This window comes from Heloderma suspectum, chromosome 5 (assembly GCF_057233095.1).
Source record: "Heloderma suspectum isolate Gila_16-S chromosome 5, 16-S_ref, whole genome shotgun sequence".
NCBI classification, from domain to species: Eukaryota; Metazoa; Chordata; class Lepidosauria; order Squamata; family Helodermatidae; genus Heloderma; species Heloderma suspectum.
Genome location: NC_139462.1, coordinates 127699790 through 127760737, shown reverse-complemented (window position 1 = coordinate 127760737; position 60948 = coordinate 127699790). Strand labels below are relative to the sequence as shown.

Below are 60948 nucleotides of genomic sequence, written 5' to 3'. Positions count from 1 at the left end.
AGAAGTGCCCTCACCCCGCACCTGGCTTGCCTGGCTGCGGGGGGTGGGGGGAGATGGGACAAGGACGAAGGCCATTGGCCTTTGCTCCTTGCGTCACCTGGGGCGGTGGGGCCATGCTGGCTGCTATTTAGGCCGCACCACCCCCTCTTGCCACCCCGACATTTCTCCTGCCTGGGGGATGCTCTACAGAGCGGATGGTGTTCATCTCACCGAACTAGGCAATGATGTCTTTTTGGTGAGGGGGCATTCTGGAGTGTTTACTGCGCAGGTGGGGGGTAGGGATGTTGGAGAATTCCATCACGGACTCCAGTGAGGCCGTGGCAGAACGGGGCAATCCCCCCCGCCACCCTGCGGAATCCCCCTGGGATGGAGCCTACCTGGCGGCGGCTCCGGCAGCGGCCAGAAGACTGCCCGGAGCCGCTGCCGGAGCTGCCGCCGGGCTGCGGCTGCAAATGGCGGCCACTACGCCATTTGCGTCCCTGCCTTTTGCCTGATAGGCTACGTAGATACTTAAGTAGCCTATCACAGCTTGGCAGGGATGCAAATGGCGGCCACTATGGCAGCCGCCATTTGCGGCCGGCGCAGCACAGCAGCGGACGGAAGTCTGGCTGCAGGTGGCCCTGGCCGGCGGTTCCGCAGAGTCGCAGCGGAGCGCAGCCAGCCGGGGAGGATTCTGGGGGGAGGGACGGAGCGCCTCCCCCCCACCGTGGATGCCCCAGATCAAAAAGGTAAGTACATTTCGTACATCCCTAGTGGAGGGAGGGCGAGTAAGCAGAGGCTTGTCGCCCTCCTGTGGTGGCTCTGGGCGGGCACCCCACTGTGGGAGAGGACAGGTGAGCATTCATAGGCACCGTTTCAGGTGACTGGTAAGGCCCAAGGCTTTTGGCTCTGGGTTTTGTGGCCCTAGTCGGGAGATACGGCTTACCTCTGAGGCCAACCCTCCTCATCCACTCAGGTTCTGTGGCTCGGGGGGGTGGGGGTGACAGGGGAAGGTCTCCCAGCCCAGAATTGGGTATGTTGGATTGGGGGCGATGGTGGACACCCTGCCCCAGACGACGAATGCCTCACCCCACACCTTTCAGGTTGGTCTTGTTTGCTGCATGCCTGCCGGTGCTTCCTTCGCAGATTGTAATCTATCAATAAATGTGGCCCTGTTTTATCCCAAATCTATTTGTGTTGTCTCATCATTTCTCCCCCATATCCATCCGCAAGTGCCCTCACCCCACGCCCAGCTTGCCTGGCTGCGGTGGGGGGTGTTGCGGTGGGGGGAGGATGGGACAAGGACGAAGGCCATTGGCCTTCGCTCCTTGCACCACTTGGGGGGGGTCATGCCGGCCGCTATTTAGGCCGCACCATCCCCTCTTGCCTCGTCATTCCTGCCTTTTGAGCTCCCTCCCTGCCGCCCATCATGCAGTGCGAGTTATACTGGTCGCCCTATTGGGGGCCAAGTAGCAATTTTGGCTCTTAGCCATATTGGCTGGGCTTCAGGTTTTTTGCCTACTTCACACTGCAGTTTGGACAGGGAGCAACGTATATTAATTGGTATCACCCAATTGTACTGGCTTCCGGTCACATAACTGTATTGGTGGCTCCGGGCAGCCACTCCGCTGTGGGAGAGGCCAGGTGAGCATTCGTAGGCACTGTTTCAGGTGACTGGTAAGGCCCGAGGCTTTTGGCTCTGGGTTTTGTGGCCCCAGTCGGGAGATACGGCTTACCTCTGAGGCCAACCCTCCTCATCCACTCGGGTTCTGTGGCTCAAGGGTGGGGGGGGTGACAGGGGAAGGTCTCCCAGCCCAGAATTGGATATGTCGGATTGGGGGCGATGGTGGACACCTTGCCCCAGACGACAAATGTCTCACTCCACACCTGTCAGGTTGGTCTTGTTTGCTGCGTGCCTGCCGGTGCTTCCTTCGCAGATTGTAATCTATCAATAAATGTGGCCCTGTTTTATCCCAAATCTATTTGTGTCATCTCGTCATTTCTCCCCCCCATCCACCTGCAATTGGCCTTATCTTATTGACTTCAAAGTTATGTTTTCCTTCTGATTTTAGATACCTAAATTGCTGACACATTTTCAGCATGCCTTTGGTTTCATAGCTAGAGAGAAAAGCCTTAGTATCTTGAATGGACAACATAAAGAGGCACCACATTTCAAACTAGAGTGCTGCAGGATGCTGTGGTATTAAAAAAATAAACAAATTATTTTATTTATTAGATTTCTATATCGCCTAGTAACCAAAGTTCTCTGGCTGGTTCACAAAGCAAATGATGGCCACAATTCAGTACAGAGAGCTGGACCCAGGATCTGCCTTCCCTGGACAGAAGGGCTCTGCTCATGGAAATTGCCTCCTCGCCATTCTGGAGGATCCCCTCTCTCCATCTCTCCCCTGCACCACAGTTCATCCAATTCAGCATAGTTCCCCTGCGTAGCATTTTTAGGGTGCTGGAGGGGCTGCTGTGGTGAGGAGGTAGCAGGGAGGTCCTCATCTGCCAGCCCAGTTGCATGGGCCTTAATCTAGAGCCAGCCAAGAGTTACATGTGTGTAAGGCCACAATATGCTGAAGGCATTCCTAACTTGGATTGGATTTTGGTTTCACACAGGATTTCCCACTATTAGGAAATTGTGTGTGCGCTGAGGCCCATAAATCCTCTAAGCAGCTCCGGCAGAACTGGCATTAAAAAGCAAGGCTCACCTGGGACATGTAGACAATAAGACTGTCTCTGAACATGTGCAAAGTTTATCACAGCCAGTCCATACATCTGAAATTAGGGGCCTGAAACCCCAGGATCTCTCCTTCACCAAGCCAGAGGACATTCATGCCTTTTGTTTGCTATTTCAACAATGAAGTATTACTGTCTCATATGTAAAACAACTGGTCCTTGTTTCATTAGATCCCCACTGAAGAGAATAACATTCCCTCCCATTGGCTGAAGCGCTGCCAAATGCCCAAGCAAAACATGAGGGCCATGGGGGTCTCAGGCACCCATGGGATAAGGGAGATGGGAAACACTGGATTTCTTTCCAAGGCTGGGGATGAGAATGCCTCGTGTTCTCTGGCATCCTTTCCTGTATTCCATCCTGGTTTTGCTTTTCCACAGAGGTAGGTGTCCATCTCCCTGCAGTGGGATTTCTCTGACCCATTACAAAAATGTGCCATTTTCTCACATCCATTATGTGGGGATGAAATATACTCCTGGCAGTGGACTTGGCTAGTGAAAACATCATGCGTGGGGGTGGGGGGAATCTAGGCTTCCATGTCTGGAGAGCCCCTTTGTAGCAGGAAAAAGACCAAGAGGCTTGTAGAATCTTTAAAACAGGTTGGTTCATTGTGGCCTGAGGTGGTAAGTGTGTCTACCTGTGGGCAGAGGTATAGTTAGAATATAAAATCTCTAGCTTTGCAAGGAGTGTGGTATGTTCGTTCTCTGAACTTAACACTGATTTCAATGAATTTACCAAATTTCTGGCTCTGTTTCTCTAATAATAATAGCAGTAAGAAGTACCTAGAGAAAGAAAATGGCTTTTTCAAGAGCCTTTATGTTTCTGATTCCTTAAGAGCTACTCTTTCCCTTTGAACAAGTTAGATGTTCACACACACGCACACGCACACACACACACGTTGTGCTACTGGAACCCCACCAAATCATTGGCTTTGATTCTAGCATAACAAACATTTGGAAGAAATTACAATAAATTTGCCTTCCTCAATGAGCATCTCTCTCATTCAAAAATATGTCAGATTCTTCAGACAAGTGAAATATCATGGTTTGTAAAGCCGTTCTGTTTATCTTAGGGGGCTGGGTTGACATCTGCCAGTGTTTAGCCCAGGTTATTTTATCTGGCACCAGTACATTTGGTTTCCTATTCTTGAGTTTACTTACATCCTTTAAATAAGGCAACAAAATCATCGTGGCATTAGGACAGCCGTGTATTTGTGGACACCTGGTGGATGCCACCTACCTCCAGGATAACTTGAGGGACCCTTTGTTGTGGACCTGGGGTCAGAGCTGGGGCAGAGTGAAGGGCAAGGAAGCTCTCCACTGTGACTAGAAGTGGCTTCAAAGCAGCCCAAACGAAGAGGAGAGAGAGAGAGAGCCCCCTTCCCTTTTCAGCAGCTGCACAAACATGCTCAAGCAAGGAGCAACCACAGCAGTATTGAATTGGTGGGGGCCAGGCTTGGGGAGAGACCCAACAAAACTCCTCTTTTGCTACTGCCAAATGCTTTCCTTTACCCCCTCCAATCTCTTGTGCCACGAGGATCGTGATAAGGGACACCCAAGAGGGGCAAGATCCTCAAAAACAAGGGGCTTAGGGTGGGGCCAGGACTGGGAAGGGCAGGTCGATTGCAGTTCTGACATTATCCTGCACCAAACCTTCTCTTCCTTTCTTCACAGGAGGCACAGCACTGACCTATGGAGACCTTGAAGATGAAAGTAAGAGAAACATATATTTGTGCTCTCAAGGGGGGCTGCCCTGGACCGAACATGCACACCACCAACCCCCTCTCCCCCTGCCACTGAAGTTTCCCCACAGCCCTCAGGCAGGAGGTCCTGAGCCTTGAAGAACTGTTTGCTTGGCAGGGACATGAGAGGGCTTTCCCAGAGGTTGTGCCCAAGAGCTGGAATTACCTTTCTAGGGAGACCCACCTAGCACCCTCTCTCTGATGCCCCAACTGTCGGGCAGACCGTTGGCCTATCAAGCTCACTTGATTTTTAAAGTTTATTTACAACATGTCTTATATGTTTGAATGTGAGCACTGTTTGGTTTTATCTGCTGTTCTTTTTTTAATTCTCTCTTTCTCTGAACTGTTTTATTTTAATTGGAGACGGTTTTTCAGGAGATGCCATTTAAATATGTTTTTTCTTGGAATTGGGTTAGCTCCTCCTGGGGCAAACAGTAGCCAGTAATGCAGTGTTTTCATTTTTAAACACACACACACACACACACACCCCGCTTGTATGGGGCAAATGGTATGGTGTATATATGGCCTGTCTCTTTAAGAGACATGTGATTCCTGGGAATTACTCCCCTCCCTGGTGGCTGGAATGGTTCAGTCTGTTGTTGCTTCTAGATGGTGAACATCTCTTTGCTGTTCTGCTGCTGTAGTTTAATGAAGTTTCCTGTTTGAACTCTGGAGTCCTGTTGCTTCCTGGTCTTAGGGCAGCCACTACTGAAGGTCTTCAGTATCCTTATCGTTTACCCACAGCAAAGAGGGAAACCTTACAAAAGGCACCTGAAATGGCATTAGTTCAAGAGTTGGGTAGGCGGAGCGAATGAGCAGAGGCTTGCTCTTCGCCCTTCCCTCACCCCCACTCAGTGAAGCTTTTAAAATCAGTAGGGCTCTTTGTAACTTTGCACTTCCTCAGCTCCTCAACTGCAGTTTCAAAGCATCAGGATTGGCTCCCCTTCATTCTCCTGACCCCTCTGTTGCACAACTGTGCCATTTCAAAGCATCAGGGATGGCTCCTCTCCCACTTCGGTGCACAAACACCAGACAAAGGAATTCTGCCGACGCCTCTGCTCAATAAAGTGCTATCGAAGGCAGTGAGTTACTTCCAGGTAGCCATATTTAGCCCTATGCTCTCCCCATGCCCCGCACAACTTTCTCTTCTGCCAATCAGTGCTGCTTCCACCAGCCTGTGCCAAAGCCAGCAGAGGTCACATGGACTCCCAAACTGCACTGAAGCCACTGTGATGGGACAGTCCATCAGAGAATGAAGTTGGAAGGGGAAAAAACAGATTTAGGCAAAGAAATGCTATGCTAACTATGGGGAGGACCGTGCAGCATCTGACATGATCATCTTGGGGGCAAAGTAGAACTGGGGTAAAAGCTCCGTGTAGATTGGCCCATGGTAGAAAGGCAGGATATAAATTGAAATAATAAGCAAGCAAGCAAGAGGTCAGCCGGTGCAGCATTTTTGGCATCTCCAGTGATGGGAAAAGGCTTCACCTGCTGAAATTTTGCCCACCATAAAGCTGTTGAAGGCACATGAATGCTACCAGGAAAAAAATGGCAAGGCAACCCTACTGGCTGCCACCACCACCGCCATCACCAAACAACAATAGATTCCTAATAGGGCCATCAAGTTAGAGCAGGGAAAACTTTTCAGTTGCAGTTTTCCTACCAGCCCCCTACTCCTCAAGCTGCAAAAAATTCCAGAACTGGCTACAGTTTAGGATCAGATGAATGGAGCATCCATCTTGGGAAGAAAGGGAGTTGATGTGTCAAGGTTCTTCCTTTGACCTGGACCCCCTGTTGTTGTTGTTGTTGTTCAGTCGTTAAGTGGTGTCCGACTCTTCATGACCCCATGGACAATAGCACGCCAGGCCTTCCTGTCCTCCGCTCTCTCCCGGAGTGTGCTCAAGTTCATATTCATTGCATCCTCTGCCATCCCCTTCTCCTTTTGCCTTCAGTCTTTCCCAGCATCAGGGTCTTTTCCAGGGAGTTTTCGCATTAGGTGGCCAAAGTATTTGAGCTTCAGCTTTAGTATCTGTCCTTCCAATGAGCAGTCAGGGTTGATTTCCTTTAGGATGGACTCACTTGACCTCCTTGCAGTCCAGGGGACTCGTGCGAGTCTTCTCTAGCACCACAGTTTGAAAGTATCAGTTCTTTGGCTCTCAGCCTTCCTTATAGTCCAGCTCTCACAGCCATACATTGCTACTGGGAAAACCATAGCTTTGATTATACGAATCTTTGTCAGCAAGGTGATGTCTCTCTCTGCTTCTTACTATGCTGTGTAGGTGTGCCATAGCTTTCCTCCCAAGGAGCAAGCATCTTTTAATTTCATGGCTACAGTCACCGTCTGCGGTGATCTTGGAGCCCAAGAAAGTAAAATCTGTCACTGCTTCCATTTCTTCCCCTTCTATATGCCAGGAAGTGATGGGGCCAGATGCCATGATCTTCATTTTTTTAATGTTGAGTTTCAAACCAGCTTTTGCACTCTCCACTTTCACCCTCAACAAGAGGCTCTTTAGATCCTCTTCGCTTTCTGCCATTAGGGTGGTATCGTCTGCGTATCTGAGGTTGTTGATAATTCTCCCGGCAATCTTAATTCCGACCTGTGATTCATCCAACCCAGCGTTTCTCATGATGTACTCTGCATATAAGTTAAATAAGCAGGGCAACAATATGCAGCCTTGTCGTACTCCTTTCCCAATTTTGAACCAATCGGTTGTTCCATGTCTGGTTCTTACTGTTGCTTCTTGACACTCGTACAGGTTTCTCAGGAGACAGGTAAGGTGGTCTGGGACTCCCATCTGTTTCAGAATTTGCCACAGTTTGTTGTGATCCACACAATCAAAGGCTTTAGCGTAGTCAATGAAGCAGAAATAGATGTTTTTCTGGAATTCTCTTGCTTTCTCCAGGATCCAGCGAATGTTGGCGATTTGATCTCTAGTTCCTCTGCCTCTTAGCCTTGTGATCCTACTCCTGCCTCTGTAAGAGTCCCACCTTCCTTCTTTTAAACTTCCCCTTCCCAGTAATGTGGGGTTTAGGCTGTAGATGTGGGGTGACTGACACTCTAGACACTGTGTTTAACCACAACAGTTTACTGGTATATTTAAAGCTAGCAATCACAACTAAAGGTATTGACAGAATAGAGCTGAGTGATACAAAAGGCATTAAAAGAAAATTAAAATTTGAAAACACAAGTTCCTTTACCCTAGCTGAACTTAGACTTTTCTAGGCTGCTTCTTCCTGCTCATTCTTCAGACTCTGCTCTCACTTCAGGCTCTGGCTGTCTTTGCCCTTACTGGCTGTCTCCCTGTCTTTATATAGCCTTCTCCCTCAAAACCAAAAGTACTGCTTCAAACCTGAAGAAATGAAACTTAAGTGGAGAAATGGTTAAGTGGAGTAACTTAAGTGGAGTAACTCTCAGGGTTACCCTCTTCCAACAGCAAACTCCAGGCCTTCCCCCCACCCCCACTTTGCCTCTGTAGGGCTCAAACCTTCACGTGATGCTTTTTCACTTCTGACAAAAAGGTTCTTCAAAGGAAATAATAGATGTCTATAAAATTACTCTGAACTAGGGATGTACGAAAATCACTTACCTTTCCGCGGATTATGTTGATGGTGGGGAGGGAGGCGTTCTGTCCCTCCCACCGGAATCCTCAACGGGGGGGAGGCGATCTGTTCCTCCCCCCCCGGAATCCTACACGGCCGGCTGTGCTCCGCGGCAGCTCTGTGGAGCAGCCGGCCAGGCCCAGGCCAGAGCCGTCTGCAGCCGGATTTCTGGCCGTGGAGAGCTCTGGGTAAACAAAAAAAAACAAAAAACCGCGTACGCAAATGGCGGCGGCTATGGCCACTGCCATTTGCGTTCCTTATTTTTTGCCGTCTTAGTCTACGTAAATATTTATGTAGACTATGACGGCAAAAATAAAGAGGAATGCAAATAGCGTAGCGGGTGCTATTTGCGTCCCTTTTTGATTCACCGTTTTAGCCTACGTAAATATTTACGTAGGCTAAAACGGCAAATCAAAAAGGGACGCAAATAGCGCCCGCTACGCTATTTGCGTTCCCCTTTATTTTCGCTGTCATAGTCTATGTAAATATTTATGTAGACTAAGACGGCCAAAAATAAGGAACGCAAATGGCGGCGGCCGTAGCCGCTGCCATTTGCGTACGCTGTTGTTGTTTTTTTTATGATAGGCTATGTAAATCTTTACGTAGCCTATCACGTCTTGTAAAAAAAAATGACAAGACTGCAAATGGCGGGGGTGGCAGCCGGTCGGAAGACCAGCCGCCGCTGCCACCACCGCCACCCGGAACATCCGCCCCAGGTAAGTCTCGTCCCGGGGGGGATCCATGGGGCGGGCGGGGGGGCAGGCCCGCCACGGAGTTCGGGGGGCCGAATGCACTGGCATTCGGCCTCACCGAGATCCGTGGAGGAATTCTCTGACATCCCTACTCTGAACAGTGTTCAGAGAGCAGATAAGACAAGTTTTTCTCTTCTTTTTTGAAACAGTCAAATGTGGTGCCAACCAGTGAATTTGACTGAGTCCAGATGGACAACAGTGAATACTCCATTGTCCCACAAGTGATGAACTTAACGAAACCCATTGCCTCAGGATGTTCTGATAGCCACTATCATGGATGGCCTTTAAAAAGATTGTTTAGGTTCCTGGGGAATATCCATGATTGTTAGCCATAACAGCCAAGAATTAAAGCTTCACTTTCAGTGGCAGGATTCCCAGTTGCCAGGCATTGAGACTAAGGGCTGCCTTCCCCTGTGATCGCAATGTTCTTCCCTCCTAAACTCTGACATGTGGTGACTGCTGGTAGCCATGTGGTGAAGGGAAAACAAGCTGCTTGTCCTCAGAGAGGCCCCCATTGTTGTTCCATGTTCTTGTCATTTAAATTCTGTGCTGGGCTGATCCCTACCACCTGCATGTTTGCCCCCCAGCAGAGCTTAAATTTGAGCAAGGACAATCTCCATCCATCCAGACTTGCTTGGGAGCTTCTGAGGGGAAGCAATTTACGCTGTCACTGATGGAGGTGGAGCGCTATGCTAGATGCAGCTTCAGTGTGGTCCATAGTGGCAGGCCAAGTGTGCTGATTCCCTCCCTTTAAGCATGTGTCCTGTCTAGAACCAACAGCTGGAAGAGAAACTGTGTGTGTATCAGGGAGGTAAAGAGGCCTGGCAGGTCCCCCACCCTCTTTTCCTCAAGGAGACAAAGGTAGAGGTGGAGGATCCCCACGCCTGAGCCATCACTGACTCAGGCCTGACTAACATTTATCTTTCTTTTCTAGTTTCCTACATGTATCGAGATGAAGAAGGTGAGCATTGACCTCTTCTTCTTGCTCCCCCGCCCCTGCCAAGAGTTGCAAAATAGGAACTCTCATATTGGAACCCAGACCTATTCTAACGACTGGCCTCTGTTTTTATGGGATTTGCATTCCAAAATGTCCTGCTTCCTTAGCCCCTGTCTCGCCTGCATCTATGGTCCCTCTACTCTACTGGGAATTTTCACAAGTGACACTAAATATATCTCTTAGCGTGTTTTCACACGCTATCTAAAGCAGAAGTAGGCAACCTTTTTAGGCCCTTGGGCACATTTGGCAGTTTGAGAAACTGTCCTGGGAACCACCACAAAATGGCTGCCATGCCCACCCACCATCTTCCTTTGCTAAGAATGTTTCTGAGTCCCACTGTTTAGCCCAGAGGTGTTCATGGGAAATGAAGACAGCAGCGGCTGGAGGTTCTCACTTTGCTTTGAACCAATCCCAGCTGCCAGTAAGAAAATGAGGTATTTTAAATGAATGAATGAATGAATGAATGAATAGTGGGATGGGTAGGACACGTTGGTAGGTGCCAAGAAAGGTGTCTAGGAGCACATTGGTGCCCATAGGCACCATTTTGCCTACCTCTGATCTACAATGTAAATGTAAGTTGGCTAGAGTAGGCATTCGATTTCTCTCTCATTTCAACAACATTTATATGTGGTTTAAATAGTATGGGGAAGGAACAGAGAAGCAAACAAAAAAATTGCCAGAGATTGTGGTCATGAGCTCTGCAGTTTAGATCCAGTCTCAAAATGGAGATTTGCAGACTGAATGCATGTAGCAGGTATCATATTACACCTAGGAATGCATTTTGGACAGAGAAGCAAAATCTGGTTTCCATTTCTGAAAATGAAAGAGAGCGGCTGCAGCTCAGATAAGAACATAAGAAGAGCCATGCTGGATCAGACCAAAGTTCCATCTAGTCCAGCATTCTGTTCACACAGTGGCCAACCAGCTGTCAACCAGGAACCCACAAGCAGGACATGAACACAACAGCACCCTCCCAACCATGTTCCCCAGCAACTTGTGTACATAGGCTCACTGCCTCTGGTATTGGTGGTAGAACATAGCCATCAAGACTAGTAGCCATTGATAGCCTTTTCCTCCAGGAATTTGTTCAACCTCTTCCTTTTGCCTTCCACTTTCCCTAGCATCAGCATCTTCTCCAGGATCTCCTGTCTTCTCATTATGTGGCCAAAGTACTTCAGTTTTGCCTTTAATATCATTCCCTCAAGTGAGCAGTCTGGCTTTATTTCCTGGAGCATGGACTGGTTTGATCTTCTTGCAGTCCAAGGCACTCTCAGAATTTTCCTCCAGCACCACAGTTCAAAAGCATCCATCTTCCTTCGCTCAGCCTTCCTTATGGTCCAGCTCTTGCAGCCATAGGTTACTATGGGGAATACCATCGCTTTAACTATGCGGACCTTTGTTGTCAGTGTGATGTCTCTGCTTTTAACTATTTTATCTAAATTTGTCATTGCTGTCCTCCCAAGAAGTAAACGTCTTCTGATTTCCTGGCTGCAGTCAGCATCTGCAGTAATCTTTGCTCCTAGAAAGACAAAGTCTGTCACTGCCTCCATGTTTTCTCCCTCTATTTGCCAGTTATCAATCAAGCTGGTTGCCATAATCTTGGTTTTTTTGAGGTTTAACTGCAACCCAGCTTTTGCACTTCCTTCTTTCACCTTCGTCATAAGGTTCCTCGGCTCCTCCTCACTTTCAGCCACCAAAGTGGTATCATCTGCATATCTGAGATTGTTAATGTTTCTTCCAGCGATTTTGGATGAAAATCCTTTGCAGTCAATAACTGCCTGAAGTCTGGAACCTATGGACATGACCAAATGCTGAGTTTCCTCCCTTGAGATGCTTTGCCAGGCCTTTACTGCAGCTACCTTTAGCTGCTGCTTGTTTGTGGGTCTTTCTGCCTTCAGTCTTGTCTTCAGTAAGTGAAAAGCACGCTCTATTGGGTTGAGATCAGGTGACTGACTTGGCCATTGAAGAACATCCCACTTCTTTGCCTGGAGAAACTCTTGGGTAGCTTTTGCTGTCTGTTTGGGGTCATTATCCATCTGCAATACGAAGTGGCGTCCTATCAGTTTGGCAGCATTCGGCTGAATCTGAGCAGAAAGTATAGCCCTATACACTTCAGAATTCATCCTGCTGCTTTTATCAGCGGTCAGGTCATCAATAAACACCAGTGACCCGGTTCCATTGGCAGCCATACATGCCCATGCCATAACACTGCCTCCACCATGTTTGACAGATGATGTGGTATGCTTTGGATCATGAGCTGTTCCTTTCCTTCTCCATACTGTTCTCTTCCCATCATTCTGGTACAAGTTAATCTTGGTCTCATCAGTCCAAAGAATCTTATTCCAGAATTGGGCAGGCTTTTTTAGGTGTTTGCTGGCAAAGGCTAATCTGGCCTGTCTGTTCTTGAGTGTTACCAGTGGTTTGCACCTTGTTGTGAAGCCTCTGTATTTACATTCATAAAGCCATCTCTTGACTGTAGATGTTGACAATGACATGCCTACCTCAGCAAGAGCTTTCTGGACCTGGCTAGATGTTGTGAAAGGGTTCCTCTTCACCATGAGCAGAATTCTGCGGTCATCCAGTTTAGTTGTCTTTGGTGGTCTTCCAGGCCTTTTGCTCTTGCTGAGCTTGCCATTAATTTCTTCTTTTTCAGGATGTTCCAAACTGCTGTATTGGCCACTCCCACTGTTTTTGCAATCTCTCTGATCGGTTTATTTTGTTTCCTCAGCCTAATGATGGCCTCCTTCACTCGCTTGGACACCTCTTTGGACCTCATGTTGGGAGTTCCAGTGAACAGCTACCAAATGCAACTGTAACACTCAGAACCACCTCCAGGCCTTTTCTCTGCTTGATTGGTCATGGGGTACCCAGGAAACAGGCCACACCTGGCCATGTAGCTGCTTGTCAGCCATTCGTTCCATTACTTATGAGCCACCAATGATGTGTGTGTGTGTGCATGCCACTGGCTGTCCTTCCTGAGTGGTTAGTGCCCCACATTTGTCAAACCCCTTGCATTACAGCTGAAAGTCCTGACTTTGCTCCAATCTGGGTGTGTTTCCTTTCCACTTCAGTGTGGTGGTATACAGAGGCCAACTGCCAAAACAGTTATCCTTGTTCCAATATTTCTGGCCCTGACTGTATGAACAGGTTGAAAAGCATTGGTCCTAATACAGATCCCTGTGGGACCCCACTATTTACTTCCCTCCATTGGGAGTATTTACCATTTGTTCCTACTCTCTGCTTTCTGTCCTTTAACCAGTTACTGATCCATAAGAGGACCTCTCCTCTTATTCCATGACTGATAAGTTTGCTCATGAGTCTTTGGTGAGGGACTTTGTCAAAAGCCTTTTGGAAGTCCAAGTAAACAATATCTACCAGATCACCCCGTCTACATGTTTACTGACACTCTCAAAGAACTCTAAAAGGTTAGTGAGACAGGACTTACCTTTGCAGAAGCCGTGTTGATTCTTTTTCAGCAGGGCTTGTCCTTCTATATGCTTACTAATTTTATCTTTAATAATAACGTCAACCAGTTTACCCAGAACAGATGTTAAGCTAACCGGCCTGTAATTTCCCGGATCCCCACTGGATCTCTTTTTGAAAATTAGTGTTACATTGGCCATCTTCCAGTCCCCTGGTATAGAGGCTGATCTTTGGGACATGTTGCATATTTTGGTTAGAAAATCAGCAATGTCATATTTGAGTTCTTGAGAACTCTGTGATGGATACCTTCTGGGCCCGCTAATTTATTTGCTTTCAATTTATCAATAAGGTTGAGAACTTCATCTTTTGTCACCATTGTTGCCTCAGTTCTTCAGACTCCCTTCCTGAAAACATCAGTTCAAGCACAGGTATCTGTCTTATATCCTTAAGAAGGATGAAAAGAATTCATTCAGCTTCTCTGCATTCTCCTTGTCCTCCTTCAGTACTCCTTTAACTCCACTGTCATCCAGTGGTCCAACTGCATCCCTAGCTGGTTTTCTGCTTCTATTTAAATAATTCTTTATTGTTGGCCTTGATGTTGTTAGCGATATGCGCGTCAAAATGCTTTTTTGCATCTCTTATTGTCTGCTTGCATCGTTTGTGCAAGCTTGTGCTCCCTTTTCTTTTCCTCACTTTCCATTTTCTGAAGGAACCTCTCTTTTCTGTAACAGCTCCCTTAACACTGCTCATTAACCATGCCGGTGACCTCTTGGACTTGGTGCTGTCAGGGTAGAAACTGAGCTGATAGAACCCCAGAGCAGTTCTGATTCTGAGGAGGAACAGCAATCCGTGGGAGAGGAACACGCTCATCTCTCACAGGCACAGCAGCTGGCAGAGATTCCTCCTGCCAGCTGTCAGGAGGCCCTAGCCGACCTCTTTCAGTCTACTCCAGTAGCCAAATCCAGACACAGACAAAGGATTCTTTTCAAGGCTTTATTCCTTTTACAACTTAATAACTCTATCACTAGCGACTAAACTATGAACAGCAAAGTAATCTATGCCCCAGGTTGGAAACTGTTGGTCCCCATTTGAACGAGAATCACTTGCAGACCCTAAACTTATGGGCTAGGGAGAGTCCCTCCCCTTTTCCCTTGGGTCCTCTGGACGCGACCGTTGCTTGCGCGCCAAACGAGCACTACGCCTCCTTTCTGCGCCCTCCATAGCTCATCACTCTCTGCGTCTATGTCGAGCATCCAGCCAGTCCTCCTCCCGCGTTCTTTCACTCCCAGGACTGCTATCTATGTCTGGAATGCTGGTAGGAGGAATCTCTGCCAGCTGCAGGGCCTGGGAGGGAAGAACGCACTCCTCTCCCACGGACAGCTGTTCCTCCTCAGAATCAGAACTGCTCTGAGGTTCTATGGGCTCAGTGTCCACCCTGACACCAGCATTCCTGAGATAGATAGTGACCCTGGCAGTGAGAGAGCGCTGGAGGGGGGCTTGCTGGATGCTCGACGCCGATGCCGGGAGCGACGACAGCTGGAGGGCGCGGAAAGGAGGCGTAGCACTCGTTTGGTGCGCAAGCAACGGTCACGTCCCGAGGACCCAAGGGAAAGAGGGAGGAACTCTCCCTAGCCCATAAGTTCTGGGTCTTCCCGTGATTCTCCTTCAAACGGGGACCAACTGCCTAACCTGGAGCATAGGCTACTTTGCTATTCCTTGCTTAGTTGCTGGTGATTAGCATCTGAAAGAGTCATTAAGTTGTAAAAGGATTAAAGCCTTGAAAAGAATCCTTTTGTCTGTGTCTTGAGTTAGCTATTGGAGTAGACTGAAAGAGGCCGCCAGGGCGCTCCTGACAGCTTGGTCCCCGTTCCTCTTTTTTTCCCTCTCTCTTCTCCTACTGCCGATGGAGGTTGTCAGGGACCCGGCGATGCAAGCTCTGGCGCAAGACAACCAGGCTGTTCGTGATCAAGTGGCTCAACTGACGACTGCCGTACAGAATCTGCAAGCTGCAGTTCAACCCCCACCACCTCCGATTCCCCCCCGCCTCAAGTGCCCGGTGGCTCTGCCAGAGATGTTTCCTGGTGAGAAAGGACTTTTTCAGATTTTCCGGGCCCAATTGGAGTTGTACATGCACCTCCGACCTGAGGATTTCCTGACAGAATAGGTTCGTGTAGGCTTCATCATTAACCTACTTTCAGGCATGGCAGCTAAATGGGTTTCGGGACGTCTTCTCACTAATGACCCCCTGCTCGGGGACTATCACAGTTTCATGACAGCGATGGCCAGCTTTTTTGGTGACCCCCTGCGCACGCAGATGGCTTCTCGGGAGATTCGCCGCCTCAGGCAGGGCAAGGACTCAGTTTCCAGCTACGCGACGACTTTTCGCTTGCTGATGCAGGACTTACAGTGGAATAATGCCATGCTGGTGGCTCAGTTTTTGGATGGTTTGAACGACGAGATCTTGGATGAGTTGGCGCACGTGCCTAGCCCGCCTACTTTGGAGGACCTCATCCAGACCTGCCTCCAGATAGATAGTCGGCTGGAGGTGCACTGGCAGACCCGGCGGGGCGCCAGGGGCCGAGAATTCCCTCCTCCAAGTCCCCCACGTTTCCTGCCCCCACCCCCACCCCCCGCCCCTGCTGTGGGGGCAGAGGAGACCCCGATGAAGCTGGGAGCTACCCGAGCCCCACTGCCGCCAGAGGAACTAGAGCAGCAGCGCACAGAGTGCCGATGCTTTCAGTGTGGAAAGCTGGAACATTTTGCCAAAACCTGCTGTGCTAGACTCGCAGCCCCACTGCCTCACCCTCCTCTCCTTCCTCCTCCTCATCACCAGGCCTGACTAGGCTGCCCCCCAAGCCTGTTGGGGGTCTCCAGTGTGGGGGTCGGTTCCACACCAGGTGGGTGCCTTCTGATACCCCCACACCCTCCCATCTGCTATTGCTTGTTCACCTCTGCTCATCCCAGTGGGGTGGGGTGGAGGCCCTAGCTTTAGTGGACTCTGGGGCTACAACCAGTTTCATGGATGAAACCTTCGCCCTCTTCCACAAGATTCCTACCCTGCCTCTTCCTGCCCCCTTGGCAGTGGAGACCATCAGTGGGCGTCCTCTTTCTTCAGGAGCGGTGACCTGGATTACAGCTCCGCTCACTGCACGCCCAGTCCCATGTTGAGCAGATTCAGTTTCACTTGGCCAAGGTTCCCCAATACCCAATCGTGCTGGGTGTTTCCTGGCTCTCTAAGTATAATCCTCAGATTTCTTGGAGGCTTCAGCAAGTGGAGTTTGCGTCTCCCTACTGCCGGGAGCATTGCCTCCTGATCAAGGCACCAGTCCCGGTCCAGGCCTTAACCCTTTCCTCTCTCTCCTCGTCTGCTTCGGGCAGTTCTTCAGCTACCATGATCCTCCCAGAGAAGTATGCAGCTTTTCGGGGTGTTTTTGACAAGAAGGAGGCCGACCAGCTCCCCCCCCCCGCCCATTTGACTGTGCCATTAACCTCATACCGGGGGCGACCATCCCCGCTGGCCAACTGTATTCAATGTTGGAGACGGAACTTCGAGCTCTGCGAGAGTTTTTGGACACAAACTTCAAACGTGGCTTCATTTGCCGTTCGTCCTCCCCCGCCTGCACCCCTACCATCTTTGTGGCCAAGAAATCTGGAGAACTCCACCTGGTGCACGACTATTGAGCCCTCAATTCGGTCTTGATCCCTGACGAGTACCCCTCCCTCTGATCCCTGAGATGCTGGAGCACCTGGGGCGAGCCAAGATTTTCACAAAGTTGGACCTGTGTAGCGCCTACAATCTGATTCACATCCGGGAGGGGAATGAGTGGAAGACCTGTTTCAGCACCTGGTATGGAGTGTATGAATACCTAATGATGCCGTTTGGGCTCGCCTGCGCCCCCCCCCCATGTTTTCGCGTTTTATGAATGCCATCTTCTGGGACTATTTGGACACTTTCCTCATTGTGTATTTCGATGATTTACTTAGATTTTCTGAGGACCCCCACACCCATCAGCACCATGTCTCCACCGTCCTCCAGCACCTCCACAAGAACCATCTGTATGCCAAGCTGGAGAAATGTGTGTTTGACCTAACCTCTTTGGACTATCTTGGCTACATTATCTCAGCTGACGGTAACAGGATGGATCCTGCAAAGGTCCAGGCTGTCCTCTCCTGGCAGGCTCCATCCACCAAGAAGGACTTGCAATGTTTTCTGGGCTTTGCTAATTTTTACAGAAAGTTCCTGCCCAGCTTTGCTCGGCTGACATCTCCTCTCACGGACCTCCTTAAGGGCAGGAAATCTCCTTTTCATTGGACGGCATCTGCCCAACAGACTTTCAAGGAACTTAAGAAGCTTTTTAGTTCTGAGCCAATCCTATTACATCCCGCCTGAGGAAGCCTTTTGTAGTGCAAACTGATGCCTCTGACTTTGCGGTGGGGACGGTGCTTTTTCAGCCAGATCGGGTGGGTGGAGGGTTGCAACCCTGCGCCTACCACTCCAGGAAGCTGAACATGTCTGAGAGGAATTATCCCATCTGGGAGAAGGAACTGTTGACCATCAAGTCTGCTTTGGAGACCTGGCGTCATCTGCTGGAGGGGGCACAGCTCCCAGTTGAAGTTAGAACCTACCATCGCAACCTGGAACATCTTCAGACAGCCCGTGCCTTAAACCAGCAGCAGATTAGGTGGTCACTTTTTTCCCCCCGGTTCCACCTTAAGATTTGCCATGTGAAGGCCTCCGACAACCTACAAGCAGATGCTCTTTCTCGTAAGCTGGACCTCCAGCCAGGGGGTGAGGGAAATCCCCCCCCTCTCTGATTCTTCCCCCCCAGAGCCTGGCGGCAGCTGCAGTGCCTCACTCTTGGGAGGAGCTCTTTCACTCTCCACAGGCTCAGGATGCTTTTGTTCACACAAAAGTGGAGGAATTGGGGCTAGCCTCTGCCCCCCACAACTCCTTCTCTTTGCGAGGTGGTCTGCTTTACCATTCCGGCCGGGTCTATGTGCCTTCTAGACCCTTCTGCGAGAAGATCCTCCATCAGTGCCACGACTCCCCCACTGCTGGGCATTTTGGCTTTGCCAAGACCTGCACGGAGTGTCGCGGGATTTTTGGTGGCCTCGTGTGTGTCGGGACATCAAGACCTTTGTTGCCTCCTGCCCAACCTGCCAACGGGTGAAGGCCCCCTCAGGCAAGCCCACAGGCTTGCTTCACCCCCTGCCTACCCCCTCAGGACCTTGGAAACTGCTCTCCCTTGACTTCATCACTGACTTGCCTCGTTCACACAGTAAGACCACTATTCTGGTAGTGGTGGATTTGTTTTCTAAGATGGCCCCTTTCATCCCCTGCTCTGGGTTGCCCACAGTCAGGGAGACGGCAGAGCTTTTTTTGGCGCATGTTTTCCGGCTCCACGGATGGCCCAAGGGTCTCATTTCGGATAGGGGGGCCCAATTCACTGCCCATTTCTGGAGGGAGATACTTGGGCTTCTCAATGTGATGCTTTGTCTTTCCTCCACCCACCACCCACAGACAGACGGTCAGACTGAGCGCACCAATGCGACTCTGGAGCAATATTTGTGCTGTTATGTCAATTACCAGCAAGATGACTGGTGTTCCTTGCTGCCTCTCACAGAATTTGCTTATAACAATGCCTGCCATGCTTCCACCCACCAAACTCCATTTTTTGCCAATTTTGGTTACCACCCCAAGGCTTTCCCGTCCACCCTAGCTTCCTCTTCAGTGCCAGCGGCCCATGACTTTTTAGAGGAGTTGAGAGCGGTACACCACCTCTTACAAGACTCCCTCAAGCAAACCAAGCCTGCCTACAAGGCCTCTGCGGACCGACGGCACCAGCCGGGTCCGTCTCTGCAACCGGGGGACTGGGTTTGGTTGTCCACCCAATACCTCCCCTCTCACTCACCGACAAGGAAGCTCGCGCCTCACCACATGGGGCCTTTCCAGATTACAGCCCAGATTAACCCTGTTGCTTTTCACCTGGCTCTCCCCCCCTCCATGAAGATTCATCCTGTTTTTCATCGGTCCTTGCTGTCCCCCCTGGTTTCTGGCAACCCTCATTGCTCGGCTGGCTCCCCCCTGCCACCAGTGCTGGTGGAGGGGGAGGAGGAGTTTGAGGTTGTGGAGATTCTGGACTCCCGCCTTTCTTGCGGCCGCCCGCAATATCTAGTGGACTGGAAGGGGTACGGGCCAGATGAGCAGTCCTGGGAACCCGCAGAAAATGTGCATGCTCTGATGCTGCTGAGGCGTTTCCACCAGCTGTACCCCCACAAACCTGGGGCCCCAGGGGAAGAGCATGAGGGGGGGGGCTCATGGGAGCAGGGATGATGTCAGGGTAGAAACTGAGCCGATAGAACCCCAGAGCAGTTCTGATTCTGAGGAGGAACAGGAATCCGTGGGAGAGGAGCTCACTCATCCCTCACAGGCACAGCAGCTGGCAGAGATTCCTCCTGCCAGCATTCCTGAGATAAATAGTGACCCTGGCAGTGAGAGAGTGCGGGAGAGGGCTTGCTGGATGCTGGACGCTGATGCCAGGAGCAACGACAGCTGGAGGGCACTGAAAGGAGGCATAGTGCTCGTTTGGCACGCAAGCAACGGTCACGTCCCGAGGACCCAAGGGAAAGAGGGAGGAACTCTCCCTAGCCCATAAGTTCTGAGTCTTAGAATCATAGAATCATAGAATAGTAGGGTTGGAAGGGGCCTACAAGGCCATCGAGTCCAACCCCCTGCTCAATGCAGGAATCCAAGTCAGAGCATCCCTGACAAATGGCTGTCCAGCCTCGTCTTAAAGGCCTCCAGTGTGGGAGAGCCCACCACCTCCCCAGGTAATTGGTTCCATTGCCGTATTGCTCTGACACTCAGGAAGTTTTTCCTGATGTTCAACCGGAATCTGGCTTCCTGTAACTTGAGCCCATTATTCCGTGTCCTGCACTCTGGGATGATCAAGAAGAGATCCTGGCCTTCTTCTCTGTGACAAGCTTTCAAGTACTTGAAGAGTGCTATCATATCTCCCCTCAGTCTTCTCTTCTCAAGGCTAAACAGGCCCAGTTCTTTCAGTCTCTCTTCATAGGGCTTTGTTTCCAGTCCCCTGATCATCTTTGTTGCCCTCCTTTGAACCCTCTCCAGCTTGTCTGCATCCTTCTTAAAGTGTGGTGCCCAGAACTGGACACAGTACTCCAGATGAGGCCTAACCAGTGCTGAGTAGAGGGGAACTAGTACTTCCCGGGATTTGGAAGCGATGCTTCTATTAATGCAGCCCAAAATAGCATTTGCCTTTTTTGCAGCCACATCACATTGTTGGCTCATATTCAGCTTGTGATCGACGACAATTCCAAGATCCTTCTCGCTCGTAGTGTGGTTGAGCCACGTATCCCCCATCTTGTAACTGTGCATTTGGTTTCTTTTTCCTAGGTGCAGAACTTGGCATTTGTCCCTATTAAATGCCATTCTGTTGTTTTCTGCCCAGCACTCCAGTCTATCCAGATCACTTTGAATTTTGTTTCTGTCTTCCAAAGTATTAGCTATCCCTCCCAATTTTGTGTCATCTGCAAATTTGATCAGCATTCCCTGCACCTCCTCCTCCAAGTCATTAATAAAAATGTTGAAGAGCACTGGGCCCAGGACTGAGCCCTGCGGTACCCCACTCGTTACCTCTCCCCAGCTTGAGAAGGTCTTCCCGTGATTCTCCTTCAAACGGGGACCAGCTGCCTAACCTGGAGCATAGGCTACTCTGCTGTTCCTTGCTTAGTTGCTGGTGATTAGCATCTGAAACAATCATTAAGTTGTAAAAGGATTAAAGCCTTGAAAAGAATCCTTTTGTCTGTGTCTTGAGTGAGCTATTGGAGTAGACTGAAAGAGGCCGCCAGGGCGCTCCTGACAGGTGCTACCTTTCCTAACCTGTGGTATACATTTTAGCTGGGCTTCTATTATTGTGGTTTTGAGTAATCTCCAAGCATTTTGAAGGGATTTAATCCTTTTGACTTCCCTTTTTACCTTCCGTTTCACCAGTTCCCTCATTTTAGAGAAGTTTCTTCTTTTGAAGTCAAATGTGACTGTGTTGGACTTCCTGGGCAATTTTGCACTTCAGTATATATTAAATCTGATACCACTGTGATCACTGTTTCCAACTGGTTCAACAAAATTTACATCTCATACTAAGACCTGGGCAACACCTCTTAGGATTAAATCCAAGGTTGCCTCCCCTCTGGATGGTTCCATGACCAGCTGTTCTAGGGCACAATCGTTTAGGGCATTGAGAAATTTAACCTCTTTGTCATGGCTGGAATGTGCGTTTATCCAATCAATGTGAGGGTAATTGAAGTCGCCCAATATTACAACACTTCCTTGTTTGGAGGCCTCCCTGATTTCATTTTCCATCTCAAGGTCACTCTAAGCATTCTGGTCTGGTGGATGATAGCATGTTTCTAGCACTAAATTACTTTTGGAGCCTGATATTGTTACCCACAGTGCTTCTGTGGAAGACCGTACCCCTTTTAGGTGTTCTAGTCCACTCAACACTATGCCCTCTTTGAGGTACAGGGCAACACCTCCCCCAGTACACCCTTCCCTGTCCTTCCTATAGAGTTTATACGCAGAGATGATCATATCCCACTGGTTCTCTCTGCTTCACTAGGTTTCTGTAGTGCCCACTATATTCAGGTTTTCCTTTAAAATCTAGCACTCCAGCTCTCCTGTTTTGGCTTGGAGACTCCTAGCATTTGCATAAAAAAACCCTATACATGGTATCCCTCCCCAGATGCCTCTGGCGTGTGCATCTTTTGACCCCTTTTGACATTGACCCCTTTGATTGGCTATTATGTTCTACCGTGTATACTTGGCCTATTTCCTGCCCTTCTACATTTGGGCAATCAAAAACATGTTTATCTTCAACCCTTTGGGATGATTTAACCCGAACCTAGGGATGGCAGAGAATTCCACCACGGATCTTGGTGAGGCCGAATGCCAGTGCATTCGGCCCCCCGAACTCCGTGGCGGAATGGCCTGCCCCCCGCCCCCCCCGCGGATCCCCCTCAGGACAAGACTAACCTGGGGCGGATCTTCCGGGCGGCAGCGGCTCTGGCAGCGGCGGCGGCGGCAGCCAGTCTTCTGACCGGCTGCCGCCGCCGCCATTTCCAGTGTTAAAAAAAAAAAAAAAGATGTGATAGGCTACATAAAGATTTATGTAGCCTATCATAGCTAGGTTAAAAAAAAAAAGACATGATAGGCTACGTAAATCTTTACGTAGCCTATCACATCTGACTTAAAAAAAAACAAACGCGCGTACGCAAATGGCGGCTACGCTATTTGCATTCCCCTTATTTTCGCCATCTTAGTCTACGTAAATATTTACGTAGACTAAGACAGGCCAAAATAAGGAATGCAAATGGCAGCGGCCATAGCCGCCGCCATTTGCGTACGTGCGTTTTGTTTTTGTTTTTTTAAAGTCAGACGTGATAGGCTACATAAAGATTTATGTAGCCTATCACGGCTGACTACAGGGATGCAAACGGCGGCGGCTATGGCCGCCGCCATTTGCGTCCCTGCTAGCCAGCGGCTGGATATCCAGCTGCTGGCAGAGCTGGCCAGAGGCTCCACAGAATCCACATGGAGTGGAGCGGAGCGCAGCCGGCCGGCCAGGATTCCAGGGGGGAGGCGCAGAGTGCCTCCCCCCCCGGTGAGGATTCCAGGGGGAGGGATGGAGCGCCTCCCCCCCCCAGTGGAACCCAGCGGAGCCAGGTAAGGCCAATTTCATACATCCCTACCCGAACCAGATGCTTCCCAGCTCCTGTTGGCTTTCCCCCAGGGTTGAGTTTAAAAGCTGCTTGGCCACCCTTTTTATGTTTAGCGCCAGCAGTCTGGTTCCATTTTGGTTCAAGTGGAGCCCATCCCTCTTTTACAGGCCCAGCTTGTCACAAAACATTCCCCAGTGCCTAACAAATCTGAACTCCTCCTCCCTGCACCGCTGTCTCATCCATGCATTGGGACTCCTCAGCTTTGCTTGTCTAGCTGGCCCTGCGTGTGGAACAGGTAGCATTTCAGTGAAAGCCACCTTGGTGGTCCTGGATTTCAACCTCCTACCTAGCAACCTAAATTTGGCTTCCAGGACCTCACGACTACATTTCCCCACATTGCTGGTACCAACATGGACCACAACCACTGACTCCACCCCGGCACTATCTACTAGGCTATCTAGATGGTGCATGATATCTGCAACCTTTGCACCAGGCAGGCAATTCACCATGCGGTCTACATGTCCATCACAAACCCAGCTGTCTATGTGTCTAATGATCAAGTCTCCCACTACCACAAGCCCCCTCGCCCCGGAGGCACATCCTTGATGCAAGAGGACATTTGTTCATCTTCCAAGGAATGGGTCCCGTTCTAAGAGATAATTTCCCTCCTCCTCAGAATGACACCCTCCTTCCCTGAGACACTCATTCTTCATGACAGCAGAGGAGCTGTCACCCTGGGAGTGGGACACAGCTAATAGGTCCCTGAAGGTCTCATCCACCAATCTCTCTGCCTCTCTTAGCTTCTCCAGGTCAGCAACCTTGGCCTCAAGGGAACACACTTGTTCCCTGAGATCCAGGAGCTCATTACACTGAGCACAAACCTACGACTTCTGTCTAGCAGGCAGATAGTCATACATGTGGCACCCAGTACAATACACTGGATAGCTCCCCCCCCCTGCTGGCTTTCTACATTCATAACTTTTTTATTATTATTTGGGTGTGTTTTCCCTGGAAAACTTAGTTGTTTACTATGAGAAAGTGAGGAAATTACTTAGTTATTTATTTGCAGTTATTTACTGTGAGTACGGAATAGGGAGGAAAGAGTCGACTGCCCTGGCTTCCTTACCCTGTTGCTAAACTTGCACAGTTGAACTAAGAGATCTGTCTCTTGCCTTGGGTGAAATGCACCAGTTCCTGCGTTGGCACAAAACAAAAGAGAAACATGGCAGTCTTTATATTGGCAAAGCTAGGGCTGTGCACCACTTTGGTCCAAAGCCCAAATAACAAGGCAGTGGGCTGATTTGGAGGTGCCTTGTTGTGATCAGAAGCAGATCAGAATAGCAACGAGGCACTCCCAAAGCGAAGCAGTTCATTGACAAGGCGCCTCATCCCCTCAGAGATTCATAGCTCTTCTTATGCCTTCTGAGCAGCCCAGACAGGCTATGTCCAAAATGCATCAACTTGTGAAAGATCATGTGGAGAGAGAGGAGGAGGAATGAGGGGGGAAGAGGAGAGGAGGCAGAGGTGCCAAGTGTATCAATTTGAGAGAGATCTGGCCACTGGGAAGGGCAGCAGATGAGGAGCAGGGGAAGGGGAGATAAGGAGGAGGAGGAGGGAGGGAGGGAGTTTTGCTGTGAGTCAACCTCTGTTTGCTCATTGTGAGAGAAGTGGTGTTACTGGAGAGGAGAGGACTCTGAATGTTATTTGGCTAGAGCAGTGGTCTCCAAAGTGAGGTGCATGCACCCCAGGGGGTGCACAAGACTATTCATTGGGGTGCGTGAGCCACTTGATAATTAAGCAGCTTCCTGCTGCCCTGACGAGCTGCCTTTGTGTGTAATGATGGTGGCGGCGGCGGCGGCAGTAGGAGGGTGGGATGGGAGCTGAGAGGGAAGCTCCATGGCATTTCTCGCTTAGCTCCAGTCCAATCCTGCCACTGCTGTGGCCATCGAGAGCAACTGCGCCAGTCTCTGCCAGGCATGGCAGAGGAAGCCGCAGCACCAGAGCAGCTGGCATCCTGCCAAAGGAGAGCGGGAAGGAGATTAACCCTTCTCACGCTCCTTTGGCAGAATGAAGATGAGAAGAAAACGCATGAAATGACAGCTATGTTAGTCCCACCCCACCCTTCTGTAATAAGTTAATCATTCATTCTTCTTGTTTGTTCATTTAAAAATCCAGAAAATTTCACTGTAGTTGCTTATCTCCCCCCTACCTTTTTAATTCCCTCTCAACCATCAGTTTGCCCTTACTTTGATTATATCATCCATCCATCCATCCATCCATATCTTTCCTTTCCTTTCCTTTCCTTTCCTTTCCTTTCCTTTCCTTGTTCTTGGCTCCCTTCCATCCCCACTTGTCAATTCTTGTATTCCTTCCCTTCCCATTTTTGATCTCATTTCCCTAAAATAAAAAATAAAAAAGAAATTAAAAAACCCTTTCTCTTCTGTTAGGATTATAGTTAGTCCCCCCCTTTGCTTGTACTTTAGTGTTTGCTTTTCTTTTGCTCTTGTGTGTGTGTATGTGTGTTCACACCTCCTCACCGCTTCAATACCTAACTTGATTATCCCTTTATGAACTTTGGTTTGAGTTTCTGAGAACAACACATTTTACCTGTGCCTAGCACAAAAACTCCTAGGCCAAATTGTCTGAAATTTGGCAGGTGGGATCCCCTCCAGGGGGGCTGTGTGTTCCCCAACTTTCATGCACTTCTGTGCAACCAGTGAAAAGTCATAGCTCTTTGCTTTGAGAGATTTCCTTGAAAAAAATCAAATTTCACCTGTGCCTTGCACAAAAAACAGTGAGCTAAGCTGTCTGAGATTTGGCAGGTGGGATGCCCTCCATGGGGGCTGAGAGCTCCCCAAATTTCATGTATTTATCATGAAAACTGAAAAAGTTATGGCTGTTTGAGTTTCCCCTGCAAGTCAATGGGAAAACGCCCAAAATGAATGAATCAGATAACTGAATCTCACTTCAGATTTGGATCAACGTTGAAGTGGATGGGGTCCAAATTGGTTCAAAGCAAAGCGGGGCCACTTTGGAAGGTCTGAAGCGGCATCTAAAGTGAAGCAGGGGGTCCATGCACAGCTCTAGGCAAAGCCACATATTAATTCCAGGTGATGCACTATGTAAAAAAGTCATTTGAAGCCAAATTCTTAGTATTACCTAGTGACTGGAGGGAATGGCACCCTTAGTGGTAGAAAATTTTCTTCTTGTGGTAGTAGATTAGGCACTCAGGGCTTCTCTACACCAAGGTTTTCTTTTGCACCTTTACTGGGGCTTCTGCTTCTGGATTCTTTGCAGGATTAATTTCAGCTCCTTTACATGTGCTTACATGTGTGTGTGTGTGTGGGGGGGGTTTCCTTTGTCTGCAAATTCTATATGTTTCATTATACGACCACCAGATGGTGCTGTGGTATAGCAGAATTGCACATTTTCAGGAGGTGGGATAGAGAGAAAATACTATACTTTCCTTGTCATGAAAAAACCTGTGAATAGTTACAAAGAGTGGGAGATGCCCTGGAGGATGACGTCGACATCTAAAGGACCCACAAACTACCGTGAGTGACTAATCATGAGCACACCTTAAAAGTCTCATGTGCAGAAGCCCTGAATGGCACAATACAGTATTCCCTAAAGCACATAAACAGTCACAAATGGCTGTGGAGTCTTTTGTGCCACACGTTTGTGGCATTTTGGTTTCTCTGAATGAAGGTATTGTCCAACTTTGGATTTGGTTTTGGTCCCCCCCCCCCTCCTGCCACCATGTCTTTTATCTGTGTCAGGAATGCCCTAGTGGCCTCTTTCAGTAGACTCCAATAGCCAACTCAAGACACAGACAAAAGGATTCTTTTCAAGGCTTTAATCCTTTTACAACTTAATGACTTTTTCAGATGCTAATCACCAGCGACTAAGCAAGGAACAGCAGAGTAGCCTATGCTTCGAGTAGGCAGTTGATCCCCGTTTGAAGGAGAGTCACTTGAAGACCCAGAACTTATGGGCTAGGGAGAGATCCTCCCTCTTTCCCTTGGGTCCACGGGAGGCGGCCATTGCTTGTGTGCCAAACAGGCGCTACGCCTCCTTTCCGTGCCCTCCATCACTCCTTGCGTCTGCGTCGAGCATCTAGCAAGCCCCGTTCCCGCACTTTCTCACTGCTAGGATCACTATCTATCTCAGGAATGCCGGCAGGAGGAATCTCTGCCAGCTGCTGTGCCTGTGAGGGATGAGCTGGCTCCTCTCCCACAGATTGCTGATCCTCCTCAGAATCAGAACTGCTCTGGGGTTCTATGGGCTCAATTTCCACCCTGACATCATCCCCGCTCCCATGAGGGCCCCCCTCTTGCCCTTCCCCTGGGGCCCCGGGTTTGTGGGGGTACAGCTGGTGGAAACGCCTCAGCAGCAACAGAGTTGCCTCAGCAGCAACGGAGCATACACATTTTCCGCGGGTTCCCAGGTTCGCTCATCTGGCCCATACCCCTTCCAGTCCACTAGATATTGCAGGCGGCCGCGAGAAAGGTGGGAGTCCAGAATCTCCGTGACCTCAAACTCCTCCTCCCCCTCCACCAGCACTGGCGGCAGGGGGGAACCGACCAAGCAATGAGGGTTGCCAGAAATCAGGGGGGACAGCAAGGACCAATGAAAAACAGGATGGATCTTCACAGGGGGGGGAGAGCCAGGCAAAAAGCAACAGGATTAACCTGGGCCGTAATCTGGAAAGGCCCCATGCTGCGAGGCGTGAGTTTCCTTGCGGGCAAGTGAGAGGGGAGGTATTGGGTGGACAACCAAACCCAGTCCTCCAGTTGCAGAGATGGACCCGGCTGGTGCCGCCAGTATGCAGAGGCCTTGTAGGCTGTCTTGGCTTGCTCGAGGGAGTCCCATAAGAGGTGGTGTACCGCTCGCAACTCCTCTAAAAAGGCAGGGGATGAAATGGGCCATTTTAGAAAACAAATCCACCACCACCAGAATGGTGGTCTTACCGTGTGAGGGAGGCAAGTCAGTGATGAAGTCAAGGGAGAGCAGTTTCCAAGGTCCTGAGGGGGGTAGGCAGGGGGTGAAGCAAGCCTGTGGGCTTGCCTGAGGAGGCCTTCGCCTGCTGGCAGGTTGGGCAGGAGGCGACATAGGTCTTGACGTCCCGACACACACGAGGCCACCAAAAATCCCACGTCACTCCGTGCAGGGTCTTGGTGAAGCCAAAATGTCCAGCGGTTGGGGAGTCATGGCAGTGATGGAGGACCTTCTCGCAGAAGGGTCTAGAAGGCACACAGACCTGGCCGGAATGGTAAAGCAGGCGCCCTGGCAAAGAGAAGGGGGTAGAGTGGGGGGGACAGGGGCTACCCCCAATTCCTCCACCAGGCTCTGTGGGGGAAGAATCAGAGGGGGGGGGACTTCCCTTACCCCCTGGCTGGAGGTCTGGCTTGTGAGAAAGAGCATCTGCTTGTAGGTTGTCAGAGGCCTTCACATGGCAAATCTTAAGGTGGAACCGGGGGGAAAAAAGCGACCACCTAATCTGCCACTGGTTTAAGGCACGGGCTGTCTGAAGATGTTCCAGGTTGCAATGGTCGGTTCTAACTTCAACTGGGAGCTGTGCCCCCTCCAGCAGATGACACCAGGTCTCCAAAGCGGACTTGACAGCCAACAGTTCCTTCTCCCAGATGGGATAATTCCTCTCAGACATGTTCAGCTTCCTGGAGTGGTAGGTACAGGGTTGCAACCTGCCGCCCGCCTGATCTGGCTGAAATAGCACCGCCCCCACTGCAAAGTCAGAGGCATTAGTTTGCACCACAAAAGGCTTCCTGGGGTCGGGATGTAACAGGATTGGCTCAGAACTAAAAAGCTTCTTAAGTTCCTTGAAAGTCTGTTGGGCAGATGCCGTCCAATGAAAAGGAGATTTCCTGCCCTTAAGGAGGTCCGTGAGAGGAGATGTCAGCCGAGCAAAGCTGGGCAGGAACTTTCTGTAAAAATTAGCAAAGCCCAGAAAACATTGCAAGTCCTTCTTGGTGGATGGAGCCTGCCAGGAGAGGACAGCCTGGACCTTTGCAGGATCCATCCTGTTACCGTCAGCTGAGATAATGTAGCCAAGATAGTCCAAAGAGGTTAGGTCAAACACACATTTCTCCAGCTTGGCATACAGATGGTTCTTGTGGAGGTGCTGGAGGACGGTGGAGACATGGTGCTGATGGGTGTGGGGGTCCTCAGAAAATCTAAGTAAATCATCGAAATACACAATGAGGAAAGTGTCCAAATAGTCCCAGAAGATGGCATTCATAAAACGCGAAAACATGGGGGGGGGGGCGCAGGCGAGCCCAAACGGCATCATTAGGTATTCATACACTCCATACCAGGTGCTGAAACAGGTCTTCCACTCATTCCCCTCCCGGATGTGAATCAGATTGTAGGCGCTACGCAGGTCCAACTTTGTGAAAATCTTGGCTCGCCCCAGGTGCTCCAGCATCTCAGGGATCAGAGGGAGGGGTACTTGTCAGGGATCAAGACCGAATTGAGGGCTCAATAGTCGTGCACCAGGTGGAGTTCTCCAGATTTCTTGGCCACAAAGATGGTAGGGGTGCAGGCGGGGGAGGACAAACGGCAAATGAAGCCACGTTTGAAGTTTGTGTCCAAAAACTCTCGCAGAGCTCGAAGTTCCGTCTCCAGCATTGAATACAGCTGGCCAGCGGGGATGGTCGCCCCCGGTATGAGGTTAATGGCACAGTCAAATGGGCGGTGGGGGGGGGAGCTGGTCGGCCTCCTTCTTGTCAAAAACACCCCGAAAAGCTGCATACTTCTCTGGGAGGATCATGGTAGCTGAAGAACTGCCCGAAGCAGACGAGGAGAGAGAGGAAAGGGTTAAGGCCTGGACTGGGACTGGTGCCTTGATCGGGAGGCAATGCTCCCGGCAGTAGGGAGACGCAAACTCCACTTGCTGAAGCTCCCAAGAAATCTGAGGATTATGCTTAGAGAGCCAGGAAACACCCAGCACGATTGGGTATTGGGGAACCTTGGCCAAATGAAACTGAATCTCCTCAACGTGGGACTGGGCACACAGAGTGAGCAGAGCTGTAATCCGGGTCACCACGCCTGAAGAAAGATGATGCCCATCGATGGGCTCCACTGCCAAGGGGGCAGGAAGAGGCAGGGTAGGAATCTTGTGGAAGAGGGCGAAGGTTTCATCCATGAAACTGGTCGTAGCCCCCGAGTCCACTAAAGCCAGGGCCTCCACCCCACCCCACTGGGAGGAGTGGAGGTGAACATGCAATAGCAGATGGGAGGGTGAGTGGGGTTGCGGAAGGCACCCACCTGGTGTGGAACCGACCCCCACACTGGAGACCCCCAACAGGCTTGGGGGGCAGCCTAGTCAGGCCTGGGGGGGAGGAGGAGGAGGAGGAAGGAGAGGAGGGGGAGGCAGAGGAGCTGCGGGTCTAGCACGGCAGGTTTTGGCGAAATGTCCCAGTTTTCCACACCGAAAGCATCGGCGCTCCGCGAGCCGCCGCTCTAGTTCCTCCAGTGGCAGTGGGGCTCAGGTAGCTCCCAGCTTCATCGGGGTCTCCTCCGCCCCCAGCACAGGGGCAGGGAGCGGGGGAGGGGGCAGGAAACGGGGGGGAATGGGAGGAGGGAAATCTCGGCACCCCACCGGGTCTGTCCCGGAGTCAGAGTCTCCTGTCCTGGAGTCGGCCTCTCCAGCTGACTATCTATCTGGAGGCAGGTCTGGATGAGGTCCTCCAAAGTAGGCGGGCTAGGCGTGTGCGCCAACTCATCCAAGATCTTGTCGTTCAAACCGTCCAAAAACTGAGCCACCAGCGCGGCATCATTCCACTGTAAGTCCTGCATCAGCAAACGAAAAGTTGTTGCATAGCTGGAAACTGAGTCCTTGCCCTGCCTGAGGCGGTGAATCTCCCAAGAAGCCGTCTGCGTGCGCAAGGGGTCACTGAAAAATGTGGCCATCGCTGTCATGAAACCTTGATAGTCCCTGAGCAGGGGGTCATTAGCGAGAAGAAGTCCCAAAGCTCATTTAGCTGCCACGCCTGAAAGTAGGTTAATGATGAAGCCCACACGAACCTGTTCCATCAGGAAAATCTGAAAAAGTCCTTTCTCCCCAGAAAACGTCTCTGGCAAAGCCACCGGGCACTTGCAGCGAGGGGGAATTGGAGGTGGTGGGGGTTGAACCGCAGCTTGCAGATTCTGTACGGCAGTCGTCAGTTGAGCCACTTGATCACGGAGAATCTGGTTCTCTTGCACCAGAGCTTGCACTGCCGGGTCCCTGGCACCTTCCATACGGCAATAGGAGAAGAGAGAGAGAGAGGAAAAAAAAGAGGAACGGGGATCAAGCTGTCAGGAAAGCCCTAGCGGCCTCTTTCAGTAGACTCCAATAGCCAACTCAAGACACAGACGAAAGGATTCTTTTCAAGGCTTTAATCCTTTTACAACTTAATGACTCTTTCAGATGCTAATCACCAGCGGCTAAAGCAAGGAACAGTAGAGTAGCTTATGCTCCGAGTAGGCAGTTGATCCCCATTTGAAGGAGAGTCACTTGAAGACCCAGAACTTATGGGCTAGGGAGAGATCCTCCCTCTTTCCCTTGGGTCCACGGGAGGCGGCCATTGCTTACGCGCCAAACGGGCGCTACGCCTCCTTTCCGCGCCCTCCATCTTTCATCACTCCCTGCGTCTGCGTCGAGCATCTAGCAAGCCCCGTTCCCGCACTTTCTCACTGCTAGGATCACTATCTATCTCAGGAATGCCGGCAGGAGGAATCTCTGCCAGCTGCTGTGCCTGTGAGGGATGAGCTGGCTCCTCTCCCACGGATTGCTGATCCTCCTCAGAATCAGAACTGCTCTGGGGTTCTATCGGCTCAGTTTCCACCCTGACAATCTGTGTCTCCAGAAATAGAGATCAGCCATTGTTTCTTTGTCCCAGAAGGCCTTGCTAAGTGTAATCGGATACCTGCAACATCTACCAGTGATTCATTCAGTCTGCAAATCTTTGTTTTGAGACTGGGTCTAAATTGCAGACCTTATTGCCACAATCTCTGGCCAGATTTTGGACATTTCCCTCCCTCCCCCCCCACCTCCTGCTAACCTGATGAAGTGTTCTGGAGAACTCAAAAGCTTGCACACTTTTGTGGCACTTTTGGATTTTGATAATTAACTCATGTAATTCATGGCCACACTATGTGTGGAGATGCCCAGTGGTTTAGATACCTATAAAATGAGGTCAGACCCATTCCCGGAGGAGAGGCCTAGCAGTTGCTATTCCCTCTGCATTCCAGGTGCTAGTGGGCAAACAGCAGGGGGAGGCTATTGCCTCCATGGCCAGTTAATGTGTTCCCCTTATGCATCTAGCTAGCCACTGTCAGATCAGAAACTAGATGGACTCTTAAGCTGCAAGCCTATGCATAGCTGCCTCAGTGTAAGTATCATTGAACACAATGGGACTTCCTTCTGGGTAGACATACATAAGATTGTGCCATCAATCTAATCCCGCATAGCTCTTTTTATGTACTCGTAATGGGTCTCTGCTCTCGACTCCCAATAACTAGGGATGGCGGAGAATTTCTCCACGAATCTCCGGGAGGCCAAATGCCAACGCATTCGGCCCCCCGAAATTGGTGGTGAAATTCTCCGCCACCCCCCGGGATGGCACTTACCTCCTTCGAATGTCCCAATCGGCGGCGGGTCCCGGCGGCGTTTCGGCGGCATTTCGGCAGGGGCGGGAGCGGCGGCCGGTCTTCCGACTGGCTGCTGTCGCCGCCATTACAAAGTAAAGTAAAAAAACAAACAAACACTTGATAGGCTACGTAACGATTTACGTAGCCTATCACGGCTAGATTTTCAAAGTCAGCCGTGATAGGCTACGTAAATCTTTACGTAGCCTATCACGGGTGACTTTGGGGGGAAAAAAAAGCGCGTACGCAAATGGCAGTGCCCATGGGCGCTGCCATTTGCGTTCCTTGTTTGGGCAGGTGTAGTCTACGTAAAGATTTACGTAGACTACGGCGAAAATAAGGGCAATGCAAATAGCGTTGCCCCTATTTTCGCCGTAGTCTACGTAAATCTTTACGTAGACTACCCCTGCCCAAATAAGGAACGCAAATGGCGGTGCCCATGGGCACCGCCATTTGCATACGCGCTTTTTTTTTTTTTTCAAAGTCACCCGTGATAGGCTACGTAAAGATTTAGGTAGCCTATCACGGCTGACTTTGAAAATCTAGCCGTGATAGGCTACGTAAATCGTTACGTAGCCTATCACGTGTTTTTTTTTTCTTCCAATGTTGTTATTTCGCGGCCGGGGAGACGGGGCACTCCCCCCCCGGCCTGAATTTCGGCGGCGAGGGATGGGGCGCCTCCCCTCCCGGCCTGAATTTTGGCTGGGAGGGGCGGGGCGCCTCCCCCCCGCCAAGAACTTCGGGGGGAGAACCGAAGCGCCTCCCCCCCACCGTGAAGCAAGCTGCGGGACCAGGTAAGGGACTTTCGTCCATCCTTACCAATAACACAGCCTTTCTCTCCAAAGAAAGCTAAAGACCACCCAGTCCAACCCTCTCCCCACGGGCAGGATATGTGCTTGTCTTCCCTGCAATTCTTTGTTGTGGCAAATAGGGGCAGTTCCAACATATGATATATAAACCAGTTTCCGTATTTCCTTTCTGTGTGTTCAATTCAGTCATAATGCCCACATAATCCAGTTAAAAAAGAACTCTGCTTTCTGATGTTGGCATAAACAGCGAAAGACGGTCCGAAGGGCATCGTGAGTGTCATTGGTAGAAAACATAAATGTAACATGCTGCGCTGGCTGCAACTTCCCTGTCTTTCCTGGCTGATCATCAGAAGCAGGAAGTCTTGTCGTTTAAGCATGTTCGAAAATGTGAGGCCACCGAAAGCAAACTCTAGTGACAGACACGTATTCAGCAGTACAGTCCCTTGCTGCCCCATCCTGCCTCCACCCCTCAGCCAATTTCCCTCTTCCTGAGGCTGACCTTCCCTTCTCCTACTAGAGCTTTTGGAAGAGGACCAAGCCAGTGACTGCAGAGATGCCTACTTTGAACGGATGGCTGTGTACTGCTGGCCCAAGTTCCATGCCGCCATCATGGCTACAGCTGAGAACAATAGATGCCTCTGGGAAACAGTGGGCAGGTACAGATATCTGAGGGGCAGGCCTGGTGGTATACACCACCAGTATATCCTAAGAAGGGTTGCTTATAATTTCTAAGAAATCTGCCACTCTTCTGCAGGTAGGCGTTAACCGGCAGAAAGTGAAAATTGGCTGACCTTTGTCTCATGGAGCAGCATTCCAATGAAGGTGCAGAAGAGGGATGGAGGTAGAGGGATGGGAGCTGCTGAGTCATGGCCTCATCAAGACTCAGCCCCAGAACCTATTTGGAATGCCAAAGCTTAGCCCTGACACATGTTAAATAGGCAAGAATGCTCCTCTGAGAATCTGCAGAGTATATTTTGAGGGCTGGCATGTGATTAGAAAATCTTGATCAATTAATGAAATTATTAAAACTCATTTGATTAATTCATTCAGTCTGAATAAATGTACATGTGAATTAGAAAACAAGTTTGCCGGAAAAGCATACTTTCTTTGTCCTTAGATGGTGCATGTATATGTCATAGCAGGTGCCATCTTAGACAATGCACTCCAGCTTGTGTAGTGGGAACATTTCTTCTAAGATGGTGTAGGCTATCTGTAGTTTTCATAAGTACTTATACTTAAAAGTACTTATTCTTCATAGGTACTTATTTTCAAAAGTGTTTTGCCCCATTAATCAGGAATGCCTTTTGAGCTAATTAAAAACATTTTAAGCCAATTAAAGTTTAATTATTAAAGGTTGTGACCCTATGTATTTTCTTAACCACTGAGTAGCCACAGTCCACCCTGGCCATTTGAGATTAGGAGGAGGCAGGCTTTCTTTGTCGTAAGATATGACTTTGGGGCAGATCTGAGCCCCAGCACCCTGATGGATCGATAGATCGATTGATCTATCTATCTATCTATCTATCTAAATTTATTATTTGGGGTCAGGAACGGCTTTGCAGAAGAAATAGGTGCTGAGGGAAACAAGGGAGAAGTAGGACTGCTAAAAGAGAGGCCTCTTCTAGACATAAACAGCAGGTTCGCAAAAGGGCTCCTGCTTCCATGGAGCAGCTCTTGCTTGTGCCCTCACAACTGTTCCATTTTCACCCCCTACAGCATGTATGGAGAACTTGCTGTCTGTACTGGGCTGCTGGCTGAAGGTATGGGCTGCCCCATGTCCAGCCCCACCTTGGATGCCTTCTTCGTGAGAATCCATGCCGAATACTTTGCCAATTGCTCCCTGCTCACCAGTACCACTGACCTCCAGCCACCTACAGGGACAGTCATAGCCTTGGCTTCCCTGGCTGTCTGCCTGGTGCCCCTCTCTGTTGCACTGACCCTCTGCAAAGCCTGAAGGCCTGAAACTGCACTGCAAACTGCCCTGCTCTGGACAACAGTTAGAACGAGGTGATGCTGAAAGAAGAAAATAGGAGGTAGTACTCCTGGGCTTCTAGTCTAGAAGATGAAGGGGGACAACTGCGTTCCAGTTTGAGGGATGCTCTAGTTCTCTGGATTCCTGGGTCAGCTGTATGGTGGAGCCAGTGCTATTTTGCTGGTTTGTGTGTCTTTGTGCTAGTGCTATATGGTCACTCACCCCCTCAGTAAAACGGTGCCCTGGCTCCTAAGTGGAGTCAGCACTGTGTACTCTGGATGGTATTGTCTGTGTCAAGGAATAGGAGGTGCGGTTTGGGGGGTTTCCCTCTGCTTCTGTTACCAATCCTGTCTAGTTTGCATGGACTAATTTGTGACACAATGTAATGCAAATAATAGTAACAACAGCAAAATCCTCCCTTGCTGGGAGATAGGAATATGCAGAAGGAACGTTCATGGGCAACTGGAAGCAGCTGAGCCTTTTCTAGTGACACAACCTATTATCTCCTTCCTTCCTCCCATTAAAGATAATATTATCCTTTTTCTTGTTCATGCATTGTTCAACTAAATTAACCCCAAAATTACAATATGACATAAGAAGTCGGGATAATGGGTAGGTAGGTGGTCCTGGCTCTGTGCAGGATGAGTGCTGAGGGAGGGTGACCTAGCAATAGTGGACCTATGCTAATAAGACCATGTAAGAGGAGTGCCCAGCCATTGCCATTCTGGGCCTGGTACAATCTTATGAACAGGCCTTTCCCCACAAGCACAATCCATTGTCTATTCTGAAAAATTGACTTGAAAGAACTGCTTATTTTGAAAATAAGGAGATGGTGAAAAATGGTGAAAAATAGGTTCTATAGCTTTAAAGCCACTTTCAACAGTGAGAGTTATCACACCACTTCATTAGAACACACATGACTTGGTAGTACATGGAAATAGCTTGGGGAAAAACAGGATGTTGAGGGAGAAATAGCATTGGGACAGTGGACTAAGGAACGTGTAATGTCCCACACGAGTGAGCCAGATGTTACAGTACTAGGATAAAATGCTAGTGTAGTTTGGCCTCTGTTCTAACACTGCTTCTGACTGACTAGCAAATCTCATATCACCTTGTAAGATCTAGACACCCCATATTAAACATGTTCAAGAGAAGGGCCTGTATAAAGACAGAGACATCAGACAGCATTCCACCATTATACAGTTTGAACATTCTGTTGTTTACTAAATCTAGACAATTTGTCCTCCCTGAAATTTGGCATGGAATATTTATCTGGAGGACATACATGCTGCTCAAATTTCTGAAAAATCCATCAAGAAACGACTGAAATATTTCTGTTTGAGGAGCAGTTTTCACCCGTTTGCAACGTTTGGTTTTTTTGCACCCAAACTTACCCAGCTATTTTTCTTTTGCCAGTTCAAATGCTCTCAAAAATGAAAGGAAATGACAGGGATGTTGCCTTTCTTGATTTGAGGAAAATCTGTTGGGTATTGTGAAATAATTTATTAGCTGTTAAAGTTTTTCTTTTCATTAGTCATTATTGAACTGTGGGCAAGTATTGCAACACGTGTCAGATACGGTGGGCCTGGAATGTCTGCCCAAAAGGGAAAAAAAATGTCTGCCCAAAATTAAAACGGTGGCCGCTACCAGCCAAGCAGAACATGAAAGAGGTATCCAGAACAGCAGCAGGAGAGAGTGGATAGTTGGGAAGGAGTTCCCAGAAGAAAGAGCAGCCCAGAAAAGAAACAGTGGGAAATTGCAGAAGGACTTACACACCTCCATGAAGAGTGCACGTGCGCGCGCGCGTGCGCGCGCACACACACACACACACACACACTGTGTGAACCCCATGTTACAGACACCTTCCTCAAATCAGATTTAATTTTGTTTATTTATTTCTATACTACCCAGTAGCTGAAGCTCTCAGAATTTGATCAGGCTATAAGTTTACCCTCCATACATTAGCACTCTGGGGCCATTTCCTGAGGGCCAGTGGCCAGGGCCAGATCTACATGGAAACAATGAGAAACGCTGTTCTGTTATATCTGGATTTTCATGAGATCGCTTTGGTCCGTCAGGGGCACGTGAAGCAAGAAAAGTGGAGTATACGTACCTAAAAAACCACTTTCATGGGTCACACAGTACTTGAAACCCCCATACTTCAGGGTTGGATGGGTGGAGTAGAACTGAATGACATCAACCCCAAAGATGCTGCTCAGCAAATGAGAGAGGCTTGTTCCCCACCCCTGTCCATGCTCCCCTGCTCAAGGGAAGTTTACCGGAAGAGCTGAATTAAGCCCCCATAGTTTATCCCACACCTCTCCCCTCTCATCCACTACTGGGATACTGCGAAGGATTAAAACTGGGCTAATATGAATGGGGAAAACAGGCTGCATTCTGTGAATAAGTAAAGCTGCTACTGCAGTTGTCTGACCAATCTGAACAGTGAAACTGCAGTTTTCACTATGTGAACTCAATGGGTAAAGCCGCTTGTGAATGGGAAATAGTGCTAAGTGGGAAGAAGCCTGTGTCCAAAAACGCTACTGTGAATGTAAAGAGGCTTCGCTATTCTGAACAGTGCTACTCTGATACTGTGAATGGGGAAAAGAGGCTATTCTGAACGACTGTAATGCCCTGAATGAAGAGGTATTACTGTCCTTCATAGCTCTGTAAGCGTGCAGCTTTGAAGCAACAGGCTTGCCCACCCCTCTTATGCTTTTGTGGATCTCTCAACAATGAAGGGAGGAAACTGCCAAGAGGCAGGGAGGCGAGAGGAGGGGGAAAGAGGAGAGTGTGTGGCATTCCCCCCCACCCCCCAGCAGACTCCAGGGAATCATTAGCCGCCTGTTGGGGATGAGGGTGGGCAGGGGAGAGATGCCGAGTCTTCCGGTCCTCTGGTCGGTGGTCTAGATGCTGGAAACAAAGATAGGTGGGAGGTCTAAATGCTCCTAGGGGAATCCTGGCTGTCCTCCAAAGCCGCTGCCACCACTGCAGCAGCAGAGAAACAGGCAGCTGAGGAGAGGCAGCAGCGGCAGCAGGAGACTTCTATGCAGGAGGCAGCAGGAGACTTCTAGGAGACTTCACATGTGCTGATCTGGAAATTTAAATTTTCCTGACCCACTCTGCTCCCGTACTCGGAAAAGTGCAACTGAAGGCAGTGAGTTACTTCAGAGTAGCCATAGCCTCGTGTCCACCCTTTCAAGATGCGAATGGGGAAAAACCTGTATCCCCAAAGCATGCTGCTGCCAATGGTGGAAAATAAGGATGGGGGGGGCAGCTCCACCCCTTGACCAAAGGTCACTGCCAGGCACAGACACACCCTAGGCACGCCCAGCATGCAGGATTTAATTCAGGTGAATGGGGCACACTGCAGCTGAAGCGCAGAGGAGCCTCATTCAAGGAAAAATACGCACTAAAACGACTATCAGAAGATGTGTATTTCCAAAGGGGAAGCTGCAGGGTGGAGATGACATCATGTGTTGCAAACGACCCTGAAGTGCTCTCCCTCCACACTAGATCACATGTGCAGATGACCCCAGTGTCACGGACACGTCGTTTTACTTGGCTGCCTTCACCAAATAGTAACGTTTCCCCCATCACTTACCAAAGTTCATCCAAAACTTGCACAAACCTTTGCGCGCTGTTTCCATCTTTCCTTCATATATTGATATAGAGATATAGAGCTCTTGAAAGAGAGTTTGTCCGTCTGTACTACCCAGCCCTGATGAAATTTTATATTTCGGGCTTCCTCACATGGCACTTTTATCCTGCTATTGAGATGGCTCTCTCACAAAAGTTTGCAGGCTCTTGAGATGATGCCATGAACCTCCAAGGCATCTCCTGCCATTTTCCCCAGCCTATCCTATGTTTTCCCCAAACACAAAAAATTTGGTATTTTTTCCAGCCCACAGGAGTGTCATGACCTCCCCGTGAAATCCTCCAGTAGCAGAAGAAATCGCTGTGTCTGGGTGGCTATGGGCTGCGCCCTCTCTATGCCTGCCATGTAAATGTTTGAGCACATTTCTCGATTGGAGGGAGAAGAGGGTAAAATGCCTCTCTGCAACCAAGGGAGACAGATCTGATCCCCCACCCCACCAAGCTCAGAGTCAACGTCCTCTGTTGATTCAGAGCGCCCCATTAAGTTCAATGGGGCTTACTCCCAAGTAAGTATGTTGAGGGATGCAGACTTACAGCATAATCTCATGTCTATTCAGAAGTAAGTCATAGCTTTCCTGGGAACTGCGAGGAAACACTACAGCACAAGTTAAGAGCTGAAAACAAGACTCTCCCACCCCACCCCCGCACCTTGCTCCTTTGCGCACATGCCAGGGAGGGAGGGAGGGAGGGAGGCAGGCCTTTGATTCCCTCCCCCTTTAAAGTCACTAGAAGGACTTCCAACTTCCCTCCTGCTGTGGAGGAGTGGAGGGACGGGTGGAGCCATCAGTCATGTTATAGGAACCAATGATCAGCCTTCTGTCCTGATTTTTCTGCACAGCCATGAAAAGGTATAGAGCGGAGGGCCAGTCTAAATCCCGGAAAGGATCCAGAATAAAAAGGACCGGTTTGTAGTGGGATAAAATGCCAGGTGTGAAGAGGGAAAGGTCTGTGATGTTGACACATGTCCATAAGGATTTATACCCAGAACTGTGATGCATGACTTGGAAGTAAGTCCCATGGAATTCACCAGGACTACAATGAGGATCTTGGGCTGTGTTTATTTGCGCATTTAAATGTAGGTGACACTGAAAAAGTAGGACTTATTTCTAAATAACTATGCATTTGGATTAAATAAGTATGCATTTTCCCTCCTCCCACCATGGAGTGGATGTAAATGAAGGTATGATGTTTTAATTCGCTTTATTGCACATTAAACAACAGCGCCACCTAGTGGCTTTGTAATGAACACATAGACCTTCTCAAGAAGTTTAGTTTTTAAAAAAAAGCCATATGGAAAGGACCTGATCTAATCCCACAAAAATTCCAGAAGTAGAAGCCCTGGTAAATTGCAGGATTTTTAGCCTTGTGTGATGAAGCCCATAGATAGTTTATCCAATTGTTATTTTCCATCTTCACTCATGAGCATGTGAAATAGAAAACCTTTGCTTGCTTATTTTGTAGCTTTGATAGAAGTATGGGCTCAGTAAATACTTATCTTTTAAAAACAACAACAGCTTGTATGGTTTTATGTCTTTATTGTGGTTTTTGCTACCCATCAATGTATGTCTGCTATGCTAGAATAAAGGGCAGGGAGGAAGAAAAACCTTTATTTGTTGTAACTGTTTAGCCCGGGGAACTCCTAGGAACTGGATCTTTGGTCCATAGTCAAGTGGAGAAGATATCTCCGTGGTGAAATCCACAGCTGCTAGAGATTCGATGGGCACACAGGGAGGAAGTTAAACAAGCAGAACTGTTTGGCTCCAAGGTCTTCCATTGTTTTGCTGCTTTTGCTAGTAGCATAGAGAAAATACCACGCTTGCCTCAACAGTGAGGAACTAGGACAGGGAGTAAAAGGACAATCCTGTTCATGGAGATCTAATAACGTGAGATTTCAACCTGAATAGAATGTCCCACATTAGGGAAAATCAAGGGTGTACAATCTGCTTTATCATAGTAAGTCTCCACTATTTTTGTTTATTTGTGAGTTAGTGTAGCCCCTGTTTACGATCGTAAGTTTACATGTCCCTAATCTGAGACCAGGGACTCAGAGCTCAAGTCAGGAGGGGTGTAGGGAACTTCTGAGGTATGCTCTTGGCTCAAGTTGAGACATTAATTTATTTTGAACATCTCAAGAGGCAAATCTCCAGAACATCAGACCGCTCACAACCTTTTCCTTCTTTCTCCAAATGATTGCTTAGAACAAGGCATGAACGCAAATGATGCAAGAGGAAGGTTAGCTTCTGCAGGTCCAGCTGTGTCTGCCAGAAATGGTTGGCGAGGGCTAATTGGCCCCTCTCAAACTCCAGAGATGTTGACTCCAGTGTGCGTGTCTGTGGCAAGGGCGTGCACACAGGCTGTTTCGCCGAGGGCTTAGATCCAGCCGTCATGACCTCAGCAAGCGGCATCGGAGGTGCTGACAAGCTTGGACTCCATCCAGCATATGATCTGTTCCAGATGTGGCCCAGGGAGTGGGAGTGGGAGTGAGAGAAGCCTGCTTGTACAATCCAAGGAAAATCAGTCTCTCCCTGTGAAAGCACAAAGTTTTGGGTGATGAGGATGGGGAGCCATCTGGCTGGGTGGTTTCTGACCCATGCATTGCACACATGTGTGAGGGGAAGGGGAGGGAGCTGGCAGAAAAGGCTCTGCTTGGATGCAGCTGTTGTCCCTGGCCCCCGGGCAGAGTTGGGTTCTTTGTGATTCCCTCTGCGGGTGTGTCCAAAAACTTCCTGGTGGCCCTGCTTTTGCTTGCAGTTGAGAGAGGCCCACACTGGGATAGTCACAGGGCAGGTTGGCGGCTCAGAGCCAGCGTGGTAGCCATGGATGGACTTGTCCCTGGATGTGTGATCCTTACGTTCCAAGTCTTTCCTCTGCAGCAGATTTGTAGTATTGCTCTTGGCCTCAGTGCCTCATCCATTAAATGGGGGTATTTGGGCTGTTGAGAGGCAAATGCAAATGAAACTTCACCACAAAGCACTTGGTCATTTCAAAAGTGTGAAGTGCAATCAGCATTTGGTGGGGGTGGGATGACCAGCCATGGTGGTAAGGGCCGGATCACACAGCATTATTCATCTACTTATTTCGATTCTTAGCCCACCCCATTCCCAAAGGCTTAAAGCCAGTAGCAACGTTAGAAACAAGCCATTAAAACTCTGAACTCAAACCAAAATCTAACAAACATTCACCAATGAAAAGAGCCTAACTTGCTCCTCCCCTAGTCACTGGATGGTTGTGCAAACAACACAGGCTTCTTATCCTGCGGGTCCTGCCTCTTTGGAACAAGAGGCACAGGGGCCTCCATGAACTTGGCACGTGGGAAGCTTTGTCTTCAGTTCTCAAAGAAGCTGCAGTGGAGCGCATTGATACAGGCTGTGCAATGCACAAACTGCTTTACAAGGCTGTCTTGTTGACTATAACTTCCCTTCATTGCTTTTTACAGGTAGGAAAGCCAAGGCTGAAAGGGAATGATACTGAAAGCCAGGGATCAGCACAGGAGCCTGTTTCCAGCCTTGCACTTCGCGATGTTACCTGAAGAGAAGGGTGCCTCTGAGCATGTACAGAGCTGTTTCCCCCTCTCTAATAGCTCCCACACATATTCAGCATTTGGAGATACCTTTTTTAATTTGAGGCTCCCTCCATATTCTGTGATATATAGGGGGATCCCTGAAATAGGGACTTTCTGGGCATTTTTGCTGTGTATACCATGCTCGTTTGAGTAACTTGTGGCTTTATGCTACGCACAAGGGACCATTAGAGAAACAAAGGGAACTGATATTTCACCATGGCCTCCTGGGAGCTGCACCATATTCTAACTGGGCCCACCCATGTAGCTGGTCATGCACTAGACCTTGTGTTTGTTTCTGGAGAAGCGGGGAGTGATCTGGAAGTCGGGGGTATATCCACCACCCCCTTGTCATGTTCAGATCACTATCTGGTGACATTGGACTTCTCGGTTCCACAACCCCTCCGCAGGGGTGGAGGACCCATTAAAATGGTCCGCCCCAGGCGTCTTATGGATCCAAATGGATTCCTGAACGCGCTTGGGGATTCTCTGGGGCACGCCAACGGCCACTCGGTCGAGACCCTGGTGGTGGCTGGAATGCAGCAATCACTGGGGCATTAGATCAGGTGGCTCCGAAACGCCCTCTCCCCCTGAACAGGGCTCGGACTGCACCATGGTTCAATCCGCGGTTACGAGCTCTGAAACAGGAGGTGAGACGGCTAGAGCGCCGGTGGTGGAAGTCTTGCTCCAAAGACGATCAGACACGGGCTAGAGCTGTATCTTCAGCCTATCACGTGGTGGTGAAGGCAGCAAAAAAGGAATATTATGCTGCCTCCATCGCGTCTGCAGAGTGCTGTCCCAGGAGGCTGTTCCAAGTGGTCCGGAGCCTGGTTGGTCCTGTGGCTCCGGAACCACTGGAGCATTCTAAGGCCTCCTGTGAGGCCTTGGCAAGGCACTTTGCAGATAAAATTGATGAGATTAGGTGTGTTACTCTGCACGCTGTGGATACAGTTAGTGAGCAAGAGGCGGCCTGTGGCAAACCGGTTTTGTGGGATCGGTTCCAGCTTCTTCCTCCTGATGAAGTGGACAAGGTGCTTTCATTTGTAAGGCCGACCACCTGCTTACTTGATCCTTGCCCATCGTGGCCCATTATGGGCTGAAGAGAGAGACTGGGTGAGGGGATCAGGGCGGTGGTGAACACCTCCCTTGAGGAGGGAGTGATGCCATCAGCCCTCAAGGAAGCAGTGATAAGACCGCTCTTAAAGAAGCCCTCCTTGGATCCTCAAGTTCTGAACAACTTTCGCCCAGTCTCAAATCTGCCATTTTGGGGCAAGGTGATTGAGTGGGTGGTGGCGGTGCAGTTGAAGGCACACTTGGAAGAAACTGATTATCTAGACCCATTTCAGTCGGGCTTCAGGCTTGGGCATGGGACAGAAACGGCCTTGGTCGCCTTGGTAGATGATATGAGGAGGGCTCTGGATAGGGGTGAATGCTCCTTCCTTGTTCTCCTCGACCTCTCAGCGGCTTTTGATACCGTTGACCACGGTATCCTCCTGGACCGCCTGGAGGGGTTGGGCATTGGAGACACCGTATTGCGGCGGTTCTGGTCCTTCCTCTCCGGCAAGTACCAGAGGGTAGCACTGGGAGAGGAGGTTTCGGACCCGTGGCCGCTCACTTGTGGGGTGCCACAGGGTTCCATCCTCTCCCCGATGCTATTTAACATCTATGTGAAGCCGCTGGGGGCTATCATCAGGAGGTTTGGGGTGCAGTGTCATCAATATGCAGATGACACGCAGCTCTACCTCTCGTTTAAATCTTCAAGGTTGGCCGTGGAATCCCTGTCCAAATATCTGGAGACGGTGAGTGGCTGGATGGGGAGGAATAGGCTAAAGCTGAACCCTGACAAGACCGAGGTACTTTTGGTGGGAGACAAGAGGAGGCTAGGGGATGTTGACCTGGTGTTGAATGGGGTACGGCTACCCTTGAAAGACCAGGTCCGCAGCCTGGGGGTCATTTTGGATTCCCAGCTGTCCATGGAGGCTCAGGTGTCAGCTGTGAGCCGGACAGCGCTGTATCAACTCCATCTGATACGGCGGCTGCGCCCCTTCCTTCCTGACCATCTGCTCCCATCGGTAGTACATGCCCTGGTCTCCTCTTGTTTAGACTACTGTAATGCGCTCTACGTGGGGTTACCCTTGAAGACGGTTCGGAAGCTGCAGCTGGTACAGAACGCGGCGGCTCGCCTGATTAAAGGCAGCCACCGGCGAGATCACATCACTCCAGTGCTGAAGGAGTTGCACTGGTTACCAGTTGTTTTCCGGGCCAAATTCAAGGTGTTGGTTTTGACCTTTAAAACCCTTATATGGTTCCGGCCCAGCCTATCTTAAGGAGCGCCTCCAGCAGCACCAGACAGGCCGCTTAACAAGATCAGCCTCGGATGGCCTTCTCTCTGTCCCATCAGCCAGGACAGCTAGACTGGTGGGGACGAGGGAGAGGGCCTTTTCTGTAGTGGCCCCCACTCTGTGGAACTCCCTCCCTAGGGAACTCCATCATGCCCCCTCTTTAATGAGCTTCCGTCGTGCATTAAAAACGTGGCTGTTCAGGCAGGCATTTGGGGTGGGTTAGGGTATTTTAGAAAATGTTTTTATTGTAGAATTTTATTGTTTTATTGTATGTTGTACATCACCCAGAGTGGCTGGGTGACCAGCCAGATGGGCGATTAATAAGTTAAATAAAAAATAAAAAATAAATATTTGGAGTGGGGGGGTGAGAGAGAGAGAGAGAGAGAGAGAGAGAGAGAGTTGATCCATAATAACATTTGCTTATTGCAGTGTGAACTTATGTAACCCTGTGTGCGTATAGACAATGTTAACTTAGGTAAATGGCTGCACCAGACAGTTGGGCAGAGCCTAACTGTCTGAAACAGATATGGCATGATTTGCATGAAGCCTAACACCCTCTCAAGGGTGGAGGAACTTCCAGATGGGTGGAGCTGTAGTTTGGACCACTGGAATATTATCTTTCACCTGCAGCTTCATTGTACCAAAACAGGAACATTACATGTTTTGTACAGTAGCTAGAGGGGGATGATCAATAATTGGACTACAGGTATACAGTCCCAGGATTCTTGGCATAAAGTCAGTCAGAAGAAGGCCAAGCGAGATGAGAGCTGAGATTCTGTCCACCTGTTTCTGACCAGAACATCAACTTGCTGTGGAGACATAATCAGTCTCCCAGTAAGGACCAGAGAATTGGTGAAATAGACATAGTTAGGGATGTCAGAGAATTTCGCCATGAATCTCAGGGAGGCCGAATGCCAGCGCATTCGGCCCCCCGAAATTGGTGGCAAAAACGGTCTGCCCCCCCCCCGCCCTGCCCGGGACGGGACTTACCTTGGGCGAATCCTCCTGGCGACGGCGGCTCTGGCAGCAGTTCGGTGGCAGTTCAGCGGCGGCGGCTGCCAGTCTTCCAACCGGCTGCTGCTGCCGCCATTTCCAGTAAAAAAAAAACCAAAAAAACGTGATAGGCTACGTAAAGATTTACGTAGCCTATCACGGCTAGATTTTTAAAAAATACCGTGATAGGCTACGTAAATGTTTACGTAGCCTATCACGGCTGAGTAAAAAAAACACAAAAAAACCCCGCGCGTACGCAAATGGCGGCGCCCACGGGCGCCGCCATTTGCGTTCCTTATTTTGGCACGTCTAGTCTACGTAAACATTTACGTAGACTACAGTGAAAATAAGGGGAACGCAAATAGCGTAGCGTCTACGCTATTTGCGTTCCCCTTATTTTCGCCGTAGTCTATGTAAATGTTTACGTAGACTAGACGTGCCAAAATAAGGAACGCAAATGGCGGCGCCCATGGGCGCCGCCATTTGCGTATATGCGGGGAGGGTAGTTTTTTTTTACTCAGCCGTGATAGGCTACATAAACATTTACATAGCCTATCACGGCTGACTGCAGGGATGCAAACGGCGGCAGCTATGGCGGCCGCCGCCATTTGTGGCCCGGCCAGCCAGAATTTCGGGGGGAGGGATGGAACGCCTCCCCCCCACCGCGAATCAAATTTCGTTCAAGGTAAGTGACTTTCGTACATCCCTAGACATAGTGCAGTCTTATCTGTCTAGCACTAGATAGAAATTGGAATCATTATTCATTTATGTGCAGAGTTTGCTGCATAAGAAAATAAAGCTTTGAATACTGAGTAATGTGTTCCTTTGGATCAAGGGCTGTTTGGGTGTCTCCGGGAGCAAGATAAAAATTCCACAAATATCTGCAAGAATATTTGGTGGTTAAGGTTACCTTTGGTGGTTAAGGCGACATCTGGGGCAGATGTCCAGATATCCACTATAACACACATGGCAGGGTGGGTAACTTATGTCTGCCAGATGCTGGACTCCAAGTCCCATCGGTCCCAGCCAGCACAGTCAATGGTCAGGGTGATGGGAGTTGTAATCCAACAACATCTGAAGGGCCGCAGTTTCCCTATCTCTGACATAGGGAGAGTGGGCCAAGTTAGAGAATGAGGATTTAAAGGAGGCTTGATGCTCAGCAACCCTCCTTGTCCTTTTAGAAACTAATCTCTGGGCAAGGCCAAACAGGATCTGAACCTTGATCTGAATCGTATAGCTAATGAACCGCCAGGTACGTGTGATGCACCTTGTTGAAAAAGACAGAAGCATCCCAAGCTGAAACCATTTTTGTCCCCCAAGCAGACAACTTTGGAGCCTGATGCCAAGCTGTAATGCCCCGCAGACTATCTGGCATAATTGTGTTGAGGCCAAGTGCTGTGACAGAGCACACGGTCTGTATGCACAGGTTCCAGCCCAGGCTCAGTCCCTGGTATCAAAGCATCTTGGGTGCTGGGTGCTGGGAACGTCCTCGGCCCAAGAGATCCTTGGGAGTCACTTCCAGTCGGAGCAGACAGTCCCAGGCTGGATGAACCAATGGTCTGACTCTGCATTGGTCATGTCATTATGTTGATGTTGCTTCAGAAAAAGAAGATCTCCCTGGCAGTCCCCCTGGGCCACACTTCAGGTCAGTTCAAAATGCTGCTCTGAGAACTGAGGCTCCTGTAGATAGCTAGTAGGTCTTGGGAGACCTGAGTTCAACTCTAACTTTGGCTCAGTCCCCCATCTGTAAACTGTTGATAATAGTGATCTAAGAGAGTGGAGAAATGTGCTGAGACGTTGTGTTTTGCAGATAATCAGCCAACATAGTACAGCAGTGGCAAACACAGTCAAGATTGCAAAGGGTATTGCTATTTTGAAATGGCTGAAAATGTAATGTGTGCTGGATGTCGATCAGCACAGAGGTGCGAGATACACGTGGTGTTGTACTTATATGAGAAGGATTTACTCCTACATTATAGGGAACCGTAACTCTCTCTCCAAGAGGTGCCTGGTTGCATTAAACATGTATATCCTCCCCGCTCCTTTTCTTGATCTTCACAGATGTTATACTTTGGAGCATTTTTAATGTAGCGTTTGTTTGTGGCATCTTTTAACCCTGGTTCAGACATGCGTCAGATGAGCTGTGCAGATGTCAGTGTAGCCCTCGGGCCGTCTGTCCCATGTCTGATTTTGCACTGGTGGGGCAGGGGCGGGGGCGGGGGAGGCAGTGTCTGTTTCCACAGGCTTGGCGCCCTCTCTCTTCCCTCTGCCCTGACTGCCCATTTTGAGCTGTCTCTTGGATTACACAACAAAGCAGACAGAACAAGTAGGAAACTGCCAAGCAAAGGCCTTGTAAAGTCGGTGTACTGTGACCAGTGCTGTGTTGCTGGAAGGCAGGCTGACCCAAGGTGGCTGCCCCGAGGTTACAGAGGTCCTGGTGACTCTGCATGGGTGTGGGAGCAAGGGAGGAGGCTTGAGCTTCACTGAGGCAGAGCCCCTGGGAGCAGGGCTTGCTCCTGAATCTCATTTTTCACATGTCTGCTGCACTCTCGCTACCAGCCCTGTCAGAGGAAAGGAGGCGCTTCCTGTTATTCCAATTCAAACCTCGGGCTGGACAGGAGGGAACAGGCAGCTGCGCAGAGTGCCAGGGGCGACCAGGATGGAGGGCCAGGGTCTGCCCCTGCGGCTGGGCCTGCTGCTCCTCACAGGTACGTCCTTCTTCCGAGGGTGGGTGTGGTGGGCAGCAGAGAGCTTTGGTGCAGCTTTTGCGGGACAGCGCATTGTGGCTTTGCTTCTCTGGGCTGGAGAGGGTGGCGAGGTTCCTCCTCGCCCTGGAGAGGTTGGGTGCAGTCGGCAAATGGGTGGTGGGGCCCCTCAGGGGACTCCTGCAGGTCAGACTCAGATCTCTGAGCCTGACAGGCACCGCTTTCTTGGACACCATTTCTCATTTGAAATGGAGCGCTTAGTCCTTTTCCTGAGCCTGGCATTACCTTCTGGTCTCTGTGTGTGCACCACACTCCTTTTTAATTTACGCGTGCAGTATTTTCCCTGCTCGCCCACTATCTGCAAGTCATTTTCGTACTAAGTTCTTCATTATCTATGCCTCAAGATCCCAGTGGGGCTAGTCCAAGTAATGTTATGTTCTAGGTGATGCTCCCCCCGTTACCCCCTACCCTAGTTTTGCTGCCGCTTTGCTATCCCCACAGGAGTGACTCCCCTCCCCACGCCAAGCTCCCTTTTGTACAAGGCCAGCCATGCTCAGCCTTTGGGGGAATTTGCCATGCCCCAAGCACTCTGATCCCATCTGAGGCAGGGGCCAGTCTCTCTAGCTTATTAACTGCTTTGGCTATTTGCTTCATTTTTCAAGTTCAGGCTTGCAGTGTCTTCTGAAGGTAAACAATGCTCTTACGGCCAACTATTTTGGCATGGGCATCTCACCTTTTAAAATATATGCATGGGGCTCTTTCTGGGGGGCATTCAAGGACCTGCTGTCGTGTGCCCCTTTTGGCATTGGGTGGGCAAGGATCGTTCCTGGAATCATAGAGCTGAAGGGGCCAGGATTCCTCTGTTGCCAGGCAGGGCCATCCCTCCATTCCCCCAGGCCCTCTTGGAGATAAACACGTGTGATCCAAGGGCCACAAGCAAAGGACAGATGCATTTTTCTAACAGAGCAAATATGTCCAGAATGGCAGAAACAAGTGATCCAAGCCACATGCTGCAAGACAAAGCAATGATGCTCCCAGGAAGATAGAACCTCAAATTTGGCAGTTAGATATGGCCTAGCATGAGCAGAGTGCACTCACAAAGTCATTTATCATAGAATCATAGAATAGTAGGGTTGGAAGGGACCTACAAGACCATCGAGTCCAACCCCCTGCTCAGTGCAGGAATCCAAGTCAGAGCATCCCCGACAGATGGCTGTCCAGCCTCATCTTGAATGCCTCCAGTGTGGGAGAGCCCACCACCTCCCTAGGTCATTGGTTCCATTGTCGTATTGCTCTAACAGTCAGGAAGTTTTTCAAGGGAAATTTACATCTCTTTGCCACACAGCATCCTGTCCCCGGTTGTAGCAGTTCCTCAAGCTCCAGAGGAAGTATATGTAGGAGAAGCCCTTCCTGCCCCAATGGACTACGATGCATGGCTTAAGTAACATATAAAACAAAGGGCCTGTTCGCAGGTAATGACAGCCCATGAATAAACCATGAGCTCTTGGGGACAAGTGGGGGAGAGCAGGTGTGTTGCCTGCAGTGTACCTGCCTCTTCTGCTTCACTCCACAACCCAGGATTGGCTCCTTCATAGGATGTGGAGTTTGATGTTCAAACCCGGACAGCAATTCACCCAACAATAAACCATGGGTCAGGCATGACAACCCATGGGCTGTTGAATCAATTCCAAAATGCACAGTCAGGCAATACCTTCCAATCAGGTAAGATGTTATAAAAAGCAAGCTGGGATGGGGGAAGAGGAGAGGGAGGTGGAGGGAAGCTGAGTTGATGTTGAAGGAATGACGTCTGCAGGATGGAGAATCTTAAGATGGAGTGGAGGAGGAGGTGCAGGGTTAAATTCAGTTCAGTCCAGCTCAGTCCAATTAACAACTGGATTTTACATTTTCAAAAGTGGAGAAATCAGTCATGATGTGTTCATTTGTCCAACATTCCTAGGTGTAACCTGAAACCTGTGTGCCACCCAGTAGAGTCGAATCCATTTAAGCCTGCACCACCTTCTCCCCCACTCCATCTTTAGACATTGACCATACAAGCTTCATGACTTCAGTCAGCCTTTCCCCCCTCCCTCTCCCCTTCCCCCAAACCTACTTACCTGATGAAGAGATCTGGAGATCTTGAAAGCTTGCTCACAATGCTGTGCATATTTGGTTGGTCCTAATAAAGGTATTGTCTGACTGTGGATTTTGGGTTAAGTACGGATATGTTTCATGCAAATGCATATATCAAGAGATCCAGCATTGTTCTTTTAAAATAAACGCAGCTCAGGAAGGGAAAAACTGGAGCGGAAAAGGAGCAGGAGGGGAGAGAGGAGTGCTTCACTCTTTCCCTGGTTGCTGGGACTCTGCCCCGAATTGCCCCTCTAAGCTGCTGTCCTCTCCAGGGGATTCCAAACTTGTTTTGTGAGGACAAGCACTCCTTGCCTTGAACCTAAATAGAATTCTCTCCATTTCAGAGAGATTGTTCCAAAGTCGACCCCTCTAATAGCTAGAATCCTTCCTCAAGCCACTCTTGCATTCCCTTCTGTTCTCTCTCACCTGCAGCAGCTATTAGACTTGATGCTCATTCTTGGACAACAGTGACTCCCCAGAATGCCAGCATTTCTTTGGAAGAAGGAAACGCAACATTCTACAATCGTGAGTTCTGTTATGCATCATATGGAGAAAGCAGATAGGGAGAAGTTTTTCTCCCACTCTCATAATTCTAGAACCCGAGCAATGAAGCTGAATGGTGGGAGATTCAGGACACACAAAAGAAAGTACTATTTCACACAGTGCGTTGTTGAACTAAGGAATTAGCAACCACAAGTTGTGGTGATGGCCACCAACTTAGATGGCTTTAAAAGACATTACACAAATTCATGGAGGATGAGGCTATCCATGGCTACTATTTATGATGGCTATGTGCTACCTCCACAGCTGCTGGGCAATAAGCACAAGAGAGGGCTGTGGCCTTCATATCTTCCTTGTGGGCATCCCACTGGGGCACCTGGTTGTTCTCATGACAGCAGAACCTGGCAGTTGCTGGGGTGGGGATTCTGGTGCCTCTGAGCATGTACAAGTGCATTTCCCTCCCACCCCTGAATAATCACAGCTTGCTCCACACATAATGGCATCCTCATCATTATGAGAACACAGGAATTTCCATTTGGGGTCTGACCAGTTGCTCATCTAGCACCCTGCTTTCTGGCAGAGGCCAGGTCAATTGGCCTTGGCAAAGCTTACAAACAGGGCAAGAGAGTGACAGCCATCCCAGAGCCCTCCAGGTTTTGGTAGTCAGATGAATCTGATGGAGGTAAACATGAGGTTTGCACTTGGGGTTATCTTTGCCCAGCATTCCCACACCTGGTGCCCTCCAGATGTTCCAAGTCCCATCAGCCCCAGCCAGCATGGCCAATAGTAAGGAATCCTGGGAGTTGTAGTCCAAAACCTCTGGAGGGCAGCCGGTTGGGGTTGTCTTAGCCTATAGCCACCAAGAGAATGTCCCCCCAGAATCTAGAGTGCAATGTCTAACAACATCTCCTCCTTTCAGGTAGGAGACCCTGAGGAATACGGATGGGCGTGCACTCCCGCTTGCAGGCTCCACCTCAAATCCTTCTAAAGACTCACACTTTAAAATCTCCAAAACTAGGGCTTGCAAGTTTCAAAGTCAATCTGCCTGCCAAGGTGGCACTGCAGAGGTCATACAGTTCCCGACATGGAATTTGATCTTTAAAAAGAAAGAAAGAATGAACTTAAGCTTCCCTTCTAGTTTGCATTTGAAGGCAGTAGACGATTGGTCAGCTGCTGAGAAGAGAAACTCCCCCCTCCCCCCACATCAGATCTCATGCCTTGACTCTTTTCATATGCCTGTTGTTTTGAGCCACTTTAGGGACGCCAGTCAAAAAGTGAGACATACAACGGAAAATACAGGAAAGAAGACATGCAGAATCATTTGCTCACTGCCATCCTGGGGAAAATATATGCTGACTGATTAAACAAATAATCAAATGGCTGCCAGTACTCTTAAAGACAGTTCTGAGAGGCAAGATGGAGATGCACTATGGTGGGGGCAGGCAACACGCGGCCTTCCAGATGTTTCAGCCCACGACTCCCACTAGCCCTTGCCAGTATAGCCAGTGGTGAGGGATGATAGGAACTGTAGGGCAAAACACCTGGAGGGCTACAAGTTGCCCCACCTCTGCACTATGGAATCCTCCCTGCATGGGCCAGTGGTCTGTCCATAATGGGACAGAATGATGGCTGTACTCCATTAGTCCTGTTGGTGCATCTACCTAAACCCTTGTTCTACAGTTTTCTTCAGGATTCCTCTTTTCCACTATAGGCTTTTATAAGGTATAGAGCCTGTACCTTTCTTCCTCTCTGCTGACCGAGCAGACACACCCGAGGGACATGACCCATAACGTTTTGCTTCCTTTCCTCTCTAGATGCATTGTACAGTGCCATTGCAGAAAACTGCTGGATTTTGTTTGTTCACCAGATGGGCAATGTCAGCAAAGTGCACTGGTGTGAATGGAGAGCTATTAGCAGGTATTATAGAATTCACGTTTATACTGGACATGGAAATGGGTGACATCGCATTAAACTAAACTTTAACCAGTTTTTGTGCAAATTAGAAATATGGTCACTTCTTGAAAATTCAAATTTGAAATCCTGAATTTTGACATTCAAATGTTGACATTTCAGTTTGGTTTTTAAAAACAAAACAAAAGCAAAACCCAGATTCTGAGACATATTGATAAAATGTTTAAATATATTAATTTGCCAGAAATGATTACTGAACACTTCTAAAGAAAGGCATCTCTTTAGAAGTGTTATTTCTTGTTTAACTGGAAGAGCATAACATCACATTTTTGCAAGCAAATTTGATTTGGGAAAATGTTTTGGTCCCCCCAGCTCCATTTTGATATCATCTAATTTGGGTGTGGCATCTGTCTTGTGTTTTTACCTGTGTTGGTGGATTTCAAATTGTGTTCCAGGAAACCCTGGGGCATTTCAGATTTATTGGGGGATCCTTAATTAGAGGATTAGTAATGGTGGGAGGAACATTTAAGCACTGCCCAAAAAGAGGAGTTGCATCAAGAAAAAGAGAACAAAAGAAGACACTCATTTGCATAACATTTGCGCATGCACATGTATAGGTGCAAATTTTGAAATAATAACTAATTTAAATAGAAATATAGTACATCTCACCGTAGTCAAGAAGACTGACTGACTGCTCAGTCTGCTGTCTAAGTGCTAACAGTGGATGGGAAACTTCATGGCCCATCTCTGCTCTCCCTCCTTCCGGTTCTTTGACCTTAAATCAGACTTGGACTGGACAGCCCATCAAATAGAGGACACCTTCAAATAGAGGATTGTCCTCTGCCAGCCCTCCAAAATAGAGGACTGTCCTCTGTAAAGTAAGACACCTGGCCACCTCCATTCTTGAAAGTCAGCCTATCTTGCTGTTCTAGGCTATATTCTCAGTTCATGAGTGGGTTTGATAGGGAGGCTGCGTAGACCTAGTCCATGTGAATGAAGTGTGTACCCTAGAACATCGAGGTTGGTGAGAAAAGTGTTCAAGAGAGTAGAAAGTGTAAAAACCACTGAGGTCTGCAGGGCAAGGTTTCCCCTGAGGGCAAGGGACCAACGTTTCCTTTGTGGATGGGCTCCATCTAATGCTGCTACTCCTGGCTCTCGTCCTCTGTTTCCTCATCTCTTTATCCACTCCACAGACCTTACAGTGACCTGCGACGCTGCCTGGAAGACTGGGCGGATAGCCTGAACTATGGCTATCCCAATGCCTTGGCTGAGAACTACACTGTCTTTAGTCATCGCATGTACTTCCTCAACTGCACCACAGAACAGTCACCTCTCCTGGATCCCCCTGAAAATGTTTTGCTGCCCCTCATCATAACTCCCATCTGCCTCATCCCTTTCCTGGTCACCCTTGTTGTATTGAAGAGCAAGGATGGGGAGATGCAGTCATGAGTCCTGACCTTCATTTACTAATACTAACACCGTAGGGCTGCCATGGACTAGCACCTTGCAATGCTATTACAATCCTCATCTCTTGACTATCATGGGATTGGTCTCCTCCTGCTCTGAGACCACACCCTGGCATGAACCGCTGCATGGGAGACTTAACTCTGAGACTTGGAATGCTAAAGTTATTGGGGCACCTTGCAACTTGTACTAAAAGAGGTGGCATAGAACCTTTGTCCTCCGTCAAAGAAGCAAATGCAGCCACATGTACACAGCAGACTTAAATCAATTTGAAAGTGGCCTAACTGTTGTAGCTCATTCTGAAGGAATTCTGGGAACTATAGTGCTACAGAACTGCTGGAAATTATTGGTGAGAACTCCCTAGACTCTTTACAGAATTGGTTTCCAGAGTTCAGTGAAGGGAAGACATGACAGTTAAAGATTATAGGGTGTATCTGAGTAGGCCAAACATATGTGAGTCCTTCTTTTAAGCAGTAAAGCTCTGAGCACTTGTGTAAGCATTTCTCTCTGTAGATTGCCATCTTCTCCCCAAAATACCCCAGGACTTTGCAGCTGACCAAGTACATTCGGTGCCTATTGATTCCATACACCAATAAAGCTGCGTATTTCCTTAAAGGCTATGGGGTTAGTCAGCTGTTTCTCGCTTCCCTGTTTATTAGGACTGAGTTCCTTGAGCAGGCTTTCTAGCTGGGCAAGCTCAGACCATTCCAAACAAATCCAGATTCCCCTTTGCAGGTACAGGAAACCAGGAAACAAAATGGATCTGCCCAGTATCCCCAACTGTCCTTTTGCTCATCAGAAGCTTCATAATCTGTATCCTTTTGCTTCATTGTTCACAGAGGCCTCAAAAGCTGTCGGGGATCAGCTTGTAGCAGGTGGGGATGTCTAAGATACTTTCATGTGATTACACAAATTGCATTTCTCCATTTCAAAAAGGGCACTGTGGAACTTGAGAAGATGCAGGAAAGACCAAGATTGATCAAGGTGATAACATTTCTCCTTGTGGAGAAAGGCATAGGAGGATGGGGCTTTTTAGTTTAGAAAACCAATGACCAAGGAGGAACATGATAGAAGCTGTTAAAATGACGAACAATAGACAGAAAAGGCAATCAAGAGCACTCCTAAATGGTCTCTGAAAATGTGCCACAAGTCCATTGTAACCATTGTGTGATACTCCTACAAATCGTTTCAGTGACAATCGCTGCTTCCATAGCAGCTTTCATCTCCACTTCTTGCAGATGCTTGAGACAACCTTGTTGCTTGCTGCATTCTAGTGTTTTTTCATACATGTTTTATGGAGGGTTTTGTTTAACTGTTGTTTAAAATGCAGTTACAATGCCAGCTGTTAAAGTGTTATTGAGGCTTTTCAGGGCTGTGTCTTTAATTAATAGATTCCTCCTTTCAGCTTATCACCTTTTTATTTTTTCCTCTTCTGGATTACAGTAGCATTACTGATAAATAGCCTCTTAATTGCACCTTAATTTGTCAGTCCTGTTCCCTTCAAAGGGAGCACCTCTTTACTGATTTCCTCTCATCATTAAAACATTTTCATGTTTATAATGAAACACTGCTATTTCATTATTTTAAGAATGAAAAAAGAGGAAAGCAGGCAACATGAAATGACTAGTTACGATGCATTTGAGAGGCTACCTGTCAGTAATGCCTGTCATGCTAGGCAGGAAATAATAAAGGGCAGAAGCTACCAGAAGGAAGCTATTAAGATTGCAGGTGAGCTTTGCTGAATGGGACTTATTTGTGTGTAAGCCTTATAGAAGGATCTTAGCCATGGGGACAGAAATAGAGCAATAGAAACAGAGTTGTTGTACCCCCTCCCTAAGGGGATAAGACTAGCCCCCTCTTTATTATCCTTTAGATGGGCAGTGATGCCTATATTGTTCTGTCAAGCTTTTGATGGTTTCTAATGTTGCTTTCCGATTTTACTATAATGAATGTTCTGGCTCTGGTTTTCATGTTATTGTTATGCTGTATTAGTTTTATCCTGATTTTATTGCTGTTTTCATCTGAATTTTGTATATTACCTCAAGCACCCAGAGGATGGAGAGGCAATTTATAAATATGTCCAATAAATAAAATATATTAACTGCTATGTGGAACCATTGTTCTAATCCCACTTCCAGATGTCTGTGGGGAGGCAATGCCTCATCAGTGCAGAGGGGCAATCCCAACTTTTATCTTGGAAAGCTCCCACACCCCGTAGGGCTCATGCAGGAAGAGTGGTTTTTCTGCTCCTCCCCCTCCCCAACCACGTTTTTTTAAAACAAAAAACAATTCCTTCCAAAAACCAATGGGACAGAATTAATCTACACGTACACTGGCCTAGATTACTGGCTTGTTTGGGGGCATGTCTGGGTGTCAGAATCCTGGATCACCTCTCCCTCAGCATTCCTCCTTTCCCTTCTCTCTGAGGTTGAAGTTCTGATGTTGGAGGGCTAACGGCCATGGATGTTTCATCCAGAGGGGACTGGATGGGGGGATCTAACGTTGGCTCTCCTCCTCCTCCAAGGGTGGACTGTCTCTCCAGCCTTGGAGGGGGAAATATGAGCTGCCCTATGGCCCCCAGGACCTCCTCCCCGGAACCATAAGATTGCAGCTTTAGTGTGAAAACATCCACAGTGCATATGTGCGAGGGCACATAGTGTTATCCTTAAGAGCTACCATTTTTCCTACAGGCAGGTGTCAGTCCAGGGAACCCTTCAGCCACTCAAATGACTGTTTTTACAAGCCTGAAGACAGGAAAGCACCTTATGACTCAAAGCAACACAGATTCAGAATGCAGTTTCCACTCTTTATTAATACATTCAACCAAAAATACACTGCACATATTTTCCTACCTATCTTATGTCTGCTACTGCTAACAGATAAACACATTTTATGTTATCTCATCCAACATCCCAGCAGTATTCTTTTCAGTGGACAGGGTACCCAGCTATCCTTGCGTAGAAGGCTACGTTCTAACTGTTGACCAGGAATACGGATACTTATGTCCTTAGCTTTCAAGATGGCCAGGCTTGACCAAATTTTCTCTAGCTACGTCAAGTGACTCATGTAATGTTTTTGGCTCTGAGATATACCTTCAGGGTTAGATAAAAATGACATAATTCTAATGGGTTGTCCACCCACCCAGCAGTTTCTCTCTACCACATTTATTTATGTCATTTAGGCAGCAATCCTATGGCTGCTAGACAGTGGCTAGATGGCCATAGGATATCTGGTTTTCGGGGAACTGACCTTGGAGCCTGCCCTCCAAGATTGGTTCCTGGAGAACTGACCTCCTCCCACATCTGCGCTGCCTCAGCGGCAGCGCAGAACAACCACATCCTCCGCACTCGCAAGAGGAGTGCGGAGTGGCCAAAAAGGGGCGTTCCGGGGTGGGGAGGGAGGAAATGCCAGTACGGCACATCCTATGTGTCATCCGACAGCCTCCTCCACCGCTCCGTCATACTGCAGCTAGACAGCTGCAATTGGCTGTCTAGATGAAAATGCAGCGCAGGAGAAGCATGGAGGGAATGATCCCCTCCATGCTTCTCCTGCCCTGCATTGGATAGGCGGTCGCCTCCGAGTTCAGAGGCAGCTGCCTATCTGAAGAGGATTGCATCCTTATTTATTTAAAGAAGGGCTGGGCAGAAAGTAGATCTCCAGAAGTTTTGGACTCTAAACTTTTCAGACCGTTGGCCGTATCAACAGGGGCTTCTGGGAGTTGAAGTCTACAACACATCTTGCCCACCCGATTTAAAACATTTATTTGCCACTCTTCAGCTAGAAAGTCTTTCAGAGAACCTTACAGATAAATATAAAATGAGATGGTCCCTGCCCTTAGGCTTACAATCTATGAAGACATAACAGAAAAAGAAAAAGGGATGAGAGAAAAGCCAGGGCCGGTTGACCCGTGAAACAGGGTGAGGTACCTGCATCAGGTGGTGGAGCGGGACGAGAGGCAAATTGTACTACTCCTGCCCCTGCTCCCACCAATGCCTGCTGCTGTCTCCAGCAGGTGCTGTGCAGAACCCCACCAGCTGTTCTCTCGCCATGGCATTTGCCACGGTGAGAGAGTAGCTGGTGGGGCTCTCTGAAGCAACCACCCGGGCTCTCCCTGCTTTTTTGCATGGCCGGAAGAAGGGGCAGCAGCTCTCATAAGAATTGCCTGAAGTCTTGTGACAGCTGCGTGAGGTCTTGTGAGACTTGCAAGAGCTGTGGCCCTGTTTTCCTGCTGCGCAGCTCTCTACATAGCCAACGATGTCAACAACAATGGTAAGGGGGTCATAGGATGCTGGATGCAATGTGGCAACGGCAGCACCTCAGGAAGTGAAAGATCTCGCACCGAGCCTGAGAAAAGACAAACAAGAACACTACACTTAAGCATCCGTTTTACTGTTACAAGGCTCTTATAATGAGCAGCTGTAATGCAGCCAGACACTGTTGAGCTTCTTATCATGAGCAGCTGGGACAGAAATAGTTCAAAGACATGAGGAGCAAAAATGGCTGGTTTCTCAGCTGAGTCAATGGAGTGGCCCTGCTTCTTATTCTCTCTCTTCTACAGCCAGATAGAATGACTGCTGGCTGAGAGACAAAGCCCAATGAAGCTGGCTTCTCAGCAGGGCTGATGGCTATTCTGCCTTCCTTCCTTACCCCCACTGCAGTCTGATGGAACTTAGTTTATATACTATAAACATCTCTACACCAGCCTAAATCCTGCGTTTAAAATGGGGAGTTCTGCTTCCATTTTAAATGCAGGATCATGACGGGCTCCCTTTTATGTGCGCTTCTTCCCCCCCCCGTCCCGTCCCGTCCCCCTCCTTTCCCTCCTTATCTGAGTCTTCCATATGTTTCATTATTCATCCAATAGATGGAGCTGTGGTCTAGCTTCTCTTATTGCAGCTTTTCCTTTTTCACAGAGGGAACTCAAGTGGAATTCAAGCAAGGTAATTTGATGGCTAATTATCTCCAATCTTTTTACAAATGGAATAAAGGTCATTTAGTGCGGGAAGTGCCCTAGAGGTTGATAATGTCATCTAAAGGGCCTGCTAACTTCTGTGAGGATCCAATCTCAATAGCAGGATAAAAGCTCCATGTGAAGAAGCTCTATGCCTATCTGTTTCAAGCAGCTGGGTTTTGTCCAGGCACCTGATGCCACTGCTAACCTAAGCTAGGGTGCAGATCTATGCACACTTACTTGGGAGCAAGCCCACTGAATACAGTGGGGCTTCTTTCTGAGTAAATATGAAGAGGATTGCACTGTTAACTGCATGCATGCTTCTATCTATATCCATAATACATAGGGTTACATAGGTTCACAGTGAAATAAGCAAACTTTTTTATGGATCAACACCCAGGGAAATTCCCCCAAATATCCATTTAAAATCCCCCTTGTTTCTCTAATGATCCATTGTGCACAAAATCACAAGCTATTCAAGCCAGCACGGCATACACAGAAACAACAAGCCTACTTCAGGGATCCCCCTATGCACCAGAGACCATGGAGGGACTTTAAAAGGGTATTTCCAAATGCTACAACAGCCTTAGTGGAAGAGGGCTGCTTCTGTGCTGCTACTGGCTATTTTTTTCTAAAGAATGTGGGCTCCCATGCAGGACTCCTACAAGGAGGAGCACACACCCATCAAAGCAGGAATGGGCAGAAGGGAGAACTAGATCTACTGGGAGAAATCTGGGTGATCTGCCATAGTTGAGCAAGGATGTCTGGCTCCCAAATGTTTAGCAACAGCAGCAACAAATTGACCACCCCCCTCCCTAATACTGCTATAATGAAGAAAGCTTTGGGTAACCCAGAGTGGATTTTTGTGTGGAAGGACTGTGAGCCCAGCTCAGTTCTGGTGAAAAGGTAAAGGTGTCCCCAACTAGTCGTGTCCGACTCTAGGGTGCGGTGCTCATCCCCGTTTCTAAGCCGAAGAGCCAGCGCTGTCCGAAGACGCTTCCGTGGTCATGTGGCCGGCATGACTGAACACCGAGGTGCACGGAACGCTGTTACCTTTCCCGCCGAGGCGGTACCTATTTATCTACTTGCGATTTCTTGCTTTCGAACTGCTAGGTTGGCAGAAGCTGGGACTGAAGACAGGAGCTCACTCCGTCACGCAGCACTCAGGTCTCGAACTGCTGACCTGCCGACCTTCCAGTCTGCAGTTCAGCAACTTAACCACTAAGCCACCAACAAATTCCTGTGCTTAGAATTCTATAATTCCAAGTATATGTCTTTTGCACCAGGCTCTGGTTGGTGGATTTCATGGTTTTGGTAGGGTGGCCACTTATGA

General features: G+C 49.0%; 2 protein-coding genes across 3 annotated transcripts; both read left to right on the top strand.

Moving 5' to 3' along the window:
- Positions 1 to 556: 556 nt before the first annotated feature.
- Positions 557 to 35942, top strand: LOC146344435 (receptor activity-modifying protein 2-like). Its single transcript, XM_084859790.1, has 5 exons — positions 557 to 728; positions 4393 to 4431; positions 9747 to 9773; positions 33948 to 34086; positions 35147 to 35942. The coding sequence occupies exons 1-5, from the start codon at positions 557 to 559 to the stop codon at positions 35382 to 35384; spliced, it is 615 nt and encodes a 204-aa protein (XP_084715916.1). The 3' UTR covers positions 35385 to 35942.
- Positions 35943 to 48065: 12123 nt separating this feature from the next.
- On the top strand, positions 48066 to 56771 carry LOC146344434 (receptor activity-modifying protein 2-like). 2 transcript variants are annotated; one of them, XM_084857345.1, is made up of 5 exons: positions 48066 to 48361; positions 48513 to 48661; positions 51224 to 51313; positions 53104 to 53206; positions 54394 to 56771. In XM_084857345.1, exons 1-5 carry the CDS (start codon positions 48081 to 48083, stop codon positions 54647 to 54649), a joined length of 879 nt encoding a protein of 292 aa, XP_084713471.1. In that variant the 5' UTR covers positions 48066 to 48080; the 3' UTR covers positions 54650 to 56771. The 2 variants fall into 2 exon arrangements, with proteins under 2 accessions (XP_084713471.1, XP_084713470.1); XM_084857344.1 differs by lacking the exon at positions 48066 to 48361 and having other exon boundaries at positions 48592 to 48661; positions 51221 to 51313.
- The last annotated feature ends 4177 nt before the right edge of the window (positions 56772 to 60948 follow it).

Excerpts from the sequence above, each read along its gene's own strand:
- LOC146344435 (XM_084859790.1), top strand. The coding sequence starts at position 557 with ATGGCAGCCGCCATTTGCGGCCGGCGCAGCACAGCAGCGGACGGAAGT. Across the intron at positions 729-4,392 it reads GGATGCCCCAGATCAAAAAG|GAGGCACAGCACTGACCTAT; the intron begins GTAAGTACATTT and ends CTTTCTTCACAG. Across the intron at positions 4,432-9,746 it reads TGGAGACCTTGAAGATGAAA|TTTCCTACATGTATCGAGAT; the intron begins GTAAGAGAAACA and ends TTTCTTTTCTAG.
- LOC146344434 (XM_084857345.1), top strand. The coding sequence starts at position 48,081 with ATGCGTCAGATGAGCTGTGCAGATGTCAGTGTAGCCCTCGGGCCGTCT. Across the intron at positions 48,362-48,512 it reads GGAAGGCAGGCTGACCCAAG|CCCTGTCAGAGGAAAGGAGG; the intron begins GTGGCTGCCCCG and ends TCTCGCTACCAG. Across the intron at positions 48,662-51,223 it reads GGGCCTGCTGCTCCTCACAG|CTATTAGACTTGATGCTCAT; the intron begins GTACGTCCTTCT and ends CACCTGCAGCAG.